Source organism: Choloepus didactylus, chromosome 6, assembly GCF_015220235.1.
Source record: "Choloepus didactylus isolate mChoDid1 chromosome 6, mChoDid1.pri, whole genome shotgun sequence".
Taxonomy (NCBI): Eukaryota; Metazoa; Chordata; class Mammalia; order Pilosa; family Megalonychidae; genus Choloepus; species Choloepus didactylus.
The window spans coordinates 13,599,999-13,660,224 of record NC_051312.1 but is presented as its reverse complement, the minus strand read 5'-3'; the positions used below and the strand labels follow the sequence as shown (position 1 = coordinate 13,660,224).

General features: G+C 43.3%; 2 pseudogenes; both read right to left on the bottom strand.

The window, feature by feature from the left end:
• Positions 1 to 3,897: 3,897 nt before the first annotated feature.
• LOC119536587 lies at positions 3,898 to 39,004 on the bottom strand (annotated as a pseudogene).
• LOC119535816 lies at positions 4,014 to 4,571 on the bottom strand (annotated as a pseudogene).
• Positions 39,005 to 60,226: the final 21,222 nt, after the last annotated feature.

The window sequence follows — 60,226 nt, the reverse complement described above, 5'->3', positions numbered from 1 at the left end:
AGTCTGGCTCCTTCTTATCACTCAGTTCTCAGCTTATATAAATGTCCTTGCGTGCGAGAGGCCTTGCTTGGCCTTCTTACAGTGTTGCAGATCGGATGGGAGATAAGCAGAAAGAGAACACAGGCACAGACGTACAGTCCCTGGGCTGTCTGCACAAGAAGCTCCTGCCAGAGTTGAGAAGGAAGCCAGAGCCTTGCCGCATCACTGCTCTTTTCAGCTGAATCCCCATCACTAGGTGGGAATAATGCACTAACGATCCACCTGCTTCTGTGTCAGGGAATTTATCAACACCAGGCTCTGCTACTTCTTAGCCTTGACTCAGCATCAAGCAACACTACATCCTTCTCTGGGAAAGAAAGCCAGTGTCCCTCCACTGCATCTCTGCTTTCAGCTCTCCAATATTCCACATGGTACCCTCTCATCTTGCTACTCGATGCCCTGTTTTTGTTTCTCCAGAGCACATACACTCTCTGAAATTGTTAACTGTCTCCTCCAACAAAATCTTAAGTGTCATCATGCTAAAATCCTTTTCTTTCCTGTACACATCTGTACTTTCAGCCCTTAGAACAGTAGATATTCAACAAATATTTGTTGAATGAGTGAGTGTATTACTTCCTCCTCTTCTTGCCACACTCTAATTCCCTCTTCACCCTGTCCGCTGGCTTCTCACTGACCTTAAGATAAAATCTAAACTCCTTCCTGCAGCTTGCAAGGCCCTTTAAGAGCTGCCCTTGCTTTCCCCTCCAGCCTTATCTCTCATTCTTCTTGCTTGGAACTCCCGGCCACCTCCCCAGCCCCCGGCCACTTCTGTGCTTCAGACCTACTGACCTCTCAGAGCCTCAAAACTGCCAAGAGCTCTCTGGCTTCCCTGACTTAAATCATCTCTTCTGACTTCTGGGAACTTCTTTCTACCTTCCCCACTCCCCTCTCACCTTTCACCTAACTCAGTGCAATCTCCTTGGTTCTCAGGTTACTCGAGAACCTATAGCACTTGCCCTTGATGCTTTAGCATTAACTCTTTAACTCACCATCTTGAAAGTGTTCTGTATGGGCCAGCTTCCTCTCCATATTGGGCGCTCCAAGAGACCAGGGGCTATTCCATATATATACACACACACACACTGACACATATGTATATATATGTATATATGTGTATATATGTGTGTGTGTATCTATATATTTACACACACATACACACACAAGGATCTTGAAAGACATACACAGGTAATAAAGGTGATTATTTCTGGGTGGGCAAGAGAAGCATATATTTTATGTTTCAGCTTATCTATATTTTCTGACTTTCAATATGAATATCTTTTGTTCTTCTAATAATAAAAAATAATAAAAGAGGTCTTAATAATAGAAAGCCATGTGCTCTGTCAGATGTAATCCCACCTTGAGGCAAAATTCTAGGCTTTATGCTCTCTATCATACCCACTTTCTAACTCTACAGCTTTGTTCAAATAATGCAACTACTCTAGGACTTGACTTTTTTTTTTTTTTTCCTATTTGAAAATGAAGAGTGGGACAAGATCAGGTGTTCTTGTACTTTGGGGTTTCTCATGGAGGAGGAAATTAAAAGTGGAAATCAACACAAGGTTGTCAACTTTCCATTTTGTCCACTAAGCACATATTTAAAAACTCTACCATCTACGTTGCCATCGTTACTTTAAACATACCAAAAAAGTTAGATGGACAGCATTTTTAAATAAAAGAAAGTGACTTACATTGGATACACATAGTTGTATAGGAAACCCTACGTTTTCTTTGATTTTTCTAATTTTCCCCTTAACTTGTGAAAACTTACTACATTCAGCATCTGCTTATGGACCAGCTCTTGAGACCAACTAAATGATACATAAGGTCTCGTCCAACTCTAATATTCTGAGACTTCATGCACAGTAATTTCTGAGTTAGGGGGTTTGCAGTCCTTTATCGCGGGCCCTAAGCAAAATGTGACGAATGGCTGTCAGCGCTGAAGCCCCTGGTGTATGCCAGTCGCCTCATTGCTAATACTTAAAACCACCTATGGGGAGGGTCTTACAGATGACAAAACTGAACTGGAAAGACTAAGTAACCTGCAGTGACCCAGGCCTGTCTTCACTCCAAAGCCCATATTTTTTGCTGCCCTCAGTTTCTGCTTTTGTCCACCTAGCACTGCTTTTTCTTCTGGAAGCAACACTCTCCTCTTCTGAAAATGGTTCCTTCCTCCACTCCAACCGTGGGGACTACTGAAGGTCAGTCTCCGGCCGTCGTTGATTTCATCCAGGCGTGGGAACTTGAAACAAAGAGGGAGTGTTAGCCCCAGTTGTTCCACAGGTGTTTGAGCTTCCACCTAGGGAGATCGGCAGGCAGGATTTTCCAGAGCTGCGAGGCTGAGGAGCTCAGGTTGGAGTTTCAGCAGTCGTATCCATCACATTATGGGAACAGTGGTCTGCAGGGCCAGAGAAGGGAGTGACATCAAAGAGAAGCAGAGGAGAGGAACCCGGCCGCCTTCAGGTCCCTGGGTCCAGTGGGTCCCAAGATCCCACTGCATCCCTACCTTTCCCGTGGTTGGATTGCTCATCCTTAAATCAGATTTAGTGAGGCAACAAATCCCTCCTCTTTCCTAAGCCAATTCAAGTTTTGTCACGTGCAACAAATAGACCTCAGATCCCAGTATCCTCATTCTTCTCTCCCAGTAGGAAAGCAGCATACAATAGTGGGAAAAATGTGGGCTTTGGAGTAAGATCCTTGACAAGATGTAAATGAAATAATGCTTCATGGTGTCATACGTTTAGAAACTGCAAGAAGCACTTAAACCACTGCAGAGGGACAAGAGGCTGGGGTGTTGTACACCGAGGCTTGTATTGTGTTGGAGGACAAAGATCTTATCTAAGAAAGGGAAACAAAACAAAAAGCCCTGTGAATTCATTTTCGGTTCAGTTGCTTTCAAAGTACTAACAAAAAGTACAAGTTGTGAATTAAAATTATCTTCTCCACCAGCTATGCTTTGCAACTTTAACATTTAAAAATGTATGTATATATGTTAATTTTTTTAAAGAAATTGTAGGTTTACAGAAAAGCCATGCAGAAAATACAGTTCCCATAGGCCCCTGTTTCCCACACACTTTCCCTATTATGAATACTTTGCATTAGTATGGTATCTTTGTTACAATTGATGAAACTATATTATTATAATTATTCTATCAACTATAGTCCATACTTTACATTAGTATTTATTTATTGCCAGTTATATATTTATAGAAAGATAATCCCCTGGCTTTAAATAGATATGTACATAAAAATATGAACAAACTTAAAAAAATACAAACCCTTGGATCATAAGGGAGCTGCTGGGAACCCCCTTATTTTTCCCCCTCACCCAAGGGCAGAGGGCATGAGTCTGCTTTTTAAAAATTACTAATTTTGGCCATCCCTGCAGCAACAAGCCTGTAGCTGGGTGATTACTCACCAGATGAAAGTCAGTGGATGAAAGAATTCAGAGTTCTCTCTCTCTGAACTCTACACATCTCCTGTAAGTTGGACTATATGCTTTCTTGTCCTGGTCTTTTAACTAGTCTATAAGGATAAGGGGGCAGGGGGATTCGCTCTTGAAATGGGTCAAGAAATAAAATAGACTCAGTTTAAAAGGAGCGGGGGAGTCATCTGTTATAAAAACAAAAGACAGGACAAAGACATACAGACCCCAGGGAAATACTCAGTTCCCACACCACTATGGGATATATTGTCCAGCCCAGGTTCTAGGACCTAGGTTCTTTCCTCTAGCGACCTCCTATTTCTTTGGTATTGTCAGAAGACAAGATTCAGTTCCTGGGTGCTGAGGGAGGAGGGAAAGTGGTTCGGGGGCTTCTAGAAGTACTGAGTGAACAATTTGAGCTTAAAATTTTCCCTTTGTTAAATATTTAAAAATAAACAAATCAAACTCCATCCTGTGCTGGACACAGCCCTTTGACTCCCTGACATTGATTTGAGGAAAGAAGAGAAGGGGTCTCAGCATTGCAAGGGCCTCCTCACTTTCTTCCGCCGCTTGGGTTTGGCTTCTCCCTCGGGTGCTGTGCTGTTAGGCTTGGAGGCAGCAGTGGTCCCAGGGCCAGGCTGAGGAGCTGCAAAGAAGTTCCCATTGGACATTTGGCCTGGTGGTACTTGAAAGATCTGGCTCAAGAAATCCTGAAGGTCAGCAGGAGGGGCATCCCACTGGTGCCTGGGACCTGGGAGCCAAATGAGATGTGATAGGCGACTCTGTGGATATCTGGGGAGATGCTCACACGCTGGCATCCAGCCCACTCTGTAATATAATACATCTTTCCATCCATCAGTGCAAAGTAGGTGATCTTGAGGCCCAACATGTTTGACTCTGCCCAAAAGTCTCCTTCCTCTGCAGGATGCAGCCTATTACACTCAGCACAGTATCTGGCACTCTTAGGTTCCCGGTCCATTTCAAACCTCCTGTGCTTTCCCTGACATTAGCTGCACATCATAGTATTCATTGCCTCTTTGAGGTCATCTTGCAGTTTGGATAGAAACTCATTCACTGACCGACTCAGCTCATTCTCTGCCATTCATTTCATCTCACATTCTTTTCGCCTTTCTGGGTTGCTGACAATGTCCCAGGCTGCCTGCAAAACTTTGAAGGCCTCCTCAGCCTGGGGATGATGATTTTTGTCAGGATGAACCATCACTGCCAGCTACCCTATAGGCCTTCTTCAGTTCAACGTCTGATGTTGTGGCTTCAACCCCCAGCACATGGAAAGGGTTTAGTTCATCCTCAGGAACCCCAGCCGTAGTCAAGAGTCGAGCCAGTTCCTCTTCAGGCTGGCAATAGTGCCCACTAGCGACAGGTGCATTCCCCTCCTTGACCCAAGGCAACTCTAGCCAACCCCAGTGAACATTTCTTACCAGCTGCTGCCATAGTCTGCTATCTCTCAGCAGAGTCAGACAATGCTGCAAAGCAGGAAAATCTAGCCAAGATAAGAGCCAGGTGGCCTTACCCCTCCAGCCTAATCAGTTGCCCAGTCCCACCAGAAACCGCCAACCCAATTGTAGACAGCCCAACATGACCGCCAGAGCCAGGAGCAGCAAAGCACCCAATAGCCTAAGAAAGTGGGTGAATAGCCCTGCCCCATAGCAAAACCCCTGGCTTAGAAATTGAAACATCACCTGGGCCCAGGTATCCAGTCGTCCAGCCCAAACTCCCACCCAGACTCAAAAAAGGTCCAGATTACTGCCTTCCAACTGCCTGCATGCATAGATGAGATGCCCACAAGTTTCCACATACTCTCCCACCAATACCAGCAGATCAATCAGCCACCAGAAGCCTGCCTGTCCAAGCTGACATAGTTCTTCTGCTGCCCACAGTCCCAGTCCTCTGCATCTATCTGCCTGACTTCTTTTCCAGCCCAGCCTGTGTCGACCAGGGAGACCGGGGATCCCTGCGTCCACCCTCTAGAATATCCTCCTTGGTTGGAAAGTGGTGCTGCTGTCTCTGGGGTGGTGGTTTCTTTCCACTGGGCACACATGAAAAATCACTGGGGAACTTAAGAGGTTCCTCATCGTCATATTCCTCTTCCAACTCTTCATCTCCCAAGGCTGGAGAAGTACAGTGATGGCAAAAGTTGCTAGAAGGGATATCTCCTCCCTCAGAATAAGGCCCTTCAGGGGTTCCAGTGGTTCCCTGGCAGTTGCAAGCAGGTGGAATGGAAAGAAAAGAAGGGTTCCCATCCTCCTGGTACCCAATCTCATTCTCTCTTGGGGGTTCCTGGTCCACTCCTCACTCTTCTGAAGATGCCTCACTCTGATCAGGATCTTCTCCATCTCTGGGGGTCCTGGACCCTTTGGAGGGCCATGGCTTGGATCTGACCAGTGAGCTGGGTTTGGAGGCTGTGTGTATCGAAGAGCGGCTCCCCCAGCTCTGCCTCCTGCTCACGCTCTCTCGTATTTATTTTTATAACAGATTATGTACTTTCATTCATATGGTTCAAAATTAAAAAAAACAAAAGGGAATACTATGAAAATTCTTCCTGTCTTCTCTGCTCCTGACCCAATCTTTCCCATCCCTCAGGCCACCAAGGTAACCAGTTAAGAAATCTATCCAGAGATGTTAGCTTTGGTTGCATGACAAGACACTCCAAAATTTAGTAGCTTAAAACAACAAGCTTTTTTTTTTCTTTATTTCCATCATTCCAAGTAGGAATCCTGTATATTTTAAGCCTTAAATTCCCATTCCCTACCCCCACCCCAGCCGCTGGTTGCCTGTATTCTAATTTCTGACTCTATGAATTTGTTTATTCTAATTATTTCATATCAATGACATCATATAGCATATGTCCCTTAGTGTCTGGTTTATTTCACTCAACATGATGTCTTCAAGTTTCATCCATGTTGTCACATGTATCAGAGTGTCATTCTTTTCAAAAGCCGAATAATACTCCATTGTGTGTATATACCACATTTTCTTTTTCCATTCATCGGCTGATGTACACTTGGGTTGCTTCCATCTTTTGGCAATTGTGGATAATGGTGCTATGGACATTGGTGTGCAAATATCTGAGTCCCCTCTTTCAATTCTTTTGGGTATATATCTATTCTTTACTTAGATTTCTGAGAAACCACCAAACAGTCTTCCACAGTGGCTGCACCATTTTGCATTCCCACCAGCAATAGATGAATGTTCCTATTTCTCCACATCCTCTCCAAAACTTGTAATTTTCCATTTTTAAAATAATAGCCATTCCAATGGGTGTGAAATGGTATCTCACTGTGGATTTAATTTGCATTTCCCTGATGGCTAATGATATTGAGCATCTTTTCATGGGCTTTCTGGCCATTTGTATATCTTCTTTGGAGAGAAGTCTATTCAAGTCTTTTGCTATTTTTAAATGGAGTCATTTGTCTTTTTGTTGTTGAGTTGAAGGATTTCTTTATATATTTTGGATCTTAAACCCTTATGTGGTTTCCAAATATTTTTTCCCATTGTGCAGATTGTCATTTTAGTTTCATGATAAAGTCCTTTGAGATGCAAAAGTTTTTAATTTTGATGAGGTCCCATTTATCTATTTTTAATTTTGTTGCTTGTGCTTTGGGTGTAAAGACTAAGAAACACAAGGTCCTGAAGATACTTCCCTTCATTTTCTTCTAGGAGTTTGATAGTTCGGGCTTTTTCACTTAGGTCTTTGATCCATTTTGAGTTGATCTTTGAACAAGCCATGAGATATCAGTCCTCCTTCTTTCTCTTGCAAATGAGATCCAGTTTTCCCAGCACCATGCACTGAGAAGACTATTTCCCCATTGAGTGGTATTTCCCTCCTTGTTAAAGATCAGTTGGCCATAAATGTGAGGGATGATTTTTGAGCTCTCAATTCTATACCATTGGTCTATATGTCTGTCCTGGTGCCAGTACCATGCTGTTTTGATTACTATGGCTTTGTAATGAGTTTTGAGATTGGGAAATGTGACTCTTCCAACTTCTTTCTTCTTTTTTAAGATGGTTTTAGCTATTCAGGGTCTCTGTTTCCCTTCCATATAAATTTGACAATTGGCTTTTCCATTTTCTGCAAAGAAGGCTGTTGGAATTTTGACTGGGATTGCATTGAGAATGTAAATTGCTTTGTGTAGAAGTAACATCTTAATGATGTTTAGTCTTCCAATCCATGAACACAGAATGTCCTTCTATTATTTGGGTCTTCTTTGATTATTTTTAGCATTGTTTGCAGTTTTCCATGTATAATTCCTTTGCATCCTTGTTTAAATTTATTCCTAGTTATATGGTTCCTTTAGTTGCAATTGAACAAGTATTTTTATTTGCTTAAGATTCTATGGGCCGGCTGGGCAGCTCTGTTCTGGACGTGCTCTGCTGGGGCTGCAAGACCTAGGATGGCCGCGGTCACCTGTTGGCATTTGGCAAACTGATTGGTACAGCAAGTCCTCACATGCCTGGCGGTTGGCTCTGTGTGAGCTGGGGTAATAGCCACATGCCTTCGTCATCCAGCAGGCTAGCCCAGTCTCACTCACATGATGATGGAAGAGTGCCTGGCAGCGAAGAAGGGACCACCCCAGTGTGCAAGCACTTTTCCTGCCTCTGCTTACATTATGTTAGCTGACGTCAACATGGCTAAAACAAATCCCGCAGCCAAGTCCAGATTCAAGGAGTGGAAAATAGATTCTACCTCTTATGGCAGGAGCTGTAAAGTTGCATTGCAAAAAGGCATACACATAGGGATGAGATGAATCTGTGGCATTTTCACAATCTTCCACAGCATATGCTAGTGAATGTGAGTGTGCATATGTATGCACGTGTGTGTACATATATTCTTTTTCCTGTTTTTCATGTAAATGAGAACATACTGGTTAATGGTTTTTTATAGCTGTTTAAAAGCTATTTTACCAACCTTTATATCTGTCAAAACAAAAGTTTAAATTTCAGTGGTAAAGGCAGAGTGTAGTCAAACAATTTGACAAGAAAATTCTTCTATCTTTAGGTTGAGTGGTAGGAAAATAAAATGGAGAACTCCATAATTTATGGTAGGGAACAGATCAGAGTTAACTTTTACTTGGTACTTTTGCCTCAGTTGACTCATCAGCTAATCCTGGATCTTTGTAGGATTCTCTAGGTTGGAAAGTTGGCTTCCTATAGAAGTACTCACACAGAACCCAGATACTCAAAGTACTTTTTGGTCCAAGGATTTACTTCCTAATCTCCACATAATTAGAGCTGACTTCCTTCTTGAGTGAAGACTGATTTCTCAGTTCTCCTTTATCAGAGAGGGAGCTTGTATTGTCTTCCTTTGGTCTCAAATGTCACCTTTCAGGTGAGGCTTTCTCTCGCCTTGTAAAGGAATGAAACAACCTTCCTTGTTAAGCTCTTTTTAGCTTTTATTTTTTCTTATTATTACAAAGGCTGTATATGTGCTCATTGTAAAAACTGTAAATAAAACAGAAAATAAAAGGATCCTCAGAAAGAGTTTCTGTATCCATTTTCCTTACTTTTCTATCCATGTGCCAATATATGTACATATCTTATTTATTTTTTACAATGTTGGTATTATGTTATGTATAATGTTTTGCAACTTCCTTTTCTCACTTCATATCATTGGATGTCATTCCAGGTCAGAATATATGAATCTCTGGCATTCTTTTTAATAGCTGCATAAAATCACAGCTGGGTTTTAGTAGCTTCATAAAAATGTTCCGTAATACATTTTATGAATGTACTGCTATTTACTAAAAGCTTTTTTTTTTTTTTTGCTATTAAACCTAGTACTTCTTTGAACATATTTATACATATATTTATATTTTTGCAAATTTCTGTTAGATAAGTTCCTAAGGTGTGAAATTGCTCAACGGGCCTGACATTTAAAATTTAAATAAAGGTTTCCAAATTGGTTTTCCAACGACTCCTGTCAATTTATGCTCCCCCTACCAGGATTGAAGAGAAGATCTGTTTCCTCTCAGCTTTACCAACATTGAATGTTATTATTCTTTTACTTCTCTGTTCATCTCACAGATGAGCAGTTTTGCCCTGTTTTTAATTCATATTTCTTTAATTATTAACGAAACCAAGCATTTATTTATTGGGCCATTTGGTTTATATTCCTTAGCTGTTTTTCTGCAGGATCAGTCATCTTTTTCTTTTTCTTTTTTTTTAGTGATTTTTAAGAGAGGAGCTGGTGACTCCAAAGCCCCTATATCCTCTTCCACTAAAGCCCCCAGTGGTGAAGACTTGTGTCATTAACCGTGGAAACAGAGATGCAGGGGTTAAAGGGGGTCCTCTGGCCAGGAGGGGTAACTGTTGAGCCCAGGACTCGGGAGGTTCCTGGCAGGGCATGTGTGCTGAGGGTGAGGAGAACGGGCATTTAATTCAAGCACGTGCTTGTTTGTGTCTCCTGTGGGCCAGGTACCAAGATGAGGCTCTGGGGGCACCACAAGGAAATAAGCTCCACTCCTCACCCAGTTTAGAGGGCGGGGACAGAGCCAAGCAGCCTGTGACGTGTGCCATAACTGGGGCACAGAAAAGAATGACTGACACATGGGGACGGGGAGGGAGTGGCAGGGAAGGAGTGTCTGAAGGGTTCCGCGGGGGCTTCTAGGAGCTGAGTCTGAGACAGTGCTAGGCCAAGGAGCAGAAACCAAGCCAGGGAACCACTTGCCACCACAGAGAGCAGCGGGGAGAGAGACGAGGAGCCCGTGCCCTGCCTCTTCCCACCCGAGGGGCTTTGGAACTCAGCTGTGCCCTGGGAGTGGGGCGGTGAACACGACTCTAAGGAAGAGGACAGTAACGTCATAATGAAGTCATCTCAAATGTGCAAGCAAAATGCTGTGCAGGAGAAGTATGGGTGCCAAAGGTGCTGGGAGAACCAGGCCTGTTGGGAGGTCAGGGAGGTTTCTCCGAGGAAGTGATCATTTAGCTAAAATCCACAGGAGGGGATGGAGTCAGCTGGGAGTGAGGAGAGCCTATGGGGTGGAGCGAACAGGAGGAGACAGTGTGTGGGAAAGCCTAGGGTAGGAGTGAAGCAGTGTCCAGCACGGCCAGGGCGAAGAGGGCAAGGGAGAGAGGGGAGGAGGTGACATTGGGAAGGTCAGCAGGAGAAGGCAGAATCTCATAAATCTGTGTAAGGAATGCGGGCACCATTTTTTTTTTTAAATTCAGTTTTATTGCAATATATTCACATACCCCACAATCATCCACAGTGTACAATCAGTTGTTCACAGAACCATCATATAGTTGTGTGTGCATCACCAAAATCAATTTTTGAACATTTTCATTACTCCAATAAAATAAAATAAAAACAAGAATAAAAATATAAGTAAAGAAAAACACCCAAAATATCCCATTCCCTATCCCCCCTATTATTCATTTAATTTTTGTTTCCATTTTTCTACTCATCTGTCCATATATGGATATAGAGAATATGAGCTACAAGACTTTCACAATCACAGAGCCACACCGTATAAGCTACAGAGTTATGCAAACATCTTCAAAAATCAAGGCTACTAGGTTGCAGTTCAACAGTTTCAGGTATTTCCTTCTAGCTATTCCAATACACTATGAACTAAAAAGGGATATCTATATAACTCATAAGAACAACCTCCAGAATGACCTTTCGACTCTATTTGAAATCTCTCAGCCACTGAAACTATTTTGTTTCATTTCTCTTCCCCTTTTTGGTCAAGAAGTCTTTCTCAATCCCACAATGTGGGTCCCATTGATTTTTTTTTTTTTTTTGTCATAATTTATTTAATCAATCTGTTGGACATTTAGTGAGGCTTTTCCACTTTTTTCTATCACAAAGAATATTAAAACAAATATATGTGCACAATATCCTTACACAATTAAAATTTCTGTAATGGAAAATGCTGGGTTGAAAAGTACACACAATTTACACTCCTATTAATGCTTGTTTATTGCACTTCCTAAAGGTTACATTGGATCTCTTGATGCAGTTTTTTTTTAATATCCATTTTATTGAGATATATTCACATACCACGCAGTCATATGAAACAAATAGTACATTCGATTATTCACAGTACCATTACATAGTTGTACATTCATCACCTAAATCAATCCCTGACACCTTCATTACCACACACATAAGAATAATAATTAAAGTGAAAAAGAGAAATTAAAGTAAAAAAGAACGCTGGGTGCCTTTGTCTGTCTGTCTGTTTGTTTCCTTCCCCCATTTTTCTACTCATCCATCCATAAACTAGACAAAGGGGAGTGTGGTCCTTATGGCTTTCCCAATCCCATTGTCACCCCTCATAAGCCACATTTTTATACAATTGTCTTCAAGATTCATGGGTTCTGCGTTGTAGTTTGATAGTTTCAGGTATCTACCTCCAGCTACCCCAATTCATTAGAACCTAAAAAGGGTTGTCTATATTGTGCGTAAGAGTGCCCACCAGAGTGACCTCTCGGCTCCTTTTGGAATCTCTCTGCCACTGAAGCTTATTTCATTTCCTTTCACTTCCCCCTTTTGGTCGAGAAGATGTTCTCCATCCCACGATGCCGGGTGTACATTCCTCCCTGGGAGTCATATTTCACATTGCCAGGGAGATTCACTCCCCGGGGTGTCTGATCCCACGTAGGGGGGAGGGCAGTGATTTCACCTGCCAAGTTGGCTTAGCTAGAGAGAGAGGGGCAGGCACCATTTTAAGGCCAATGGAAAGTTATTGAAGGTTTTCAGCAGGAAAGTGGCCTGATCCTCTCTCTCTCTCGCTCTCTTTCTATTGAGGCGAAATTCATGTAACTAAAATCTATCATTTTAAAGTTTACAATTCAGTGACATTTAGTACATTTACAATATTGTGCAACTGTCACTTCTATCTAGTTTCAAAACATTTTCAGACACCCGAAAGGAGACTCTTCACCCATTAAGCAGTCACTCCCATTCACCTTTTACCCCAGTGCCTGGCAACCTGTAATCTGCTTGGCCCGATTATTTCTTCAACTACTTTTTCTGTCCTCCTCTCTTGTCTTCTCTCCTCTGGCACTACAATAACATATCCGTTAGTCTGTTGGAGATATGCACAGGTCATCAAAGCTCTGTTCATTTTCTTTTCACTGTTTGTCAGTCTTTTTTCTCTCCATACTTACTTTTGGACAATTCTATTGCTATGTCTTCACATTCACTGATCTTTTCTTCTGCAGTGTCTGATCTGCTCTTTGTTCTATGCAGTGTGTTTTTCGTCTCAGACATTGTTTTCATCTCTAGAACTTCCATTTGGGTCTTTTTTATATCTCAGTTCTCTCCTCATCTTGGTCATGTTTTCCTCTAACTTCTTAAACATATGGAACATATTTTATGGGTAGCTCTTTTAATAACAATGCCTGCTAATTCCATTATTTCTGTCATTTTTGGATCTATTTCCTTTTTTTTTAATTGTGGTAGCATATATACCACCTAAAATTTCCCCCTTTAACCACATTTAAATATATAAATTCAGCTATGTTCATTACACTCACAATGTTGCACTACCATCACCACCATTTATTACCGAAACTTTTCTGTCACCCCAAACAGAAACTCTGTTCCAAATAAGCATTAACTCCCTATTCTCCAATCTCACCCCTACCCCCTCTAGCCTTTAATCTAATTTCTGACTCTATGAATTTGCATATTCTAATTATTTCATATAAGTAATTTGAAATCATATGATATTTGTCCTTTTGTGTCTGGCCTGTTTTACCCAACATGATGTCCTCGAGGCTCATCCATGTTGTAGCGTGTACCACAACTTCATTTCTTTTTTCTACTGGATAATATTCAATTGTATGGCTATACCATTTTTTGTTTATCCATTCATCTATTGGTGGACACTTGGGTTGCTTCTACCATTCGGCTTTTGAGCATCCCTTTCTATTCATTGATTTTTCTCTGGGATATGGGCCATATTTGCTTATGATTTGCAGGTGTGGTAATATTTGATTGGCTGCCACACTGTCAATTTTACAGTGATGGATGATGGATTTTGTTGTATTGACTTAAAAGACCGTTGGGCTTTATTCTGGCATGTGGTTAGGCACTTGGAAGCAGTTTGATCTTTTTGAGACTTACTTTTAAGTGTTGTTAGGGTAAGTTCATATCAGCCTTCAAGCTAGAGCTCATTTATTCCCACTACTAACGTGCTGCCCTGTGAATTGCAGGGTCTTTCCCAGGTTGCTGGTATGATTCCCAGCCCTGTGTGTGCTCGGAGAATCATTTGGACTACAGCTTAATGGTGTTTTTCTCCCCTGGCCTCAAGCAGCTTCATCTCATGCATGCCCTGAGACCCTCCTGCAGATCTCTGGCTGCCCCCTCTAATTGACAGGGGATATTCTCGTGACTTGGTCAAGAAGGGTTTAGATGGAAATGGTGGTATTAGCCCCCTTCTCCCCAGACGCCTCAGCCCGGCCCCCAGCTCATGGCTTTCAGCTCTGCCCCTCTTCTCAGTCCCTCATTGTGGCAGGAAGGTCTTCAGCAGAGCCAGGGTGGGCTTCCGGGAATGACGGACAGTAGCGCATGCTTGGGTGAGACAACAGAAGACAGCTCTTAAACAGTCCCTGCCTGAGGGTCTCCTCTGCAGTTTTGTCCTGTAATTATTCCCAGAACCCAAACCCAGAAACTGACTTTTTTTTTTTTTCCTTTTGAGGAGAGACCTACAGGGTGTGAGGGGCCCAGAGCATAAACTGACTTTTGAGGCGGGATCCTTTGTCTCTGTAATAACACGGCAGAATCTGATTTTCTGACTTGCCCTGAAAAAAATCTGTGGAATTCAGTCACGTGAGCACACACGAATTCCAGATTTCAAAGCCAAGCGTGTCCGGAGAGGTCCTGTGTTTTCCCCCTTTTTGTCTACAGCAGTGGCAGGTCCCATCGGTGATAAAGGGCCGGGCCACATGGGCACCCTGGAGCTCCGAGACCCAGGCCCAATGTCTCAGACCGAGGTGCCAGAAACTTCCACAGACAGATTCTCCAGGAAGGTTAACGGGAAATTTAACTGACAGAAAGGGAAATTCCTTGCTGCCTTAGCAACGGCCTCAGGGGCTTAGGAAGGTGAAAGCAGGGGGAGGAGAGAGCCACAGCACCCAGCCTGTTCAAGGAGAAGCCCTTTTAAGACTTTTTTTTTTGAGGTAAAATTCACATGGCATAAAATTAACCCTTTTAGATCAGACACCCAGGGGAGTGAATCTCCCTGGCAACGTGGAATATGACTCCCGGGGAGGAATGTAGACCCGGCATCGTGGGACGGAGAACATCTTCTTGACCAAAAGGGGGATGTGAAAGGAAATGAAATAAGCTTCAGTGGCAGAGAGATTCCAAAAGGAGCCGAGAGGTCACTCTGGTGGGCACTCTTACGCACACTTTAGACAACCCTTTTTAGGTTCTAAAGAATTGGGGTAGCTGGTGGTGGATACCTGAAACTATCAAACTACAACCCAGAACCCAAGAATCTCGAAGACCGTTGTATAAAAATGTGGCTTATGAGGGGGGACAGTGGGATTGGGGGGGCCATGGGGATCACACTCCCCTTTGTCTAGTTTGTGGATGGATGAGTGGAAAGGTGGGGGAAGGAAACAAACAAACAGACAAGGGCGCCCAGTGTTCTTTTTTACTTTAGTTGCTCTTTTTCAGTTTAATTATTATTCTTGTTATTTTTGTGTGTGTGGTAATGAGGGTGTTGGGGATTGATTTTGGTGATGAATGTACAAATATGTAATGGTACTGTCAGCAATAGAATGTACGATTTGTTTTGTATGACTGTGTTGTATGTGAATATAGCCCAATAAAATGAATATTAAAAAAAAAATTAACCCTTTTAAAACATACAGTTTGGTGGCATTTAGCTCATTCACAGTGTTGTGCAGCTATCAACTCCATCTAGTTCCCCATCCCCCCAGCACCTGGAGGAGCCCTTTTTTGCACAAGATTTCTAAAGTGCCAGGGTTGGCACTGAGCATGTGTTCTCTAGAGGGCTTTGAAGCATGGGGGAAAGAGCAGGCACGGACTATAGGATCAGACAGGTCCCAGGTTCTAACATCAGCTCTTGTCACCGTCCGTGTGACCCTGGTCAAAGTGTCTCATCTCTCCAAGCCTCAATCTGGGAACTGCTACTTGACAGTAAGTTTTGAAGTCTCTGGAGGGGAATATTTCTTAAGAATTGAATCTCAGGTGTTGTGGCTGTTTGGCCTTGGGTAAATGTCCAGCGGCAGCCTTCCATTCCCAGGGTCTCCATGGAGGGCTCTGGGGAACCTGAACTTGGTCCTCATGTCCTTCCATTAGCCTTTAGCAGCCGGGAAGCCTCACGGACTTGAATTCAAGCATATTTTTGGCCACTGGCCACTACTTCCAGTGCTTGGCACCATGCTTTGCTGGTGGTCGTTAGTCCAAAATGAATGAGTGAATGAGGCAATTACCTACTTGGGACATTCTGGGGACATGTTGGAAACTGAGTCTGGGTCTCACTCAAGGGTCATAATTGTCATTCCATGACAACCACTGGCCCCTCAGAAGGCAGTGGGAAATAACCTCATAGTGCCAGTAAGCAACTACCCCTTCAGAGTTACCGTTGGCTCTTTGAGAGTTCTCTGTCTTTGAGGACACTGCCTCTTGGACACTGTCATGGGATGTCCTGATGGCATAAACGTGAGTAGAATCCTGTGGCCTCATGTGGCCTCCAGGTCCTGACCTGCAGTCTAAGAGGCCCAGCTACAGGGTGGTCACTGGGCTCCCCGCCCTTCTCTGGTGTGCAGGAAAACTCCTGCCCACTGCCCTGGAGAGCACGTGTGGGCATTTGTCATGACGGGTCAGTGTGGGTTCCAAGCTTCTTCCTGTGGTAGTGTGTGAGCTCCTTACTGGATTGTGAAGGGTGGGGACAATCTGGTTGCGGGCCCCTGGCTGAAGGAGCACTGCAGAGATACCCTTCCTGGTGTGAAACATGAAGAGGAGCAAACTTATGGAGGCTTTGGGGTTCCTGGCAAGTGAACAGCTTTGGGGAAAGTCTAGCACTTAAGTTTCACCCAACTCGGGAGACTCAGGGGGAATGCAGAGCCAGCTGCCCTCCTGGGGCAAGGGAAGGGGCTACAGCCTCTTGAACTCCTGGGGGTGAATGGGTCTGGGCCCTTGTGTCCAGATAAGACAATTGTTTCCAGTGCCAGTGGTCAGTGGGACAGAACTTGACCAGCTTAAGCAGTTCCTAGTAAGGGGAGAAGCTTCTGGAGTAGGGATTAGCTGGAGCCTATTTCCTGAGAATGTAGTTCTGGGATCTGGGGAAATCTCAGGTCTCAGCAACGCTGTGACTTATCCAGGAAATGTGGTTTGCAGGACTTCAAATGTTCAGGGAGAGCAGTCATGTGTTTCTCAGGGGTTGGAAAAGAGAGGTGACAGACTCGGCTCGATCGGCGTCAGGGAATTTCCAGTGTAAGTTTTAGGGTTTTCCTTCCACTAGGGCCACTCCAAACCTTGGCAAAATTCAATAGTAAACTTCCCAGTATTTTCTGGCTTCTAGGCCACCACTCACTGGTGGCTCTTTAGCTAGAAGACTCAGTAAGTCACCAGCATTAATCTTCCTGGAAGCAGTGGCTCCTTGTATTACAGAGTGAACCAGTCTGGGAGTGGACAGCTTGGTTGTCAGTGACTCTGGAAACTTCACAAGCCTGGGCCACTCTCTGGGTGACCACCTTCAGAAGGAAAGGGGAGCCAGGAGCCCTGAAGACCCATGGGCTCGATTTGCCCACCTGTGTGAGAGAATGGCTCTTGACTTTCTGCTAGAGAGAATCTCTCTCTCTCCTCTCTCTCTCTCTCTCTCTCTCTCTCCTCTGCCAATGGACTTTTGGAGAATGTGGGGTTTTTTGTTCATTCAGGGATTCGACCTCCTTGTTTGTCCATTTAGTTTCCCTGGTAGGATTGTGTGGTCAGACCCATCGTCTGGAAGGGAAGGAGATGGTGCTAGAAGGTACACAGTGGGGATACAAGGGGAGGATATGTAAGAATTTAGAAGGGAAGGCTGCCCACTTGGGGGTGGGATATTGAATAGAGTGGGCTAGAGATGGGATGGGGAGTGACAAGAAAGAAGCTGGAGATACACATGGGACCTGATCCTATAAGTCATGGTCAGGGATTTGGACTTTATTTTAAGGGATGTGAGAAATCTGGAACAGTTCTAAGTGGCATGATCATACTTGACTTTTAGAAGGATCTCTCTAGCTGCAGTGTGGAAATGGATGGTGTTCTGAGTGGGAGTAATGGTGGGAGGGTAGAATGAAATGATGGATGGCCTTAATGTTTGATTGAGCATGGCAAAGCAGAGAGAAGTCAGTAATGACTTTTCCTCTTGGGCAAGCAGTGGGGCCGTTGGCTGAGGAAAGGAAGAAGGGCTGCAGGGGCAGGCTTGAGGAAGTGGGATGAGTTTAAGTTTGGACATTCAGAGTCTGAGAAATCTGTGTGGCACCCAGGCAAGGCTGTCCAGTCAGAAGTTGGAGGGAAGAGTTCTGGAGATGGTTGGCCCTTAGGTGGTGAGTGAAGGCAGCGACCAGTGGACCTACTTCAGGGAGACTGGAAGGTGAGGAGGAAACCCTGGACAAAGCCCTGAGGGACGTCCACATTGAGGTGCTGGGCAGAGGAAGGGGAGCCAGCAAAGGAGACTGGAGCAGCCAGAATGGAAGGGGGAAACACAGGAGAGGGTAGAATCATGGAAGCCAGGACAAAAGGGTGTGTCAAGAAGGAGAAATGGGCAACAGTGTCAGAAGTTTCCAAGAGGCCATGAACAGAGTCCACTGGATTTTGCAACGAGAGACCGTTTGTGATGAGTTTAGTGAGAAGATGGACATGGTACTAGACTAGTGAGCTGAGAGGTGAAGAAGTGGAGAAAAATGCAAACTTTGGGAAGTTTGGCTGGGAATTGAAGGCAACAGGGCTGTATCATCTGGGGGTATGGAGCTGAGGAGGTGGTTTACAGATATGAGAGACTTCAGCATGCTTATATGTTTATGGCAAGGGTCAAATAGGGAAGAGGAGATTGACAACCCCCAATGAGGACATTTAGGATTTCTAATTACACTGCACCTCATAAATAGCCTGATATAAGCGCAAAGCCTTATGCACATGCCCAGTCATTTCCTCAGGATAAATTCCTAGTACAATTACTGGGTCAAATATATTTACATAGATTTTAAATTCAGTTACATGTTATTAAATTGCCCTTCACAAAATGTGAGCCAATTTATACACCTGTTGCTAATGACATCCTCACATACATTGAGTATTATCCATTTTTAAGATCTTTGTCAGAATTGTTGGCCGAAAGTATTTCTCATTACTATTTTACATTGCATTTCTTTGGTAACCTATTAGGTTGGGCATCTTTTCTTATGTCATTGACTATTTTTATTTCTTGAATTACCTGTTCATACCCATTGTCCATTTTTTCAATTGAGATGATAGTCTTTTTTTTCATTAATTTGTAAGAACTCTCTTCTATTAAGGATATTTTTAATGCAATTTTATTGCAATATAGTCACATACCATACAATCATCCAAAGTGTACAGTCATTACAGTCTTATCATAATTATTCATCACCATAATCAACTCTTTGAACATTTTAATTACTCTAAGAAATAAAAATGAAAATAAGAATAAAAATAAAAGTATGAAAAAACACCCAAAACATCTCATACTACTTTCCCCCCTGTGCAGTTTGAATGTATTATGTCCCCCAAACGCCATTATCTTTGATGCAATCTTGTGTGGGCAGACTTAGTATTAGTGTTGATTAGATTGTAATTCTTTGAGTGTTTCCATGGAGATGCAACCCCTTCAGCTGTAAGTGATAACTCTGATTGGATGATTTCCATGGAGATGTGGCCCCGCCCATTCAGCAAGGGCCTTGATTAGTTTACTGGAGCATTATATAAGCTCAGACAGAAGGGGTGAGCTTGGTACAGCCAAGAGGGACACTTTGAAGAATGCACAGGAGCTGAGAGAGGAGCTGCAGCTTACAGAGCAACATTTTGGAGAACGCCTTTGAAAGTAGATTTTGCTCTGGAGAAGCTAAGAGAGGATGTATTAGTTAGGGTTATCTAGGGAAACAGAATCAATGAGAGATATCTATAAATATAAGATTTATAAAAGTGACTCACGCAACTGTGGGTATGCACGAGTCCAAATTCCATAGGGCAGTCAGCAAACTGGCAACTCCAATGAAGGTATTCGATGAACTCAGGAAACGAACTGGCAACTTTGATGAACTCCTCAGGAAATGAACTGGAATCTTTGATGAATGTGTTCGATGAACTCCTCAGGAAACGAACTGGGAACTTCGACGAACTCCTCAGAAAATGCTTTGCTGGGCAGCCGAAGAAGAAGTGAAGGTCCTCTATCTGTCTTGCTTAAAAGTCTTCAACTGATTGATTGGATTAAATCCAGCCAACTGCATTCTCTTGTGGAAGACACGTCCTTTGTTGATTCATCAGTCACAGCTGCAGCCAATTGACTGATGATTTAATAAACCAGCCTGTTGATTTATTAACCAGCCACAAACGTCCTCACAGCAATGGTTAGGCCAGTGCTTGCTTGACCAGACAGCTGGGTACCATCATGTGGCCAAGCTGACACATGAACCTAACCATCACAAGGACAAACACCCAAAGAACAACCAACAGTGACATTATCGAGGAGCTGCAGCCTAGAGAGGAACGTCTTGGGAGAAAGCCACTTTGAAACCAGTACTCTGGAGCAGACGCCAGCCATGTGCCTTCCCAGCTAACAGAGGTTTTCTGGACACCATTGGCCATCCTTCAGTGAAGGTACCCAATTGCTGATGTGTTACTTTGGACACTTTATGGCCTTAAGACTGTAACTTTGTAACCAAATCAGCCCCCTTTATAAAAGCTGATCCATTTCTGGTGTTTGGCGAAATGGCAGAGTTAGCAAATTGGAGCACCCCCTATTATTCCTTTACTTTTTGTCCCCCTTTTTTCTACTCATCTGTCCATACCCTGGCTGGATAAAGGGAGTGTGAGCCACAATGTTTTCACATCTAGTAAGGATATTAATTGTAAAATATTTTTACCTATTTCTTGTCATTTAACTTTACTCATGATGTTTTTCCATATGAAAGTGGAAAATCTTTTTGTAGGAAGCTCCGTCATTCTTCTCCCAGGGCTCTAACCGCTGATACTTCTGCATCAGTTCTACCCTGGCCTCCTGATTGGCAAGAGCCGCCATATTTCATTTTTTATTGTTCTTATCTTGACCCCTTGTCTTCCTTTCTAAGCCTAATTGGAGCCCATAGTTTTGTTAGTTTGTTCATTTAATTCAGTTTTGTCGAGATATATTCACATACCATTCACTCATCAACAGTGTATAATCGACTGTTCACAGCACCATCATATAGTTATGCGTTCGCCCATAGTTTTTGCAGAGGAGGAAAAGCCAACGTGCCTCCAGTCCTGTTTCCTTTGGTGTCCTTGAGCCTGTTCTCGGGTGAACAGGCAGACTCTGAGTTTGTTTTTCTTGGATTCTGGCTGGACGACTTCCACCTGCTAGGCTGGCAAAAAGCCACGATGTTCCAGCTTCAGGGTACGGTCCCAATAGTAAACAGCTTCTAGTCCTTGCAGAAGCATTTCCAAAGCACAGGACAAGCCTCAAGCTGTGCTCAGTCACCCCTGGGTGATGCCCAGCCTTCCCTGCACATTGCCGTCTACCCTTCCCAGGGGGCCCTTGGCTCACGGCTCAGCAGCTTTACTACCCTGTAACTCCTAAAGGGCCATAAGCAATAAAAGCATCAAATGATTGCAATATTGTTTTTATTCTCTGAGGACTCCAGAGTGATTGGTGTCACCTGTCAGGTGCTCTTGTTGCCACCTGACAATTCTCGACTGCTTCCCCTTTCTCCCTCTCCTTCCCCTTGTCCTTCTCTGACCCCAGAGTTTGGATTACAGATTGGGATTAGAAATTGTCAGAAAATGTGATGCCCGTTGTTGGGAAAATAGATGCAGGAGATTAGTGGGTAGGAGAAGAAGGAAAAAATAGTTTTCATTTTGTTGCTTATTATTAAAAATTTCAAACATTTACAAAAGGAGAGAAAATGGTTCATGAACCCCCGTGTTCCCCTCATCCATCTTCAACAATTGTTACCTCATGGCCGATTTCATTTCATCTGTATCCCACCCACTCCTCCTCCATAGGATTTTTTTTTTTTTTAATTTTGAGGTAAAATTCATGTAAGATAAAATTCACCACTTTAAAGTGTGCAATTCAGTGGCATTTAGTATGTTTACAATGCTGTGTAACCATCACCTCTATCTAGTTCAAAATCATTTTTATCACCCCAAAAGAAAACTCCATACACATTAAGAAGCCACTCCCCATTCCTCCTTCCCCCAGCTCCTGTCAACCACTCATCTATGTTCTATCTCTAAAGATTTACTTATTCTAGACATTTCATATAAATGGAATCATGCAATATGTGATCTTCTGTGTCTGTGACTGGCTTCTTTCACTTATCTTTTGGTTTGATAAAGCTGATGAAATGCAATATACCAGAAATTGGTTGGCTTTTGAAATGGGGATTTATTAACTTACAAGTTTACAGTCCCTTGGCCATGAAAAATGTCCAAATTAAGGCATCAACAAGACCATACCTTCTCTGAAGGCCGACTACTGGTGAGCTTGGGCTCCTCTGTAAGATAGCAAGGCACGTGGTGATGTCTGCTGGTCCTTCTTTCCCAGGTTTCGTTGCTTCCAGCTTCTGGCTTCAGTGGCTTCCTCTCTGTTTTCTGTGGGTCCTCTCTTAACTTCTCCAGGCTTCTTCTGTGAGCTTTTCTTAATCTCATCTCTTAGTTTCTGTATGTGTTTTATCCTCTTATAAAGGACTCCAGTAAGATGATTAAGACCCACCTTGAATGAGGTGGGTCACATCTCAATTGAAATAACCTAATCAAAAGGTCCCACATGTGATAGTCTAGACCCACAGGAATGGATTAAGAGAACGTGATCCTTTTGGTGATACATTCAGCCTCTGAACTACCACAATTTAGCATGACATTTTTGAGGTTCATCTGTGCTGTAGCAGGTGTTGGAGCTTTGTTCCTTTTTATGGGTAATATTCCATTGTATGGATAGACCACATTTTGCTTATCCATTCATCGTTGGACACTTGGGTTGTTTCCACCTTTTCACATTGTGAATGATGCCACTAGGAACATGCATGCGTGTGTATCTGTTTGAGTAGCTGTTTTCAATTCTTTAGGCTATACACCAGGAATGAAATCGCTAGGTCCTCTGTAGCTTTTTTTTTTTTTTAATTTTTATTGCAGTAACATATATACAGCATAAGATTCCCATTTTCATCACTTACAAGTATACAATTCAGTGCTGTTCAATTACATTCATAATATTATGCAAGCATCACCACCATCCATTACCAAAACTTTTCCATCACACCAAACAGAAATTTTGTCCTCCTTAACATTTTTTTTTCCAAATTTCTAATGGTAATTTTACTTGAAATTAGTTTTCAGTGACATAAAGCAAACTATATCATTACTCATAATAAATCTTAGGAAACAATTATGAATGTAGTATGTAAAATAAGATGAATCAGTTGACCCTGCAATTTTTCTATAATAGGTATTGAATTTTGTAGAAAAAATGCAAACATTGCCTTTATTGTTAATAACCACATTTGGTTCTGTAAACAAAGTTGGCAAGAAGTTCTTAAGAATTTTTATACATATTTATAAAAATTTCAAGAATATGATCCTTATCATTTCTGAAAAGTATAAATTGTTTAAAGATTAAAGGCCAGGTTACAGGGCTGAGGGGATCCAAGATGTCAGTTGAAGAGAGACAGAGCAAAATTCTTCTTTGTGAAAATCACGAGATAAAGGACAGAAAGTGCTCCAGAATAGCGGCTCCAGGGTTCCACTGGCTGGGCAGGGACTTCTACCCCATAGTGACTGTGTACTTGGAGAAACTGAGAGACTGTGTTCAGAGATGGGAGACTGTTCAGCCCGGAAAGCCACTGGGGAACAAGCAGCCAGAGCCACTGTTAAGCATGGTGGGGAGTACCTTCCACGGCCCAGGCAACCTCCTCAGTTCCTGGCATGGGCGATAACCCTTCGCACAGCCACAGCCAAGAGCCCCCATGCCAGGGACTGGACGTTGCAGCAGGCGGTCGATCATGGAAGGGGGTAGCTTTCCACGCTCCATGCAGCCATCATTGCAGCTGGCTGGGAGGCACCCCTTCACAGGGCTGTGGCCGAGAGCTTCCTTGAGGGAATTCAGGATTTGGCTGGCTTGTGTTGGTGCCCAATCCTCCTCTGTGGAAGCCTGCAGGGTGCACAGCCTAGAGGCAGGGGTGCTGCACAAAAGTGCCAGGAGCGCTACACCAATCCCAGGGACTTGTGGACCCATGGTAGAGAGGGACTGTGAGGAAACTAAGCTGAAGGGTTAGATGCATTCTGCAGCCCCAGGGTACTCTACCCACAGCCCTAGGAATGGCTGGGACTGCTGTGTCCCAGAGCGGACTCCCTGCCAAACTGCACAGGGCACAACCCCCACCCACAGGGCTGCTGGTCACCACTGAACAAGGAAAATCGGTGCACTGATTGGACCTCCACACAGTTTGGGCTCTCACTCAGTGCATAGAAGAAGTCGGGGAGAACTGACTTGAGGGTAAGAGGTGGCTCGGGAGAACCATCTGCTGGTAGGTCAGGGAAAGTGCGCTCCACCAAGCTATAGCTCTGTTAAATTATAGATAATTGTTTAAATAAGCCTGCATATCCTAAAAGAACCCTAGCAAGATAAAGCAAATTCCAAGAGGCCAAAAACAGCAGAAAATTATAAAGCATATGAAGAAACCAGAAGACATGGATAATCCAAATGCCAAAATCAAAAAAAAAACAGAGGAGATACAGAACTTGGAGTAATTAATAAAAGAAATACTCACAAACACCAATAGCATGGCTCAGGATATAAAGGACATGAAGAACACCCTAGAAGAACATAAAGAAAAATTTGCAAGGGTTAATTTAAAAATAGCAGATCTTATGGAAATAAAAGATACCAAATTAAAAAGATTCTTGAGACACATAACACTAGATTTGAAAAAGTAGAGGAATGAATATGCGAACTCTAAGATAGTGTGTTGGAAAGTGAAAGCACAAAAGAGCAAATGATGAAAAAATTGAAAAATTTGAAATGGATCGCAGGGAAATGATGGACAACATGAAGTGCATAAATATAAGAATCACTGGTGTTCCAGAAGGGGAAGAGAGGGTAGAGCACTAGGAAGAGTATTCAAAGAAATTGTTGGGGAAAACTTCCCAACCCTGCTAAATGACATAGATATGCAAATCAAAGATGCCCAATAAACTCCAAATAGAATAAATCCAAATAAGTCCACTCTGAGACATTCTGATCAGATTGTCAAATGCTCAAGAGAAGGAGGAAGTTCTGAAAGCAGCAAGAGAGAAGTGGTTCACCACATACAAGGGAAACAACATAAGACTAAGTATTGACTAATCAATGGGCACCAGGGAGGTGAGAAAGCAGTGGTATGACATATTTAAAATTCTGAAAGAGAATTCTTTATCCAGCAAAGCTCTCCTTCAAAATTGAGGGAGAGATCAAAATTTTCAGAGGCAAACAAATGCTGAGAGAATTTGCTAACAAGAGACCTGGCCTACAAGAAGTACTAAAGGGAGCTGTACTGATTGAGAATAAAGAAAGGAGAGAGAGATCTGGAGAAGGCTGAGAGCCATGCTTGTCAGGTGATTGACAACGATGACATCCAATTAAAACTTTCCTTCTTTGAGGCACCAAGAAAAGGCTTTATCTGTTATCTAATAGAAATACAGGCAGTCTTGTGTTGCACGATTACCATATGCATGACTTTCAGGTACCAGGGTTTAGTTAAAAACACCAGTACCCCAACAGTGTGGTTCAAATTTCAGTTACTGTGTGTATTAGTTAGGGTTCTCTAGGGAAACAGAATCAACAAGAGATATCTATAAATATAAGATTTTATAAAAGTGTCTCACACAACTGTGGGTATGCACGAGTCCAAATTCTGTAGGGCAGGCAGCAAACGGGCAACTCCAATGAAGATGTTCGATGAACTCCTCAGGAACGAACTGGCAACTCTGATGAACTTCTCAGGAAATGCTTTGCTGGTCAGCTGAAGAAGTGAAGGTCCTCTGTCTTGCTTAAAAGTCTTCAACTGATTGGATAAACCCAGCTGATTGCATTCTCTCATTGTGGAGAAACTGAAGGCCAGAGAGGGGAAGACACGTGGTTGAGGTTGTAGAGGTCAGGGCCAGGGCTGGAGCTTGCACTGGTCTACCGTGGGGAAGGAAGCCTGCAGAGGAAAAAGTGTGAAAAGATGTCCCCAACCCTAATGCCCAAGAATGCACCCTGGGCTTTAGGGAACATGAGGGGGGTAGGGGCATCCCTCTGGGACATCCCCCCCACCCCATGCCATTTCCCACACAGGCCGGGCAGCTTGGGCTGGCAGTGTCCCTTGGGCAGGGACTCAGGGCTTTGAGCTCCCATTCACTACCTCCCACCTCTCTTACATTTGGCACAAGATCAATAATACCAGTTGAATAGAAATTTTTTACAAACAAATGAGGGGAAACAAAAGAGCAGGAAGAACTTCCAAATGTTAGTGCTAAGGTGGAACATGGAGATCAGATAAGTCCAAACTCCTCATTTTGCAATTAAGAAAACTGAAACCCACAGAGGGGAAGTGACTTTGCCAAAGTTTCATGGAGAGTGTGTGTGTGGGGGATCTGATAAGGCCTCCCCGCCGGGAGCCCCTCCTGCCTCTTCGCCCTCATTGGTTCTCTCTGGGGTGGGGAGGTGAGATGAAGTCACCAGAAAAGAATGGGGTTGGGGAGGATCTCTTTAGGCTCTGCCTCCCCAGGGAAGACCTTACAATGCCAGTGGTCTGAGGGTGGGGGAAATGTCCCACCTGTCCTAGTCTCTTTGGTGACCTGGGTCCCTGCAAGTCTTACCTTAGGCCTACATCTCTGGGCCTGAGACCATTCCCTCCCCCAAAAGTTCTGGCCTTAAAGAGAGGAGAAGGAAAGGCAGGTTTTTAGTACTTCCTAGAGATCAGTGTCTGATCTCCAAACAGGGGTTTCTTCTTTGTCTGATACTATTTTGTCATCTTGTTTTAGGTGAGTCTCCTATAAGTGACCTATAGTTTATTTTTCATTTGTACCCCATTCTGAGCCATCACCTTTTTAAAAAAAAAAAAAATGGTTTATTGAGATACATTCACATACCATACAATCATCCAAAGTGTACAATCATTTGTTCACAGTACCATCATATAGTTGTGCATTCATCACCACAGCCAATTTTTGGTCATTTCCATTACTCCAAAAAAATAAATAAATAAATAAATAAAAGTAAGAATAAAAATGAAGGTAAAAAAACAAACAAAAAAAAAACACCCAAAACATCCTATCCCTCCCCATATTATTCATTTACTTTTGGTCCCCATTTTTCTACTCATCTGTCCATACAATTGGGTAAAGGGAGTGTGAGCCACAAGGTTTTCACAATCACACAGTCACACCGAGTAAGCTACATAGTTATACAATCATCTTCAAGAATCAAGGCTATGAGGTTGCAGTTCAGCAGTTTCAGTTCTACCCTTCTAGCTATTCCAACACACTAAAAACTAAAAAGGGGTATCTGTATAACGCATAAGAATAACCTCCAGAATGACCTCTCAACTCCATTTGAAATTCCTCAGCCACTGAGACTTGATTTTGTTTCATTTCTCTTCCCCCTTTTGGTCCAAGAAGGCTTTCTCTACCCCACAATGCCATAGCCAAACTCATCTTCACAAGTCATGTCTCACGTTGTCAGGGAGATTTACACCCCTGGGAGTCATGTCCTATGTAGCAGGGAGGGCAGTAAGTTTACCTGCTGAGTTGAGCCTTTGCCTTTTTACTGGGGAATTTAAACCATTGATAATTGTTGCCATAACTGAATTATATGCTCTTCTGTCATTTTGTTTTATGCTTTCTGGGTTTTTTGTTGCTGTTGTATTTTTTTGTTTTGTGTCTTTTTGGTAAATAAACCATGTTGTAGAACATTATATAGTCATTCAACTGATAAATATGTAGCTTATGGTACAACATGGAAATATATATATATAAAATGAAGTTCACTGAAAAAATTTCAAGATTTTTTAATACACTGTGGTTACATTAAAAAAAAAACCATAGATATATTTCCATTTAGCTAAGGGCCAGAGAGAACATGAACAAATAAAATTGTGAGGCTGTTGGGAACAAAGTGAATGTGGCTTTTCCCTTCAATGTTGTCATAGTATTAAATTATTTTAGTACTATCTTTAAAAAACAAGAAATTGAAGTTGATGTTGTTTTGTTGGTTTTGACGCATTATAACAATATGGGTTTTAACTAACCAATTGCACTGTTATTGGGGTGGGGTTCAGTTAAATTTCCTACCCCATTTCCACCTCTTTCTCTTTATCATTTGAAACTGGTGTGAGAACAGCTGGAAGTCTTGGTCTTTGAATATCACAACGGGAGCTGATAGTTCAGGGACTTGCACTGCAGTTTTTATTGACATAACTTTTCTCTGTTTTCACACCTCTGTGGTTCAACAGAAGAAGAAATTTCTTAAAATATTTACAAGTTATTGAATTCAGTCATCTTTTAAGTACACAGAGTCTGCAAAATACTGTGATTATGCTGTGAATATTAAAGTGAACTGCTACTTAAAACCAAACAAAAAACAACTGATGACACAGAAACTTTTCCCCAAAGTTTGAGAATTTAAAGTGCAATTTAAATGCTTTTGTTTTGTTTTTCTTACCGTGAAACAAAGTTGAAATCTATGTTTTCTCAACCATTTTCTTCAGTCAGACATGTAGTAAAGCTGTGATTATCATCTGCAGGATTATATTCCATTCAGAAGCCTTGTTTTAAGGACTTAGGCTGTTGTTTTCTGTAACTTTACCCAATAGTTCTCTTGCATGTTTGTTACTTGTTTCTTTGCCTGTGTTCCCTATTGGAATGTAAACTCTATTAATTAATGTATTCATTTATTCCACAAGTATTCATTGAGGGCCTACTCTGTACCAGGCTCTGTTCTAGGCTTTTAGGATACATCAGTGAACAAAGATCCCTGTCCTGGCAGAGTTTTTATACTAATGGCAGGAAACATAAGGTAAATAATAAGCATAATATATAGGTAAATTGTATGGTATGTTAGAAGGTGTAAGTGCTCTGGAAAGTGACAAAGTGGAGTAGAATAAAGGGGATAGGGAGTAGCAGGGAGATTTAAATAGGGTGGTCAGGGATAGGCCTCTTGAGAGAGTGACATTTAAGCCAAGACCTAAATGGCTTAAAGGTGAGTGTAGACCCGGCAGGTGTCTAGGGTGAGAATGCAGAGAGGAGGAAACAGCCAGTCCCAAGGCTATGATGCAGGAGAAGGCCTGGCATGAGCAAGGAAAAGCAAGGAGACAGATGTGACTAGAATTTAGCAAGTAAAGGCGAGAGTAGCTGGAAAAGGAGATAATCCAAGGGATGGAGGAGAAGCAAGTAATATAAAGACATTTTTCTCTGAGTGAAGTTGGAAACCAATGCAGGGTTTTGAGCAGAGGTGTGAAACTTCTGTTTTAAAAAGATTTTTCTGTGTTGAAAACAGTTGTTAAAGGGTAGGTTGGATCAAAGAGACCAATTAGGAACCTAATTTGCAGAGCAGTGGAGAGATGATGTGGTTTGAAGCTGTGTGTATCCACCCCCTACCCATCCAGAAAAAACATACCCTTAAATTTAATGCATTTCTGTAGGAGTGAACCCATTGTAAGTAGGACCTTTGGATGAGGTTACTTCAGTTAAGAAAGTGTGGCCACCCTCAATCTGGATGGGTCTTAAACCTATTACTGGAGTCCTTCATAAACAGAGTGAAATTCAGACAAACAGAAAGAGAAAGCCACAGATGAAACAGGCAGAAGCTGAACATCAGCAGAGCCGGGAAGAAAGGGGAGAGACCAGGAGATGCCCCATGTGCCTTGTGACAGGTTGAGGACCAAGGATTGCAAGCAGCCAGCTCCAGAATGCCAGTCTCCAGGGAGAAAGCATTTCCTTGATGACATCTTCATTTGAACTTTCTTTTAGCCTCAAAACTGAAAGCTAATAAATTCCCATTGTTTAACCCAACCCATTTTGTGGTATTTGCTTGAACAGCCCAGGAAACTAAAATAGATGACCTGGGCTAGGGTGGCAGCAAAGGAGGTGGTGAGAAGTGGCTGGATTATGGACATATTTAAAAAGTGGGGCAAATGGAAGTGATATCACCAAGGTGGTGGAGTAAGATGCTTCAGTGTTTTGTCCCCACTCAGAAGATTTACACAACAAGAAAAACTTCAGAACCAGCTGCCTCAGAGCTCTAGAAAACAGTTAAAGTGTTGCAGTAACAGGGCAAGTACTGAATCAAGAAAAAGGCAACTTAAAAATTGTTGGAAAACCTGGTGGTATCCTTGCTGGTCCTTCCCCGATCTTTTCCCAGCTCAATGCAGAGCCTGTGCTCCCAGTGAAGGTCCCTGGTCCTAGTTCTGGAGAGAGCCAAATAACCCTCCTACACATACTGGGGTGCACAGATATCTGTGCCAGTCTGACTGTGGCAGCCTGAAGAACTGAACCAGGATGCACATCGCAGTCTTGCTGTCCCAGAACATGCCATGCATGTAGAGGCAGCTTGCAGAGCAGCTAGAATGCTGTAGAACAGTCATATCGCAGCTACTTGAGGCAAAGGATTGCTGGCTTTGGGACATACAGCATAGACCCAGGACTGGAAGGAAAGTCTATTTCCTAGTAGAGGAAGAATATTTGAATTCATGCAAATAAGAGAGTTCCTACAGTCATATGCCCATGCTTAGGACAAGATGTACGATCAAAAAAGACTTGTGAGGACCTGAGGCTTTTGCCCTGGGCTGTTCTGTAAATTCATTGTTTGGGAGGCTATGTTCTGAGGAAGAGCACTCATACGGGCTAATCTGTGAAGACTGGAAGAGGTGGTTTTATTTATTTATTTATTTATCTATCTATCTATTTATTTATTTTTAGTTCCTGGCATTCAAGGAAATTTCTGTCATAACACTAGCTGGATGCAAGCTTAAGGAACAGATGCCTCAGTGGCTAAATTCCAGAGATAACACGTGAAAATATCAAAATGTCCAGTGTACAACACAATGTTACAAGATGTACAAAGAAACAGTAAGTGATGGCCCAAGCAAAGGGGCAAAACAAGATCTTGGACTTATCAGACAAGGATTAAAAAAAAATTGTCCTAAATATCTTCAAAGAGTTAAAGTAAAACACAGTGAAAAAACTAAAGGATATCAGGAAAACAATTTAAGAACAAAACGAGAATTTCAATAAAGAGATAGAAATTATAAAAAGGAACCAAACAGAAAAACTGGAGCTGACAACCTCAGTAACTGAAATAAAAATTCCCTAGAGTGGTTCAACAGCAGATTGGAGCTGGCGGAAGAAAGAATCAGTGAACTTGAATATAAGGCAATTGAAATCATTCAGACTGAGGAGCAGAAAGAAGAAAGAATGAAGAAAAGTGGACAGGGCCTGTACACATATTATGACAGGGCCTGTACACATACTAGTACACATATTATGGGAATCCCAGAAGGAAGAGAAAAGAGGAAGGAGCAGAAAAATTGTTTTAAAAAATGACTGAGAATTTCCCAAATTTGATGAAAACCATGAAACACATATCCAATAAGTTCATCAAGCTTCAAAGAGGATAAACTCAAATAAACTCACCCCGTCACATTATAATCATCAAATGTCATATGCCAAAGAAAAAGAGAATCCCAAAGGCCACAAGAGAGAAGCATTATGTCATGTAAGAGGGAGCCTCAATAAGGTTAAGTGCTGATTTTTCATCAGAAACCATGGAGGCAAGAAGGCAGTGGATGACATATTTAAAGTGCTGAAAGTTTGGCAAAAAAAAATGCTGTCAGTCCATCTTGACCAAAAGAGGGAAAAGAAACGAAACAAAATAAAAGTTTCAGTGGCTGAGAGATTTCAAATAGAGTCAAGAGGTCATTCTGGAGGTTATTCTTATGCATTATATAAATATTCCTTTTTAGTTTTTGGTGTAATAGAATAGCTAGAAGGAAATACCTGAATCTGTTGAACTGTAATCCAGTAAACTTGATTCTTGATGATCATTGTATAACTCTAAAGACTTTATTGTGTCACCGTGTGATTGTGAAAACCTTGTGACTGACACTCCCTTTACCCAGTGTATGGGCAGATGAGTAATAAAATAATGACCAAAAATATATAAATAAAAGGGGGTGGGGTGGAGGATAAGGAATATGAGATGGTTTGGGTGTTCTTTTTTCTTTTTCTTTTTCCTTTATTTTGGAGTAATGAAAATGTTTTAAAATTGATTGTGGTGATGAATGCACAGCTATATGAATCTGTGAGCCATTGATTGTATACTTTGGATGGATTATATTGTGTGTGAATATATCTCAATAAAATTTCATTTAAAAAATTGCCAGCTAAGAATTCTGTATCTGACAAAACCGTCTTTCAGAAATGAGGGAGAGATTGAGACATTCCAAGATAAACAAAATCTGAGGGAGTTTGTCACCAATAAACCAGGACTGTAAGAAATGCAAAAGTGAGTTCTGCAGGATGAAAGGAAAGGACACTAAAACTGCATGAAGAAACAAAGATATCCAGTAAAGGTAACAACATGGGCAAATATAAATGCCAGTACTATTGTATTTTTGGTTTGTAACTCTACTTTTTACTTCCTACAGAATCTAAAAAGAAAATATATAAAAAGTAATGATAAATCTATGATTTTGGACTCATAATGTATAGATATGTAATTTGTGACAAGAGAAACATAAAGCTGGGGGGAGTGGAGGGGTATGGGAACATAGTTTCTGTATGCTAATGAATTTAAGTTGGTATCAAATCAAACAATACTATTATAGACATAGGTAGTTACATTTGAGCCCCACAGTAGCTGCAAAGAAAATATCTGAAACATTTTCACAGAAAGGAATAAGAGACTCTAAATGGTTCACTACAAAAGATTAAGTAAATACAAAAGTAGGCAGTAATGGAAGGATTGAGGGATAAAAACAGTATAAGACTTACAAAAAAAAAACAGCAAAAATGAAGAAAATCCTTCATTATCAGTAGTTACTTTAAATATAAATGGATTACAATCTTCAGTCAAAAGGCAGAGATTGGCAGATGGATTTAAAAAAAAAGCATGACCTAACTATATGCTATTTACGAGAGACCTTAAATTCAAAGACACATGTAGGTTGAAAGTGAAAGGTTGGAAAAAATATTCCAGGCAAACAGCAGAGCCCCAAAATATACGAAGCAAATATTGACAGATTTGAAGGGAGAAATAGATGGTTCTACACTAATAGTAGGAGATTGAAATGTACCACTTTCAATAATGTATAGAACATCTAGACTGAAGATCAAGAAGATGTTAAAAGAAAAACTTTCATGCCATTTGGATCTCACAGCTTTATTGAGCAATTCATGAATTGGGCAGCATTCCATACAGAAAGTAGAAGGAAACTCTGCTGAGGAAGTGGAAAGGGGAAGCTCATATAGGGCAAATGCAGAAGCAAGTGAGAAAATGTTATGATTTGTTGATATTCAGTTTCCGTTTTACATAGGGGATCTTACAAAGTGGGGAGCAGATATATATTGATTAGTATGGTATGCTTGTCCAATCTGATAAGCTATCTGCACTGGACTGAAACTGGTTTATTAACAGGTTTTGTTCATCAGCAACCCTGTGGGGTGTGTTTCATTTTCTCAGAAAATCCCCTGCAGGTCAATTATTTTTGTCTTCTAGAAAAGCCCTCTGGACAGGTGTCTTTTCCCTGTAACACTCCATACAGGCAGCCATTTTATTTTACTTAACAGGGACTTGAACAATACCATGAACCAAGGAGACCTAATAGACATGTAGGGAACATTTCACCCCAAAACAACAGGATACACATTCTTCTCAAATATGCATGGATCATTCTCTAGGATAGACCATATGTTAGGTCTCAAAACAAGTCTCAATAAATGTAAAAGTATTGAAATCACATAAAATTTCTCCTCCGGCCACAATGGAATGAAGCTAGAAATCATAACAGAGGGAGAACTGAAAAATTCACAAATACATGGAAATTAAATAAGAAATTCTCAAATAACCAATGTGTCAAAGAAGAAATCACAAGGGAAACTAGGAAATAACTTGTGATGAACAAACACAAGATCACTACATTCCAAAACTTGTGGGATGCAGCAAAGGCAGTGATCACTTAGAAAACTAGGGATAGAAGGAAACTTCCTCAACATGATGAAGGGCATATATGGAAAACCCACAGCAACATCATACTGAATGGTGAAAGACTGAAAGCTTTCCCCCTAAGATCAGGAACAAGACAAGGATGCCCACTTTCAACACTGTTATTCAACGTTGTACTGGAAGTCCTAGCCAGATCAATTAGCCAAGCAGAGGAAATAAAAGGCATCCTCTATTCACAGATGGCATGATCTTATATGTAGAAAACCCTAAAGAATCCATGAAATGAAGTGCAATTCAACAAAGTTGCAGGACACAGAACCAACACACAAAATCAGTTGTGTTTCTATACAGTAGCAGTAAACAATCCGAAAAGTAAATTAAGGAAACAGTTCCATTTGTAATTGCAACCAAAAGAATAAAATACTTAGGAATAAATTTAACCAACAGGGTGCAAGATTTGTAAATTGAAAACAATGAAACATTCCTGAAAGAAATTAAAGAAGACTGAATAAATGGCTGATGACTTTTAGGTGGCACCATATGTGATAGGGCCCATGGATTCCATGGCCATGTACCCAATGACATACCTCTTTTCTCTAAAGTGCCTGCCTTCATCTCATGCTAGGTTAGGTGGGGTCTTGTGTCAGTGATCACACACTGAAAGCCTTTAGGTCAAGGTGTTGGCTGACATTCTGTGGGCAGGAAAAGCCCTAACACGTGTCAGTATGGTCAAGGTGAACTGCTATCCCTTTCAAGGTGGAAGAAAGCCAATGTAATGAACTTGCTACTGAGGGACTGATTGGTATCTGTGAAGGATAGAACCTTATCAGGGGCTCAGCCTTGGTTTCTAGTCATTGGTATGCTGGAAAATGTTTAACAACCTTCACTATGTGAGGGAAAACCCTGATTTGTAGCATTTGCTGATTTCTGTGGTGTATGTACTCCCATTAGAGCCAATTTCAAGCCACCGACATGACATCAACTGGCTTACAGAATTCCTGAAAACAGCTGGCTCCCTCAAGCCAGCTCATGCATACCACTGTGTCTGCTGGCAGGTTGGATATTCAGCAGTGGCAGAAGAGGGTAAGAAATGAGCTCACACTGCAGAACTCATCCTTAGGCTCCATCTTTGCCATCTTGGCCTCTCTGTTCATGTACTCACTCTGTCAGTATTGGGGTGGCTGATGTCAGAAGCTGGCTGACATGAGCTGGCTGAGTCGTTCCGTCTACGTGATTGTTTGATGCCCCTTCCATGAGGGATGCTTCCTGGAGGGGGTTGACATGCAATACAAAGATGGTCATAGGTTGTGCTCACTACCATAGGCTTTTCCAATTGTCTCTTCCCCTGACCTCTTTGTCCGCATTCTTCCAAACTCTCTCCCCCAAGACCCCATGAACGACCAACCAGGCTATTTACCACTGCTCATGAGTTTATTTACTTATCCCAGGCCACTGCTCTTTGCATGTGAAGTAAAGCTCTGCCCATTGGGAGGACTTCCCCTCACCACAGCCTGGGGTAGTCCATTTTTACTTTATATTCACACACCCAACCAATCTATATGTGAACCAAGTTGGCCCATTTCCCCCCGTATCAGCTGGTCTAAAGGGACCCAGCATGCAGCCATGTGTGTGAGGTCCTGTTATAACAGTCCTGGGTGACATGAGAATCTGGGCATCAGATTACTTGTGCTGCCTGGTCCTGTCCGTACCTGATCCTGTATGTCCCATTTCCATCTTACGGTGGATTGCTGCTGGGCCCTAGTGACCTCATGACTTGGTAGCTATGACAAGACCCAACTTATGACAGGTAGTTCTGGCCACAAGGTTTCTTGATGTCCCAAAGCCAATCACTCCATCTCTACCAGGCCCCACTAGCATGCCAGGAGGTATTTTCAAAATTCTCTGATGCGGGCAGAATGGCCTTGTTTCAGAACTCTAGGGGTCCATGCTGTGATTCTCCCTTTGGATTTACCATAAACTCAACCCATCTTTTCAGAACACAAATACCTCTATTACTATGGTAGAGGTTGAAGATGTTGGGTCCAGGCTCATCATGGCACTTAAGAAAAATCATTCAGGTAGCAGTATGGAAACTGAGTTAGAAGAAGATGGAGATGGAGACAGGAATTGCTGCTAGGAGGCTAATGTAAAACTTTTCAAAACCTGTTCTTCCAGGGTCCCTCCCCTGTATCTCTCTAAGTCTCTGTGTAGAGACTATAACCCACTCATACCTGTGGAATTCTGGAGGTTCCTTTATCCTGCTTTTGTGCAGTTGGAATTCAGTGTTGGAGTAATCAGCAAAGCCACAGTGATGTGATTCAATTCAGCAGTGGGTTAAGTACGTACCATGTGCTCCAGGTTCGCTTCCCAATATTCCTCTCCATACTATGCATGCTTATACTTCAGCCAAGCAAACTGCTTGCAGTTCCCTACGAGGCTGTTTCCCCGCTCCGTGCCTTTGCTAAGGGTGTTCCTTCTGCTCCTCCTTCCTTTCCTAACCAAGCTCCTTCAAGACACAGCTCAGGCATCATCTTCTCCACGGCCGGGATAAAGCCCCTCCACTGTGTTCTTATAGCACAGAATGCACCTCGTGATCAGGGTACCAGGTGCTATCAAAACCATCCATTTGCCGCCTCTTTCACCTCTAAACTGTGAGCACGTTGAGGGAAGGGCCAAGCCTTGTTCAGGTCTATACCCCTGGCTGGGTTATGGTGTCCAGTTGTTTGGTCAAACACTGGCCTAGACGTTGCTGTGGAGATGTTTTGTGGATGGGATGAGCATCTACAGTCAGTTGACTTTAAGTAAGGGGGTGACCCTCAACAATGTGGGTGGGCCTCATCCAATCAGTGGGAGACCTGAAATGCAAAAAGCTGAGGGTGCTGGGAAGAAGGAGGAATTCTGCCGCATGACTACACCCTCTGCTCCTTCCTCAGTTTCCAAGAATTGGACTCAAGACTTCAACATCACTGGAATTTCCAGCTTCTGGCCTGTCCTACAGAATTCAGACTTGCCAGCTCCCACAAATTTCTTGTAATAAATCTGTTACATGTATAGACATGCATATTTGTCTATATGTGCACATACACGCATGCACATTTATATACTACACATTTTCTTATTTACATACACACATATCCTGTTGGTTCTGTTTCTCTGAAGGAGCCTTACCGATAGAGAGGGCTAAAGTAGAACCTGGGGGGGCACCTTCTGCTAAAGGGCAGGAGGCAGTGGTGGGAGAATCCACAGAAGACAGCAGAAGGGACAGCTGGAAGGACAAGAGAGGGCTGGGAACACAGGTGCCAGGCAAGCCAAAGGAGGAGAGAACTTGGTGACAGTGGGCATGTTCCAGCGTCAGAGGCAGCTGGGAGGCCCCAGGTCCAAGCATTTAACAAGAAGCCCATTCATGGCAGAAGCTCAATTGCCATTGGTTGGGGGTGGTGGTGAGGGGGTGGTGAATGAGGAAGGGTTAAGTGGAGAAAGCAAGAGGAGACAAGACTTTCAAGAGGATGGAGAGAAGAGGAGAGAGGGCGATAGCTCAAGGGCCAACATGGATTGCAGGAGGGTTGTTGTTACTTGCTTTTTTTCACGATGGACAACTATTGAGCATACTTCTAGACTGAAGGGAATGAGCCAGTTAATTGTGAGAGATTAAAGATACCGGGGAGATGACAGAGGGAGCAGGATCTGGAAGGAATTATGTTGTATCCTGGAAGATGCACTGGCCCTGCCCCAAGGAAATCTCGGTAGGAAAACAAACAATATTATCAGCAACTAAGAGCCTTGAACTAAATTCCACAAAGACCCTATTTCTAGAGAAGGCCACATTTTGAGGTTCTGGATGGAATTGGGGGTGAGGGGGCACTATTCAGCCTAGTACAGCCCCCCTTGCCACCCTCTGCTTGGTTGACCACTGTTAGCAGTTTAGCTTACATCTCCCAGACCTTCTTCTACCACATCCCTGCTCACATTTTCACTTCTTCCTGAGACTTCCCAGTCCCCAGGTCCCTGCTGGAGAATTGATCTTTCCCTTCCATTTCCCCCCCCTGGCACTTGATATGGGAAGAGAGAGGTTGAGGCAACTGAAGCCAAAGGGAAGGAGCTGCTTCTGTGGGCAAGTCACAGAGGCAGCTGCTGTGAGCATCACGGGCTTCAGCTGGGAAACGTCTGAAGAGCCCCTTGTCAAGCCATCTCACCCAGCATCCAGCTGGCGAGGACGGCAAGTATTACTGGAATACTTTAATTGGTTGGGAAGAGTTGGGATGTATATTTTAAAGGGCAAATTTCAAATGTGTTTTTCATTTGAATTTTTTTTAATTGGGGCATAACGTATATACTAAAGTGCACACATCTTAAGTGTATATACAACTTGAAGAATTTTCACACACACACACACACAGACTCCTATGTAACCACCACCCAGACACAACATTTCCAACATCCCAGAAGGTCTTTATGTCTCTTTACAAGCAACACCCCCCACCCCGGGGTAAGTACTCTTCTGACTCGTATCACTGTTGATTCGTTTTGCCTCTTCTTGAACTTCAACTAAAGTGGAATCATCAGCATGTAGTATTTTATGTCTGACTTCTTCTGTTCATCATTGTATCTGTGAGATTCCTTCAAGTTGTTGCATGTGCCGGTAGCCCGTTCTTTGTTACTGCTGAGTAGTATTCCGTTGGATGAATATATCATGATTTGTTTATCTTTCCTACTGTCGATTGCACTTCTTCCAATTTTTGGCCATTATGAACAAAGCTGCTCTGATTCCTTGAACTTGTTTTTGGGTGGGCATAGGCCCTCCTGTCTCTTGGATACATACCGAGGGTTGGAATTGCTGGCCCAGGACTCGTTTTTTTAAGGAGACATTTAGAAGGATTTGCAGGGCTTAGGTCTGGCCGCGAATGCTGAGGCCACACAAGAAGCTGAAAGAATATTTGTGGAATGGTTAAATGCACATATGCCTGGCAGGGTCTCCGAAGGGGCCGCAGCCAGGGGCAGATTTAACTGCAGGGTCACCTAGAGGTTTTCTCAGCCAATCCCTGGAGCTTGGAGCGCCGCTGAGCAGCTTGTTGCACGGTTGGCATTTTTCTGGATTCCCTGTCTGGTTACCTGTGCTCTGTGACTCGGCCAGCAGCTCAAGGAGAGTCTCAGGGGAAGAAGTTCCCATGCTCGGAGCGGCTGATGGGTCGCTCGGCTCAGGCCAGGGTGCGTTCCGGCCTAGAGGACTTTGAGATTTTGGGTACTAGGCCCTTCCCTCTGATTAGCAGCCAGGTCATATCATGGCACCAGCAGGGCCAGCAAACTGGAGCTGGAAGGCAAAAGAGGCTGCAGTCCCTTAAGTAACCAGACTGCGAGAGCTCTCCCCGTCCAGCCCAGGAGAGCATCTGCGGCCCAATCTGGGAGGCTGGAGACTTCCGGCCGTGTCCTCCTCACAGCCAGACACATCCCAGCACCACTGGAAACAGACTGTAACAGACTGTAAACAGTTAAAGTGACCATCACCAGTCCGAGGCCTCCTAGCACAGCCCCGTGGCCTCACCCAAAAGCCGCCAGAGGAAGCAGAAACAACACTCACGTCATCACAGGCCTTGGAGTGGAAGCCCCTGCCCTCGCGGTGACTTGTTGGGTGACTGCGGAAGTCACTTTCCCTCCTAAGCCATAATTTGCTCACCAGGGGCTGACACTCCTTGCTCCTAGGCGCTACACAGAGTTATTTTGAGAATCATATAATAGCTCACTCTAAAGAGTAAATATGGCTCCATAAATATCAAATCTCATTTATGGTCAGAATGAGGGAATGGTCAGCAACGTGGCCTTGGGACAGGCTGCTGCTTAGATGACCTTCCCTGGGGCCTCATTGTCACCCCCTTCCCAGGCAGAGAGCAGGTGTGGTCAGAATTGTGGACAATCAGCTCAGGAAAGCAGCCCCCCATCAGTGGCATTGACTCAGTGGGTTATTGATTCCCTAATGATCACTGTCCTTGTTTGTATAGGAAGTAAACAGAAGCCTTGGAGGTGAAGAAACGTGCTCAGGGTCCTGGACTCCCCAGCAGTGCTGCAGCCAGAACCTCAGCCCTGTTCCATGCACACCCAAGTTCACCCTCTTGCCACAGCTTCTCCCTAGAGAAGGTTGGCAGCACCAACCCTGATGGAGGCGACTCTGGGCAGGAGACCGTGTGAGGTCCTGGGGATGGGGTCTGAGGATCCCACGCCATTGTCCACTGGAAGAGATTCTAGCTGGGCAGCCTGGCTCCCTGTTCCAGCCCCAAGCCAGCTCTCCAGCCTCCCCTGATCTGCACCTGCCCCCCCCCCCCAACCAGCCGATCTTCTCAACCTTTCGGGTCCTTCTCAAATGCTGCCACCTCCAAGAAGCCTTTCCTGATCTCCCCAACATTTTGGTTTACCCCCTTTTCTGATCTTTCACAGGTTTTGGTACCTACTACCTCCCCCACCTGCCCCCAGCACTTTGCTTCATAGTCACCTGTGTGCCAGGGTGACCAGATGGTCAGAATCCTGGGGCATGAACAATTGTCTCTGCATCCTATGTCATCACATGTTCACATGTCATCTTGAATGGTCCCCGATTTCCAGGAGCTTACACTCTGGGGGTGGGGGGCAAAAAAATCTACTCCCCCCTAGAGTAAGGAAGCCCAAAGAGCAAGAAAGAGTGTCTAGCCGGGTATGGTGAGGAATACTTTCGGGCCACTGGCAGGGATGGTGCCAGTGCTTGGAGCTGGGGGGTTGGGGGATGCTTCCAGCAGGTGGATTTTGAGGCAGGAATAGCTCATCATCTAGGGTGGGAATGGCTTGTGCCAAAGCAGGAAAGCACAAGCTGGATCTCAAAACCAGAATAGTCCGATTGGAGCAGTATTTGCACAGGGACAGCAGACCAGGGAAAAGTGGCCTGAAGCCTGCAGGGGATGGTGATTGGAAGGACTTCTGATTGGGGTGGGGACAGCTGGGATCCTTTTCTAGATCTGTTTGCTCTTCCTGGACAATGATTAGCTGGTTCCCAGCTGTCCGTCCCCGCTCCCCAAAAAGTCATTCACCCCATCTTGTTTTTTCTACCACCTCAAAGCCGTTAGCTCCTGGTGCTCCTTGTGCTCCTCGTCTCTTATCTGAATCTTGTAGTCACTGCAGTAGGCTCCCGCCCCCTGGCCCCAGCCCCCTCTGTCCTCCTACACGCGGTCTCCCCAGGGTTATCTTGAAAACCCAGCTCTGATCCCACAGTGCCCTTCAGTGACTCTTCATCCCCTCATTGCTCAGAAATCAAGCACAGCATTCTTAGAAGATCAGTGCAAAGAAGAACCGGCCTCAGTTTCTCTTCCCAGCCTTGGTTCTCTGTCTCAGGGCTGGTGGACACCCCCATTTCCTGAACATGAACCTGCTATGCACCTCTTTCCAGGCCCAGCTCCAGGATTCCTCAGCCACCCAACCTTCTCTCTGCCAGAAGTCCTTACCACTCTCCTCCCAGCCCCCATGCCTGTTCAAGTTTTCAGTTCTGGCCTCAGTCACACCTGGTGTGGCAGGGGAGGGGTGGGGTGGGGAGGGTGGGGCATGGACTGAAACCTCCAAATCTGAGCCTGATCCAGGCTCTCCCACCATCTGACTTTTTGTCATGGACAAAAAGGAAATGGGCCGAGTCATCAGGAAGTTTCCATCTGTTACAATTCCGTAATACTCAGTTACTTGTCTTCCCCTTGTTTCCCCTGCCAGACTGGATCTCCTTTAGGGCAGAGACTAATTTATTTTTTGATCTCCATCCCCTGGCTCCTAGGATAGCATTTTCTATGTAGCAAGGGCTCAGGAGGAGTGTCCTGAATGAATGAAATAACTGCCACGGATTTCAAATGTTTTCTCCCCTGTTACGCTACTGCCTAGGGGTAGCTCTGGGACCCCCGATGTTTTCTATGTCTTGCTCCTGACATGCCCTCTGTCCAGAACGCCCTATTTCCTCCCTGCCTTTCTAGCTGACAAACTCTTCTTCCTCTTTGAGAGCTGGCTTGAATGTCTCCTTTGCAGCCTCTTCCCTCCTCCAAGAGAGTCTTCCCCTGAGCTCCCCTGGCATGCAGGACATTGAACCAGAAGTGACATTGGTTTATCTCCTTTGCTAGACTGAGAACTTCCAAGGGGCACAGCTGTCACTTCCTCCTTGTGGCTGACACTCCAAGGCACTTGCCAGCCGCCTGCAGCCTGGAGGAGAGGAGGAGCTGGTGGGATGTAGCTTAAAGGAAAGTGTCACGTTCATGGGATGTCCAGAACATTCTGCTTCCATTCTGGCTGTTCAGGGCTCAGGATCTGGCCTGGAGGAGTCCAGGCCAGGAGCCCCCAACCGTGGGATGACATTAATCCCTGCCTCCCCGTTTCCTCTCTCGTTGTCCTCCTAGCTGTAGCTGATAGGTGGCAACTTGTTCTCCCGGCCTGGACCATTGCCCCCCAGGGGCCCCTTCTCAGCCACAGACTGGGGGTCCCAGAAAAGGGCAGTAGCTACATCCAGCTGCTTCTGCTGGCACCTGGCGCTTGGAGATTGGTTTCCCCCTCTTAAGAACCATTATAACCCAGGACAACTTTCTCCTTCCCTTCGAGAGCAGGAGGCCCACAGCCTCAATGACCATCCTGTACATCCAGACAGGTCAGAAGACAGATGCGACAATGCAGCTCACGGCAGGGGGAGCCCGGCTTCTGGAAGCAGGGAGGGCTGGGCAACGAGACCCACACTGGAGGCAGGAGGCAGGTGGAAATTGGGGCAGTGTCCTGCGTGTGGACCACCACAGGAGTTCCCAAACCGGCCTGGGCATCAGAATCACCTGGGGACCTTTCTCTTTTGTTTTGTTTTGTGTTATGAGATAGTGTATTTTCTTATTTGTAATTCACTCAAGTTGGCCTTTCTATAAAGTTACAAAAAAACTGAGGTGGATAGTAATCCCTGATTGATAAGGAAAGGATAAGCAGATTTATCAATCTACCTGAGGTCCAAGTGAATTTGGTGTGTGATAAGTATGGGCAAAGGCAAGGAGCCACAATTGGGGAGTGCGTTCAGGGAGGGGGATCCTGGGTTTGGGCGAGTCAAGATGGTACTTGTTCCAGTTTGCTAATGCTGCTGTTATGCAAAATACCAGAAATGGATTGGCTTTTATAAAGGGGATTTATTAGGTTACAAATTTACAGTTCTAAGGCCATAAAAGTGTCCAAACCAAGGCATCAACAAGAGGATACCTTCACTGAAGAAAGGCTGATGGCATCTGGAACACCTCTGTCAGCTGGGAAGGCACTGGCTGGCATCTGCTGGTCCTTTGCTCCTCGGTTCTGGTTTCAAAATGGCTTTCTCCAAAATGTCTCTGGGCTTCTGTCTCTCTTAGCTTCTTTCTCTCAGCTCTTAGCTTCTTTCTATCAGCTTGTTCTCCCAGGCTTTTCTCTCTAGGCATATTGGGGTCCTCTTTTAGATTTTCTGGGGCAAACTTTGAGCTTCATCTCTTAGCTTAGCATCTCCAAATGTCTTTCTGACTGCATCTCCAAGCTTCTGGGTCTGTGTTGGCCCCTGAACTCTCTTAAGGACTCCAGTAAACTAATCAAGACCTACCTTGAATGGGTGGGGACACACCTCTTTGGGAACAACCTAATGAAAAGATCCTACCCACAATAGGTCTGCCCTCACAAGATTGCATTAAAGAACATGGCTTTTTCTGGGGTACATAACAGATTCAAACCAGCACAGTGCTGTAGCATCCAGACTGTCAGGTGTGTGGTTGGGGCCAGGCATGTCCTGGGGCTGAATAGTGAGAGCTCTGAGACTCTACCATATGGATTAGAACTCCACCTAGACATAGAGTCCCCATGATTATGGTCGAAGTGTGTGGGGTGGGGTGGGGGTGGGGGGGAGCTGAGAAGAATATTAGGAGCTAGGTTCCAAGTCATCACACAATCAGAAGAAATGCTGGAAGAGGAGGAGAGAAGAGAAGCTTTCTTTCTTTAAACCACAGACTCCTGTGCTCTTGTATCAGCATCTCCAGAAGCAAGATCCTTGATTCCCAATGGAGCCAGCCTGGCACACCAAGGACAGGTGCAGGGAACAACAGGTATAGACAAGGAGCATTGGACCAGGAGTCTAAGAGCTAAGCCAATATTTTCTGTACAACCTTGGGTTGCTTATTTTATACCTCCTTTCGTCTCTACATCTTCATCTGATCAGAAGAGATGAGAGCACCTCCTTGAATGCTTTGGTGATGGGATGAACTGAGATCGTGTCTGCAGAGGTGTTCTGGGAGGGACCTCCTGACCTAATGCCCCTGGCAGGTAGACCCAGGGGCTGTTGACCCTCTGCCTGTGCTAATCATTAAGCCTTGGGAGGAGATATGTGTATTTTTTGTGATGCACCGGGTTGGGGGAGCAGGGGGAGTGGTGCCCCAGGCCTTGAGTCCAGATGCCCATAGCCTCTCGGATGACACAGGCAAAGTCCATCTGGCTTGCCTCCCCCTCTCCCAGACTGTCGGTAGCACGTCTGCTCCCTGCCATGGCGTTCCCACCCAGTGGAAGGCAGGGGCATGAACACTCAGGCTACAGGGTGCAGGATGTGGACACTCTTTCCAGACCTCCCAGCCTGCCACATAAGGATGGATGATCCGGTGCTGACTTCCCTTGCAACACTGGACTGGAGAATTCCAGAGGCAAAGGGGGTCTTAGGGACCTCATTGCTCAGATAAGGATGTGGAGGGTCACGGACAGAAGGGACTTGCTTAAGGTTGCACAGCACATTAGAGTCAGAGCCTATGGTTGCAGGAAATCTCCTCCTTATTGAACTTAAGTCTGGCTGGGGGGAGGATGCAAGTTAGGGTTGGGGTAGAGGTGCACATTCTTTCCTAGAGGCTATGCACCCCACAGCAGAGGAGAGATAGGCCTGGGGAGCTTTGCAACATATTAACCCATGACCTTTCATCTCTGATCCATTTAACACCACGAGCTAACTTTGGGGAACATTAAGGCAGGCAATGAAAGGGCAGGCAGCTGTCTTTCCAAGATGACACTCTGTTCTAGGTAAGAGCCAGGGACAGGGGCTCTCAGGTCAAGGTAGTGTCTGTTTCACTGGTATCACTTTCCTACCCTTGGGACTTCAAGTGACCTTGGAGAACCCACCCGTGTGCTTGCTCCATCTGCAGTGTGGGAGTAGGAGCCACAGGAAGCAGTCCTCTGCAACTGCCCCAGGGTCTTTCCCCAGAATTAAGCACCACTGGCCTTATTGAGGCCCTTGGTGGACATCTCAGGGGCAGGTGCATGTCAGCCAAGGGTCAGAGGCAGGGCCATCCACAATCCAGCTGCTGGGCCAGAAAGAGCAGTCCAGGAAGCATCTTTGTCCCGAGGCCTTGATAGCTTGTCCCTTTCCAAGGCCAAGCACAGCCTTGTTCATTCAGGAAGCTCCAGAAACTCCTCCTGCCCTTCCACCAGCACCCTAGTGTGAATGTGAAACACTCTGAAACAGAAGGGGACAGAAACACTTTCTCCTTTGGGGTTCTCCAGGAGGCAACAGACAACAGCAACAGGGCCATCAGGAGCCCTGGGCCCTCAGCCTTCTGGATGACCTTGAAGCCAGTCAATATCTGGGACACATCTTATAAAAAGAGGAGGAAGTCACCTGGTCTAGCTGACCCCAGGTTATTGTGAAACTCAAATGAGGAGTCAATGGAGGTCTTTAAAAAAGTGCAAGTCTTCTCTATCTGGGAGTGGCATCTCTGTCTGCTAGCGGCACACACCTGCAGCCTGGACATCCACTCTGGCAGACTCAGAGGCAGCCGGAAGGGAGCTGAGGGGAGTGTCACCGATTTCCAGAAGGCTTCCAGTGCTAAAGAGTTTGCAGGGGAAGGAATCCCAGCAACAGGGACTGCACTGCACTTTAGGGAAGGAGGGAGCTTAGGGAGGAAGGGGCAGGGTCACTGTTACGGATTGAGTGGTGCCCCCCAAAAATACATGTTCAAGTCTAAACCCCTGATCTTGTGAACGTGGTCCTGTTCGGAAATTGGGTCTTTGAAGATGTGATCTGGTAAGATGAAGACTAACTAGATTAGGGTGGGCCCTAATCCAATATGATTGGTGTCCTTATACAGGGAGGAAATGTGGACACCGAGAAAGAGAGAGAGAAGGCAGCTATGGGACAGAGGAAGAGGCTGAGTTACTGGTTGCCAGCCAGCCACTGCCAGAACCCTACAGACTTCAGAGGAAGCGTAGCCCAGCCAACGCCTTAGTTGCAGACATCTAACTTCCACAACTACAGTTCTGTTGTTTTAAGCAATCAGTTTGTGCTGGTTTTTATGCAGCCCTAGGAAAGGAATACAGTCACCCAATGGGGAATGTCTCCAGGGGAAAGGGAGGGGCTTGTCTGAGGGAAGAAGAGAGAGTTAGGGAGGGAGGAGCCCCCTACCACTCCCCAGGGACACACCCTGAGGTCTGGGCAATATCGAATGAAGAAACAAGGAGAGCCTCTGGGTGACTGAACCCACTGCCTCCATCTCCACCACTACCTCCACTCTAGAACAGTGACCCGAGTCCTACAGCAAAGAACTGTTTAAACCATCCGTGCTTTGTTGGGGAGTGTGAGCGAGCCAATATTTGGAACTAGTAGAGAAGTGGACAACACAGCTTTCTATGACTGCCCAGTGCTTTGGCCATACTCTCCTTGTGGACTACCAGGTATTAAGAACAACTTCCAACAAATGATGACCTCACTGGAGAAATAGAAAAAATCAATGCCTCTGATGTCACCCTCCTCAGGGGGTGATTTTGTCCTGCAAACCCAGTGGATCAGAAAAGGAAGGTGCAGCCATCTGAGGTACCCAGTCTGCCCCAGCCTTCCTCCACAGCTGCATACAGGGAGGGCTGTGGCTTCCTTCCAAGTCCCAGAATGAGCCACGCTCTCGCCCCAGGGACCATACTTTCACCTCTCCCTGGAGCAGTCTGTGCCTCAGTTCCTGAGCTGCGCTCCATCCTCATCCGGGGCTCAGCTTGAGTGTCACTTCCTAATCAACCCAGAAAGCGAGGTCCCTCCCTGCCCTTCATTATTCCCTACCACAGCTGATCACAATACAGATTTAAGGCCTTCTTAGTTTCTAGATGCCTAGGCCTGCGCCATCCAATATGGTAGCCACAAGCCACTTGTGGTTATTTAAATTTAAATTAATTGAAATGAAATAAAATTAACAATTCAGACCTTCAGTCACACTAGCCACATTTTCTGGCATCCCAGACAGTGCTATTCGGCAATGCTGGTCTCCACTGCCAGCTCCCTCCCCCATGAGGGCAGGGACCAGATCTGTCAGGTTACAATATACCTACTGCCTGGTAAAGGGCCTGGCACGTAGTATTGATATTTTTGGAGGAAGGAAGGAAGGAAAGAATGCATTCCGGGTCTTTCCTCATATGATCTTCTCAACAAATCTGTGAGGGAGGCAGGACAAGAACAACTTTCCTTTTGCAAAGAAACAGTCTCAGGGAGTTCAATACCACACACAGCATATTGGTTAATTTTATGTGTAATTTTATGGTATTCACATGTTTGGTCAAACACTAGCCTGCATGTTGCTTTCGAAATATATTACAGATGAGGTATGATGGGGATATGATTCGGTCCCCAGTACCCTCTTTTGGCTATTCCGAATAATGCTGCTATGAATATTGGCATACAAGTATGTTTGAGCCTCTGTTTCGAAACATTTGGGATACATACCTAGGAGCAGAATTGCTGGATCATATGGTAATTCTCTGGTTAACATTTTGAGGAACAGCGAAATCGTTTTCCACAGTGGCTGTAACCATTTTACATTCCCACCAGCAATGCTCAAGGATTCTATTTGTCCACATCCAAGCCAACACACATTCTTTTCCATTTTTAAAAAAAAATTATAGTCATCCTAGTGGGAGCAAAGTGGTATCTCATTGTGGTTCTGATGTGTATTTCCCTAATGACTGTAGTGGATAATGTTGAGCATCTTTGCATGTGCTTATTTGCAATTTGCATATTTTCTTTGGAGAAGTATCTGTTGAAGTCCTTTGCCCGTTTTTTCACTGGGCTGTTTGTCTTTTTGTTGTTGAGGTGAACCCCTCTTGTGTCTTCTGCATTTTAAACCCTTATCAGAGATATGATTTCCAAATATTTTTCTCATTCTTTGGGTTGTCTATTAACTTTCCTTTGATGCACAAAGGGTTTTAGTGAAGTCCAATTTATCTATTTTCCTTTTGTTGCTCATGCGCTTGGTGACACATCTAAGAAACCACTGCTAAATCCAAGATCATGAAGATTTGCCCCTATGTTTTCTTCTAAGAGTTTTACAGTTTTAATTCTTAAATTTTTGTTTTTAATCCTTTTTGAGTTAAATTTTTTATATTGTATAAGGTAAGAGTCCAACTTCATACTTTTGTGTGTGGATATCCAGTTTTTCCCAACATCATTTGTTGAAGAGACTGTTCATTTTCTATTAATTAGTCTTGATAACCTTGTCAAAAATCAATTAACCATAAATGCAAGGGTTTATTGTGGGGCTCTCAATTCTATTCCATTTGTCTATATGTCCATCCGTATGCCAATACCATACTGTTTTGATTACTGTAGCTTTGTAGTAAATTTTGAACATTAGGAAATGTGAGTTCTCCAACTTTGTTCTTCTTTTTCAGGATTGTTTCAGCTATTTAGGGTTCCTTGAAAGTCCATATAAATTTTAGGTTGGGGTTTTCTCTTTCTACTAACCCATTTCTGTTGGGATTTTGACATGGATTCCATTGAATCTGTGTACCACTTTGGGTAGTATTGTCATTTAACCATATTAAGCCTTCGAGTACCTGAACACAGGATGTCATTCTATTTATTTCAGTCCTCTTTCATTTCTCCCAGCAATGTTTTGTAGTTTTCAGTATACAAGTCTGTGCTGTCTTGGTTAATTTCATTCCTAGGTATTTTATTCTTTTTGATGCTATTGTAAATGGAATTGTTTTCCTAATTTCCTTTTTTGTATTGTTTGTTGTTTGTTACAGAAAAAAATGATATGTATATGTTGGGTATTATACCCTGCAACTTTGCTGAATTCATTTATTAGCTCTAAAAAATATTTGTGGATTCTTTAAGGTGTTTTACAGATAAGATAATGTCATCTGTGAATAGAGATAGTTTTACTTCTTCCTTTCCAATTTGTATGACTTTTATTTCTTTTTCTAACCTAATTGCTTGGTTAGAACTTCTAGGACTATATTGAACAGAAGTGGTGAAAGTGGGCATTTTTGTTTTGTTCCTGATCTTAAGGAAAATATTTCAGTATTTACCATTGAGGATGATGTTTGCTGTGGGTTTTTCGTAAATGCCCTTGTCATGTTGAGGAAATTCCCTTATATTCCTAGTGTTTTTATCATGAGGGGATAATTTTGTCAAATGCTTTTTCTACATCAATTGAAATGATCACGTGGTTCCCCCTTCATTCTGTTAGTGTGGTGATTTATTTTTATTTTTTTATCATATTTTTATTGTAGAATATAACATATATACATAAAAGTGATAACTTTCCAAGTGCAATTTAACAAATAGTTAGAGAGCAAATTTCAAAGACTGTCATGGGTCACAATTCCACAGTTTCAGTTATTTCCTTATTACGAAATATAACATATACAAAAAGGTAATATCTTTCAAAGTATGATTTAACAAGTAGAAATAAAGGAAATTTCCAAAGTTGTTATGAGTTATAGTACCATGGTTTTAGTTGTTTCCTTATTGTGAAATATAACATATATACAAAAAGTTATAGCTTTGAAATTACAATTCAAGAAGTAGCTATAGAACAGATTTCAGAGGATGCTATGGGTTACAGTTCCACCATTTCAATTCTTTCCTTCTAACTATGCCAACACCCTAGCAACTAAGAAAAAGAAAATTATATAAAGATTCAGTATTCACAATCCTTTGTTAAATTCCATCTTGTCTGTTGCTACTCCTTCCTCTAGTTCAATCACTTTCCGGATCTTCAGGGATGTCTTGGCAGTGCCCACCCTAACCTGTTCATGTTGAAAAGGGGTGTCATACATTGATTAATTTTTGTATGTTGAACCATCCTTGCATTCTGAGATAAATCCCACTTGGTCGTGGTGTATAATCCTTTTAATATGCTGTTGCATTTAATTTGATAGTATTTTGTTGAGGATTTTTGTATCTGTATTCATAAGGAATATTGGTCTGTAAATTTTTTTCTTGTAGTGTCGTTGCCTGGCATTAGTACCAGGGTAATACTGGCCTTACCAAGTGAATTAGAAAGTGTTCTCTCCTTTTCATTTATTTATTTTTTGGGGGGGGGGGTTTGATTAAAAATGGTGTTACTTCTTCTTTAAATATTTGGTAGAATTCACCAGTGAAGTCATCTGATCCTGGGCTTTTCTTTGTTAAGAGGTTTTTCATTACTGATTCAATCTCCTTACTTGTTATTGGTCTGTTGAGATTTTCTATTACTTCTTGAGTCAGTTTTGGTAGTTCCCGTGTTTCTAGGAATTTGTCCATTTCATCTAGGTTATCCGATTTGTTGACTTACAGTTGTTCAGAGTATTCGCTTATAATTTTTTTTTAATTCTATAGGGTCAATAGTAATGTTCCCTCTTTTATTTCTGCTTTTAGTTGTGTTTTCTTTTTTTCTTTGTCAGTCTAGCTAAACATTTGTCAACTTTGTTGATCTTTTCAAAGAGCCATCGTTTGGTTTTGTTGATTTTCTCTGTTTTTCTATTCTCTGTTTCATTTATTAATTGCTTCCTACGATTAGCTTTGGGTTTTGTTTCATTTTCTAGCTCCTTAAGGTGGGAGGTTAGGTTATTGAGTTGGGATTTTTCTTCTTTTTTAATATAGGCATCACAACAATAAATTTCCCTCTGTGTACTGCTTTTGCTGCATCCCATAAATCTTTGTATGCTGTGTTTTTGTTTCCACTCATCTCCAGATATTTTTAATTTCCCTTGTGCCTTCTTCTTTGACCCACTGGTTATTTAAGAGTGTGTTGTTTAATTTCCACATATTTGTGAGTTTTCCAGTTTTCTTTCTGTTATTAAAATCTAGTTTCATTCCATTTTGGTCAGAAAAGATACTTTGTGTGGTTTCAATCTTCTAAAATTTATTAGGATTTGTTTTGTGGCCTAAAATATGGTCTATCCTGGATAATGTTGCATGTGCACTTGAGAAGAATGTGTACTCTGCTGTTGTTGGCTGGCGTGTACCATATCTGTCTGTCAGGTCTAACTGGTTTATAGTTTTGTTCAAATCCTCTGTTTCTTTACTGATAATCTGTCTGGTAGCTCTATCCATTATTGAAAGTGGAGTATCAAAGTCTCCAACTATCACTGTAAAGCTGTCTATTTTTTCCCCTCAATTCTGTCCATTTTCACTCCATATAGTTTTGGTGCTGTGCTGTTAGGGGCATATAGGTTTATAATTGTTGTGTCATCTTGATAGATTGACATTTTACCAATATATATAATGTCCTTCTTTGTCTCGTGCAATCTTCTTTTTACTTAAAATCTTATTTTGCTTGGTATAATATAGCCACCCCAGCTCTCTTTTCTTTGCTTATTTTAGGGCATATCTGTTTTCCGTCCTTTTACTTTCAACCTCTTTATGTCTTTGTATCTAAAGTCAGTCTCTTTTAGACAGCTTATAGATTTGTCATGTTTTCTTTTATCCATTCTTTCAGGCTCCTTCTTTTAATTGGTGAGTTTAATCCATTGTCACTAAAACCAAAACCAGTTGACAGACCATTACAAAGTACAGTAACTGCTATGAAGGAAACAAAAGAGGATGATGGAGAATAAGGTGGTGCCCAGGGTGGTTAGGAGAAACTTCAAGGAGGTATGACTTTTAATATAGACATGGGCAGGGGGTGAGGAGGCACATTTTAGGCAGAGGCAGAAGTTTGGGTAAAGGCCATGAAGCAAGAAAGAACTTGACTTTTCAAAAACAGAAAGCAAAGGCCCTAGTGAGGAGGTTGGACTATTCAAAGTACAATGGGAATGGTTTGAAGCAGGGAAGTGACAGGATCCGGTGTATATTTTAAGATCATCAGCTGAATGGAGTGGGGCAAGAGTGGGAGCTGGGAGATCCTTTAGGAGGCTCCATGAGAGCATGATGGCTCAGATCAGGGTGGGTGCCATGGGGAAGGAGGGGACACTTGGAAGTGATGCTGCCAGGCTTACTGTGGAGCTGGATGCAAGGGGTGAGAAAAAAAAGAGCTCCCAATGCAACTAATGTGTGGCAACAGCAACAGGCTCGAAGTGCCATTCTGGAAGCTGGCATCAGAGCAGGGACTTGGCTCATTAGAGCTGACCACATCCTGTGCTAGGCCACCTAGTTTCTCTCATGCAGAATCGGGGGTGAGCTGGCAGCTTCTTAAGACAGCCTGGAAATGGCAGAGAACCCAGGAATGACACATGGAGAGAAATCAGGGCTCTGGAAGTGTTCACCCAGGTCGCCAAGGCTAGAGGGCATGGGGAGTGCTGAAGACTTGCAGGATGTGTGTGTTTGAGAGGTGCCCAGGCCTTTGAGGTTTGTTGTTGCTGATAATGCAATCTGGATTTGCCTCTGTCTGACCTGCCTGTGGGAACTCATGATGCACATATAAACAGATTTCACTGACTTATTGCACCCCTCTACCTAACGGCAGGCCTTTAGAGTCTCAACCATTTTTCATTACTGTGCTCCTAAGGAACATTTTAGACAATTTTGTTTTCCTACTCATATACCCACCCTCCTTGAGACATTAATGCCACAGATATACTGTATATCTATTAACATACTGAATGTGTCTCTGTTTTACATATAAAAAGAGCAAGACTTTTTTTTTTTTTTTTGCCCTTGAGAGGCAATTTTTGCCTTGGGGGCAATGTTGAAAAAAGTGTTCCCAATTATTATGGGAGCCCCCAGAGAATATCTCCTAGGAGCTCAATTTTGCTTCCATAAAGAATGCAACTCACAACTGCCCCTGCTAGCAGACCCTACAGAGAGCTCTGTGCTCCTCAAGGTGATCCCTCCCCCACCGGCAAAGTAGCAGAAACCTTGAGGACTAAATGTGCCAGGTTCCCCCACAGACCTCACTGCTCCAATCCAGGCTGTGTATCCCACAGAAAGAAGGAGGCACGTCTCTCCCCGTTCCATATCCTTCTGTGCCTCTGGATACAAAGCAGCGTATTTCCCTTCATACCTGAGACATCCTCAGGAAAGCAGTCCTGAGGCTAAGATACTGCCCTGTCTTTCCAGCTCCGTTTCTGCTCCCAGGACTCACAACACAAGCTCTGGGAAGACCCCTTTTACCTGCTACCACTGTAGCTTGGCAACCACGGCCACATGTGCCCAGTCCCAATTTAGGCTCAGCTGGGCTTTGGAATTAGCTTTCTCTGTTGCCATCTGTTCTAGTTTGCTAATGCTGCCAGAACGCAAAACACCAGAGATCGATTGGCTTTTATAAAAGGGGGTTTATTTGGCTACACAGTTACAGTCTTAAGGCCATAAAATGTCCAAGGTAACACATCAGTAATGGGTACCTTCACTGGAGGATGACCAATGGCGTCCGGAAAACCTCTGTTAGCTGGGAAGGCACGTGGCTGGCGTCTGCTCCAAAGTTCTGGTTTCAAAACATCTTTCTCCCAGGACGCTCCTTTCTAGCAAGCTTGCTCCTCTTCAAAACGTCACTCACAGCTGCACTGAGTTCCTTCTCTTTGAGTCAGCTCATTTATATGGCTCCACTGATGAAGGCCCACCCTGAATGGGTGGGGCCATGCCTCCATGGGAACATCCCATCAGAATCACCACCCGCAGCTGGGTGGGGCACATTCCAAGCAAATCCAATCAGCACCAAAACGTCTGCCCCACAAGACTACATCAAAGATAATGGCATTTGGGGGACACAATGCATTCAAACTGGCACACCATCTTACTCAATTATTTTAATGGTGCTCCATTTCACAGGTGAGAAAACTGGGACCTGGAGAGGTTCAGTCTAGAACCTATGTCACAGACCGAGGGGCTCCAAGATCTATTTTCCTTCATCTACACAAGAAGAGCGAGGAACCTGGCCAGTAGCGCTTATCCATCATGGAGCTGGAGCTGCCCGCCTCGTCCTGCAGTCTAGTGCAGGACAACTCAAGGTGTGGGCCACACTTTGGCACCAGGCCACAGGCTGCCATTAGCACAGCAGGGTAAGTGCAAGAAGTGAGAGAAAGCATTTAGAAATGTTTATAGCAATTCAACAGAGTCACTTTATGTCTATTAACTATAAATAAAACTTTTTAAAAATTGGGCTTCAGTATTGTGTTTCTTATATATATATATATATATATATATTTTTTTTTTTTTTCTTAATGATCCATTTTTCTTGTATTTCACAAATGTATCAATCTGTGACTGATGGGAAAGGTTTTCTTAAAAACTGCTTGTTCACCCCAGATAGCTTGAAAAACCCAAGTATAGCAGTTGCATGCTTCTGCTTCCTGTACAGAATGTGGAAGGCCTTTGACTTCAGGATGAACAGAAAGAAATATAATATATAATTAATTGTTTGGCTGAATTAACTGGTTGATCAAGCCCAAAAGTCAGTTGTTTCGCCCCAGGCAGACACGGCCTCAAGTTTGCAGGAGTCTGCCTCCTGGGATGGCTTCACTTTTAAAAATTGATTATGTAATTTTATTTGCATAATCTATTTACACTCTACAAATACTGCTGAAAGGCACTTTACAAGTTCATGCATGTTACAATATATTTACTTTAAAAACATATTCCTTGATAAGAGGCTCATAGAACATTGGCATGTCAACATGTGGCAAAACTCCAGGCATATTACCAACTCTGTGACAGCAAGAATGTTCCCAACCATTATCAGTTCCGTAGTCACAAGTCACTGATTCAGTTTTTTATCATATTTTTTAATTGTAGAATATAACATATATACATAAAAGTGATAACTTTCCAACTGCATTTTAACAAGTAGTTAGAAAGCAAATTCCAAAGAATATCATGGGTCACAATTCCACAGTTTCAGTTATTTCCTTATTATGAAATATAACATATATACAAAAAGGTAATATCTTTCAAAGTATGATTTAACAAGCAGATATATAGGAAATTTCCAAAGTTATTATGAGTTATAGTACCATAGTTTCAGTTATTTCCTTATTGTGAAATATAACATATATTCAGAAAGGTATAGCTTTCAAATGACAATTCAACAAGTAGCTATAGAACAAACTTCAAAGGATGCTATGGGTTACAGTTCCACCATTTCAATTCTTTCCTTCTAACTATTCCAACACCCTAGCAACTAAGAAAAAGAAAATTATAAAAAGATTCAGCATTCATAATCCTCTGTTAAGTTCCATTTTGTCTGTTGCTACCCCTTCCTCTAATTCAATCACTTTCCCCATCTTCAGGGATGTCTAGGCAGTGACCACCCTAACCTGTTCATGTTGAAAAGAGGTGTCAATCTTATGAGCAAAGGGGACACATCTGGTTGATGTTCTTGAAGAGGCTATTGCCTCTGGGTTTGGGGACTTAGCTGGCATAGGAACACTCTGAAAGGATTTAAGTTTCTAATGACCAATTCAGTTTTAAAGACATACGCATTATAAATAAGAAATGGGTTATTCAGTTCCTGCAGCACTACTTGTTCATTAATTTACATGTATACTTTCATGGAGCTGTTGTGTCCTGATAATTTATAATATCAACTTAATCTGCCCAAAGAAACATTTCAGCAATCAGTATGGCTGAAATTCTTGTCCTTTGTTATTTTTCACTTTTTCTTCTTTGCTGGTTCTTCTGATTCCACTTTCACTCTTTCCCAAAGCATGCTCATCTTTTTCATCAGCTGACTGATGAATTCTCATCTCCTCCCCTTCCGTAGAAGCCTAGCTTTCTCCGCATTCCACGGGGCATCGTAGCCATTGTCCTCATTTATGTTAGATCATGTTGAGGGCGTGGGAGGGAGTGTAGGTTTGAATTTGGGGACTTAGCGCAATGACAAACACAGATGAGGAGCCCTCATCCTGTGCCCATGCCCGGTGTCGGGGCCAGGGGCAGGATGAGGAGGGCTGAGACCTTGGGGCGACCTCTCCTAGGGGCTGGTGGGCCCTTAGCATTTGCCAGTCTACTAGTACCAGTCCAGACAGGACTCCCAGATGACTCCAAAAGCTGGCAGTCAATTCCTCCTAGCAGCCAGTACCCAAGAGGCCGGCCCCTGTGCAGACCACCCCTTCTGCCTTTAGATGGCCCCTTGAAACAGGGGAGGGGGTGCTTTTGTCTTGAAACAACCTATTGCTCTTGAACGAAACAGAATCACAGATTAGAAGGGAGCTTAGAGATTATCTACACAAAACCATTTTCTTTACAAGAAAGGAAAAAGCCAAGAGGACAAAGTCTATTTTGCCCCATTTGGTTTTCTTCTTACTACGCCATATCAGTCATCTGGTTGACCCCTGATTTGCTTGGTCTCCAGATGCTCAAGGGCATTGAATGCTGGGGCGGTGGTGTGCCAGGGCAGGGTGTTGTCTCCCCTGTGGGCAGTATGCAGAGGGGAGGGAGGCTGCTGTCTGCACAGGGACTTGTCAACCGAATTTTGAAAAGCCTTTGGACAGCTGAGTCAATAAGTGACTGATGCATTTCAGATGATACTTTATTTTATTTGGAATTTTTTTGTTATTTTCAATGAGAGGGTGGATCCAGATGCCTAGAATCAGAAAATGTCTCAGTGTTGATAACTGCTGGGTGACTTTGGAAAAGCCATTCTCTGGGCCTCAGTTTCCCTCATCATTCCTACGCTCCCCTCCACCCCAGGTTACCGTGCTCCTATGACCCCAGCCTGGGGCTGTGCACCCTGACTGGGCTCCTCCGATGCCCATGCTCAGCTCCCGTGGCTGCCCACAGCGCCCTTTCCAGGCAGTGCCTCCTCTGGCCCTCCTGAGCTTCTCAAAGTTGGTCCTGCACAACCTGGACTGAGATGACATCTGTCTGATCTCCCAGCATCCAGGAGAGGAGAGCCATTGGAGCACATTGGCAAGGTTTCTGTCCAGCCCTCCTGCCTCCTGAAGGCCCTTCAGGAAAACAGCCTGAGAATAGAAACCAAAAGGCATACGCTCAGGTCCTGGCTCTGCAACTACTCAGCGGCAAGATTGATTTCATGTCTGGTCACATCAGATGATTAAGAGCAAATAGTTAGGAACAACTAGTAAATACTCTGGAACAACTGTTTGGGGCACATCCATGACCAGACACACATCGTACACCAGTCTGGAATGGGTGGAACTGCTGAGATCAGAGTAAAGAACTGTAAATAAAGCTCCCCAACTGAGGACCTGACAACCCTCCCCCACTGACATGGCAGGCTGAGTGGGAACACTTTCCAGTGGGAAAAAAGAAGCAGTCTACTAGGAGCAAGGTTCAATTGGAGTTTTAATTAACAAATTTGGACTACTGAATACAAACTGCAAGCACAGATAAACCTGGAGCAAGCAGGAAAGGAACCCTGAGGTCACTCCCAGCAGAAGGAGGTGTGGCTAATGGAAAAAAAAATAATAAATAAAAACAGAGGCTTTTGGAGTAGGCTGAGCTCAGAATACTGGAAAAGGGGCATGTCCCAAGAAAATGGTCACCTAGAACTGAGTAGCCACTGTGGCTCTTGACTGGCAAAACTGGAGGTCTGGGGACTGGCTCTGAAAAGGGGATTTCTTTCCTTGTTTTTTTCCTCTCATTTTAAGTAACTCATTAGAGAAAGCCTCAGGCATTTTCAGTTGTCAGTGCTGATCCAAGCAAGGGTGGAGTGAAGATAGAGAGACAAAGGAAGAAGTCAACTGAAGGAGATAATTCCCTAAAGGGCTTATCTTCCCTAAGAAAAGGGGAATGGGGTCCAGCTCAAGTGGCTGCCCTCCCTCAGAGAATTCAGACCCACAGCCCTGAGGAAAAAAAAAAAAAAAGCCTAAGCTTGGCTTCTGACTCACTCTCAGTCCCTGGCAGGACAGGGTCTGCTGAAAATAAAAGGCACCACACCTCTTTATGATGGTGGGAAGCTGTGGGCTGACAAGGACCACCTGCTGGGGAGGTTAGGAAAAGCACCAAGTCTAGAGGCCTCACAGGAGAGTCTGACAATCTGCTGGGGCCAATCCTCAGGGAAACCTGATACTGATTACACCCTCCTCCTGAGATCTGGGCCCCTCTGATCTGGGAAAATCTGATTGGGGTAATCAAGAAAACTAGATGCCTAGACAACAAAAAATTACAAGTCATACTAGGAAAAACAAAGATATGGACCAGTCAAAGGAACAAACTTACACTTCAAATGCGATACAAGAGTTGAAACAACTAATTAAAGATGTTCAAACAAGTCTGCTAAATTAATTCAAAAATCAAATCAATGAGATGAGGGAAGATATGTCAAAAGAGATGAAGGATATAAAGAAGACATTGGGTGAACTTAAAGAAGAACTCAAAAGTTTGAAAAACAATTGGTAGAACTTATGGGAATGAAAGGCACAATAGAAGACATGAAAACCACAATGGAAACATACAACAGCAGATTTGAAGATGCAGAAGAAAGGATTCATGAACTGGGGGACAGGACATCTGAAATTCTACACACAAAAGATCAGATAGGGACAAGAATGGAAAAATGTGAACAGGGCCTTAGGGAATTGAATGACAACATGAAGCATGCGAATATACATGTCATGGGTGTTCCAGAAGGAGAAGAGAAGGGAAAGGAGGCAGAAAGAATAATAGAGGAAATAATCATTGAAAATTTCCCATCTGTTAGGAAAGACATAAAATTACAGATCCAAGAAGTGCAGCATACCCCAAACAGAATAGATCTGAATAGACCTACTCTAAGACACTTAATAATCAGATTATCAAATGTCAAAGACAAAGAGAGAATTCTGAAAGCAGCAAGAGAAAATCAATCCATCACACACAAGAGAAGCTTGATAAGACTATGTGTGGATTTCTCAGTAAAAACCATGGAGGTGAGAAGGCAGTGGCATAATATATTTAGGATACTGAAAGAGAAAAACTGCCACCAAGAATTCTATAGCTGGCAAAACTGTCCTTCAAAAATGAGAGAGAGCTTAAAATATTTTCAGACAAACAGACACTGAGAGAGGTTGTGAACAAGACACCTGCTCTACAAGAAATACTAAAGGAAGCACTACAGGCAGATAGGAAAAGATAGGAGAGAGAGGTTTGGAGAAGAGTGTAGAAATGAAGACTATCAGTAAGGGTAAAAAGAGAGAGAGAAACAAAATAAAAATAAAATAAGATGTGACATATGAAATCCAAAAGACGAAATGGTAGACAGTAGAGTTAAATAAGCCAGAAATGAAAGGACGGATCCTGTATGGTCTCAATAACATGAACTAACATTGATGAGTGAACTTTGCGAGTTAAAGTTGAGAACACAGGTTATAAGGAGATAGAAAGAGGTTAGAGATTGAGAATTTGATGCTGAAGGAGAACAGAAGATTCAACAGGATTGATTGTATAGACCCAGAAATGGATAGCACAATACTGTGTGTGATGGTAGCACAATATTGTAAGCACTCTAAACAAAGATGATTGTGAATATAGTTGAGAGAGGAAGGCTATGGGCATGAATTACACCAGCAGGAAAAGAAAGAAGGTAAAGACTGGGATTGTATAACTTAGCAAAACCTAGAGTGGTCAATGATGGTGATAAAATGTACAAATATTAAGAATGTTTTTATATGAGGGAGAACAAATGAAAGTTAACATGGCAAGGTGTTGAAAATGGGATGGTATAGGGGAAAAAATACAATCAATGCAAACTAGAGTCTATACTTAACAGTAACATTGTAAGATGCTTCCATTAATTGTAATAAAGGCAATATACCAAAGCTAAATGTCTATAAGAGGGGGATCTAAAGGAGTACTATAGGATTATTGTTGTTGTTGTCTGATCTTTTCATTGTATTTTATTTTATTTTATTTTTATTTTTCTTCTCTCTTTTATTTTTTTATTCCTCAGTTTCCCCCCTCCTCTTCCCCTTTCTTTGTGAAAGAAATGGAAATGTCCTCATATAGATTGTGGTGGTGAATACATAACTATGTTATTATACCAGGAATCATTGATTGTTTACTTAGAGTGGATTGTATGGTGTGTGAATAAAACTGTTTTAAAAATGAACAGAGGGATACAAGTGCTGGAGAAAATGTGGAGAGAGGTATGTACTTATTCCGTGTTGGTGGGGAAGTAGAATGGTGCAGCCCATCTGAAGGGCAGTGTCGTGGTTCCACAAGAAGCTAACTATGGGGTTTCTATGTGGTCCTGCATTATTTGGTATATACTTGGAAGACCTGAGAGCAGGGACATGGATGGACATTTGCACACTGTTTTTT